This window comes from Apaloderma vittatum, unplaced genomic scaffold (genome assembly GCF_000703405.1).
Source record: "Apaloderma vittatum isolate BGI_N311 unplaced genomic scaffold, ASM70340v1 scaffold7939, whole genome shotgun sequence".
Classification (NCBI taxonomy): Eukaryota; Metazoa; Chordata; class Aves; order Trogoniformes; family Trogonidae; genus Apaloderma; species Apaloderma vittatum.
Genome location: NW_009736898.1, coordinates 1 through 61,737, shown reverse-complemented (window position 1 = coordinate 61,737; position 61,737 = coordinate 1). Strand labels below are relative to the sequence as shown.

At 43.3% G+C, this 61,737-nt stretch overlaps 1 protein-coding gene across 1 annotated transcript; it reads right to left on the bottom strand.

The window, feature by feature from the left end:
• Nucleotides 1–35,306: 35,306 nt before the first annotated feature.
• On the bottom strand, nt 35,307–60,699 carry YWHAZ (tyrosine 3-monooxygenase/tryptophan 5-monooxygenase activation protein, zeta). Its single transcript, XM_009877130.1, has 5 exons — nt 60,207–60,699; nt 43,671–43,794; nt 39,845–40,008; nt 39,657–39,752; nt 35,307–36,371 (listed from the first exon to the last, which is right to left on the bottom strand). The coding sequence occupies exons 1-5, from the start codon at nt 60,498–60,500 to the stop codon at nt 36,312–36,314; spliced, it is 738 nt and encodes a 245-aa protein (XP_009875432.1). The 5' UTR covers nt 60,501–60,699; the 3' UTR covers nt 35,307–36,311.
• Between the last annotated feature and the right edge of the window lie 1,038 nt (nt 60,700–61,737).

Sequence of the window (61,737 nt, the reverse complement as noted above, 5' to 3'; positions counted from 1 at the left end):
GCTAAAAAAATTAGTATAAATGTAAGACAAGAAGCCAGATTTTAAGATTTGCAGGAGTCTTGGAGATAACAGTTCTTTTATGTGTACTGTAGTTTTTCTTCTCTCTGCGTGTATGGGGAGGGGGGAAGTTTCTTGGGGATTTTTTTAGTGTAGTTTCAACAGAAAGAGGAACAATCATCTCCATTTTTGTATCTTGTTTTATTTTGTTGGTTTATATTTCATATCTTGTTTTATTTTTCTTTCACCAGCACTTGCCATCTTGGGTTTAAATAGAGCCGTAGGAGGGAGTACGTGTGGAATTTTGCTGTCACATATAAAGGATTCTGCTTGCATTCAGCAGCTGCTGCAGTTTTACTGCGTCTTGTTGGAGGTCACTAAACCCACGGCAGAACTGGCATCTCCCCATCTGTTTCATGGCAAAGTATGACACCTTTGTTCAACTCCACACCCCACGCTCATGGTTTAAACTGAGATATTGACTTTGCATTTGAAGCAGCCGACAGATAAATGTGTTCTTTTCTGCTGGCCCTGCTATAGCAACGGTTACTTCTGTCAGATGAGTAAAGCGAATGGCCAGAGTCCACAGTATCTTATAGCGAGTGTTTGTTTGATGTGTTTGTTAAAATGGAAACTATGATGTTTATAGGGGAAAAAAATATAAAACCTCCAGTTTAAATACTGGTTTATAATGCTCTCCCTAGGATGTTTTATGTACTGTTTCTGCGTTCTCCCTCCCTTACCTAGTTCTGTTCTTCAGCATATTGCCTTTCCCCAGACTGTTTCAGGCTGCTGTTTCTTTCACGCTTCTGTGTTCTTAGCACCTGGGTGTATTCTCACCTGTTTCTTCTGACCAAGGCACTTTCTTGCACTTTCATGTGAGTTAGGTCACTCCATTTCTGTCCTCAGTGCTCCTGGATGGTGGCAAGAAAGAGCCCAGAGCATGATAGGACATTACTTATTTCTTGCCCTTTTTTTTTTTTTTTAAATGCAAACTTTGATCAGCAGAGAGGGACTTTTCAGTGATCTTGCTATCAGCCTCTTATGAACATGTGGCTTCCAAGTTTTGTAATACTGAACGCTATATAGGGCATTAGAAATGCATGCTTAACTTTAGGTGTGTATCCAGAAAAGTTAAAGTTATTGTTCAAAAGCACCAGAGCTTTCTAATTAAACATGTCTAGTACTTATCTTTTGGGCAAAAGGATATGTTTCTTAGGTCTTGTCCTCATAGATTATGTATGCTCCTTTTGCTTTGACTTGGAGCAAGGATGTAATGGTTAATAAAAGTTTTGCTGAGTGCTTTCCCCACCCTCTCATACTGTCACAAAGTGTTAAATGGTAAATTTAGATATCCTTTATATGAGGAAAAAAACCTTCACAGTAGGAGATAGGCAAAGGTAGCTGATAGGGCCCAACACAACTGCATTGTCCTCGAGGCCTCGTTGACTGTTACCTGATATTCACATCTGACTCTCTCCAAGATCCTTTTTAGCTCTGCTGCGCTCATGTTCTCCACCATGGCTGACAAAAGTTGCTGTAGCGTGTTTGTCTCGTCAGCTGGGCTTGGTGCCCAATCCCAGCGTATGCCCTGTCATTACACATGCGTGGCTGGGCCTGGAAGTTTGCCTTTTTGATAGAAACTGCCTTTTTATTTTTTTCTTTTTTGAAACACCAGGCTTGAGATGTAGCTGGAGGATGTTAACTCATTGTTTCCTTCATCAACTTCTGGGAATCTAAGCCAAACAGGAACTGAATGAGGGGTAATAATTCTTTGATTATAAATCTTTGCAGTATTTCGCAAGCCAGATAAGGCAACTTACCTGATGGACATATTGCCTTCTTTCATTTAAGCGTTAATAGAACTACCAAATAGGTAAAAGAGCAAAATTTACACAACGTTTTTCACTCACAGCAACTGATTAATATTTTAAACTCCACAGATATGTGTTTTCAAAACATAAGTTCTACCAAAGTTAAATAAAGATTATTTTTTTTTTTGTAGCTTAAAGCACTAAGCAGATACAACCTTTTTCTTTTATGCAACTGGTATTATTATTTGTGAGTGCAATTATTTTTTATTCTAGACTATCATGGAAATAGTAAAGTTACTGAACTGTGTTCAAACTTAAGTAAATTTCCTCTCTGTTGCCTAGATATTATGACTCTATTAGACGTGATGGATTGCACCGAACTGTTGGAAATGATGCAAACCTAGCTTTGTAGTTAGCCACGGGAAGCATTTTTAAATTGTATTTGAAAAGTGCTAATATTGAAGATCAGTTTGGTTTTTTTGGTGTTGTGGTTTTATTTTTTTTAAATCAGCATGGCTGATAATTTTAAAAAGGAAGTTTTATTGTACAGAATGCGCACGCTATGTTTTTGAGTTCAGAAGCTGCTTGATTTTTTTCTCATCTTGGCGTTTTCCTTTTCTGTTCGGCTACAGAGCAATGCCATTGCTAAAAGTGCACTGTGAAAGCTAAAACTTTGATGGCCTGTGTAAAGAGATAAGGAAGAACATGTACCTTTTGTAGGGGAGTGCCGGTTTCTTTAAAGTGAGTGCCTCACTGATAATGCTGTTTGCTTTTGGTAGCCTGCTTAGTCCAGATAGGCTTTTCAGTGCTAGATAATCTTTTGAGCAGAGCCAATCCCAAGTTCTGAGTAATTTGTTTAACAAAAAAGAAAAAGGAAAAGAAACCTACATCAAGACCTTTTAGCTCTATATTTTTAATCTTCTTGAATGTGGGCAAAAGCAGTTTTGCTTTCTTATTTTTGGGCCTATTTGATGAGTATTCTTTACTTGTAGAAAGAACCATATGTCTGTTTCCTTTACTGAACTTGTGAAGGAGAAGTAATTTTGGCAGGGAACAGGAAAAGAAGTGTCATTCTCAGGCAGTCATGACATGGGTAAAGTAGTAGTTAATTACTTTATAATATACCTGAAGCAAACAAAACAACAGGTTTGTGCGGTGGGATTGTTTTCTTCAGTGCCAGGGGCAGCTGGGGAAATGGGAAACCACTGACCTGAGTATGGTCGAGAATATTGCAGCGTTTTTCCCCTTGTATCTCCTCAAGTGTGTACTCAGTCTCCCCCTTGTCACTCTAAGAACTGTTTTAAGCATTAAGCCTTGGGAGATGCCATCAGAGTTAGAAAAGCGGATGGGGCAGAGGAAAGGGTCCTAGAGCAGGGGGCTGGGGCTGGGCACAGAGCGGCTCTGGGAAGGCCCTGTCTGGAGGAGAGGAATGGTGCAAGGCAGGAGCAGGGGTGTCTGTGCCTGGCTGCCACGGGCTGCCCTGAGGGACGGGCTCAGCTGCTCTGAATCTCTCATCCTTCCTGCCTTCCTTCCCAGAGAGTGAGCTCGATGCTGCTTGATCCCTCTCCCGTATTTAGACAGTCACCTCCTCCCTGCTCTCTTTTCCCAGATACAGTCCACACCCCTTGCTTAGAAGCCACCAGAATAAAGTATTGTGAAAAACAGGTTAGTGTTTCCTTCACCCTCTGCCCTTTACTAGCTAGAGTCAGAATTGCTTAACTCTGAGGCTTGTTCGCTTCATCAGTAGCTACAGTATGTCTTCCTTGAGAGCTGAAGTACTTGAGGCAAAAAAAATATTTGAATATCATGCTGCTATTCCTAAGTGTCCTCAAAGTGCCACATAGTGGCTGGTAAGTGCTGTATACTTGGGGAAACATGGTGATAGCCGTATTTCTGTGCAAACACCTAGATTATAACAGACTGTAGATTGTTAAAGATGCAGAATTGTGTGTGTGTGGGAAGAGACAGGAGGGAAGCATAGTGAGTGTCCTAGTTCATTTTCTCCCCAGATGAGAACACTGTATTATCCCAACCAAGATTTTTCAAGCTTTTTCATAGAAATCCTCCAAGGATGACAAGGCAGTAGTCTCTGAGGCAGTCCTTAACTTGGAAAGTATTTTCCTAAGGTCTGACCCAAGTTCTCATTTATGCAGTTCTTTTTTATTCTGTCTCCAGTGGAAGTGCAAAACATCTTTTTTTGCAACTACTGTTCTAATAAAGCTACACCTCTCTTGCGTGGTACGTGTTGGGAAATGTTCATGCTGGTCTTATGGTGCTGGCTCAGTGAGTGGGTCAGACTGGAGTGAGCTCTGCCATGAACAAGTAATCCGTTTCAGATGGGCATTGCTGAATTAGCACGTGTGCGTGATGGTGGTTTTTATGCCAGCATGTGCCAATCTCCCACTCCCTATTCTAGAGGAAGCTGCGATTGCTCTGCCACATGCACACTGTGTGCGTGATGGTGTGCCAGCCCTTTCGTGTCCTAGGGATTTTGTGTGCATATTTTCTTTGTAAAATCTTGATGGTAGTAGTGCAAGGGTGTTGCCCGAGAGGAGGCATGGACTTTCCACTGGACCGGCTGCAGTTCATTCATTTGCCCTGAGAACTGGAAGAACGAAATTTGGCCAATTTCTCTACATAAAGTCCTTTAGCTGTTCACTATGACTTAGGATTGTCTGTACGCAGGATGTATTTCTGTGTTTCTTCATGGATGGTGCTTTATTCTAAACTTTTCTCACAGGTGTCAGTCCAGGCCCTTTAACCATTTTATTGTAGTCATTTGAATCAGTAGCCTGACATCAGGCTACTGATTCGAATGACTGCAAGAAATAATGGGTTTAAGTTAGAACATAGGAAGTTCTACCTCAACTTGAGGAGAAACTTCTTTACTGTGAGGATGGCGAAGCACTGGTACAGGCTGCCCGGAGAGGTTGTGGAGTCTCCTTCTCTGGAGACATTCAAAACTCGCCTGGATGCATTTTGGTGTGGCTGCCCTAGGGGATCCTGCTCTGGTAGGGGGGTTGGACTAGATGATCTCTAGGGGTCCCTTCCAACCCCGAACATTCTGTGATTCTATGAACCCAGTGCCAAAACCCTTCTGACTCTGAAATGTCAGTCTGCAGCTCCTCTAGTGCATGCCTGCAGGCCCTGGAAACCTGTAACTATCTCATTTCACATGGTGAGACAAAGAAAAGTGCAAGGACTGTTTGAAAACGAAGGACAAAGAGCAAAAACAAAAGGCAGAATGAAACTGAAGTAAAATGTGATTGATGGACCTGCATGAAACTGAGCCCAGGAGAGGACAGATAGGAGCAGGGTGGCTGCAGAGGTCACAGGGCTGGACTAGCGGTGACCTCCCAGTGCCTCCTGCAGCCTGGTGCTGCTCCTCTGGGGTGGGTCTGCAGCAGCAATGGGGCCTGGGGGGAAATCTGCTGCGAAAGGCATGTGCAGGGCATGAAGGCATACCTCATGCACAGTGTGAGTTGGCTGGTGATGATAACCCCTTCTGGGACCCTCAGAATGGGTCATACTTGAACGAGCTCCTGTTGTTGACTCTGTGCTGGCTTGATTAACCTCTCACTTCTCACCTTGGTCCACGAGTATCAGCACCACAACGCTGTACCCACCTCAGGACCTTGCAGATCCACTTGCAGGCATCATGAAACTGTGGCCCCTGCTTGTGAAAGGAGCCAGACAGTTTGCCCATAGCATGATATGGGCCTTCTGGCCAAAGCTGACCCTGTTCCCCCCTCCACCACTGGCACCACAGCAGTTTTTCTCTCAGTGCAATGGCCTCGTACTGGCAATGAATAACTGCCTTGAAACTGCCTCTTACCTGTGAGAGGTGGGAAGTGGGGTACTGCCATTATTATATATTGTACTGACTGTTCAGTTCGGGTGTATTTTGTAGTGTCTGTGTCTTCCAGTGTGTTTCGGGTCAGGACCTACCATGGCCAAACATGGTGGGTTTGAATACTGGGAGTGCGGCCCTGCCTGGCCATCCTTTAGAGGGCACTGACTGACTGCTTCTGGTTTCACCAGCGGCTGAACATAACCAGTGACTTGTTGCCACCAAGAGGAGGACCATTCCCCGCTCCTGCTCCCTTCTTCCCTTGTCCTCGTGGCTTTCTCCTCTTCTCCAACCCATGCAGTCCTCACCACTTCCCTCTTAAGGGTTGGTTGGACATAGGATTGGGTTTTATTTTTCGCATGAGTTAGTTTGGGATGTTGTAGTGACTTAAATCCACTCCCAGAGTCAGAGCTGACACCAAATAAGCAGCAGGGTGCACAGCCCAGGGACAAAAGGAGACTGTTCCAGTACTGATAAAATGTTAATTTGCCTTATGGCCTCCGGTGAAACTGTCCTTTGCAGCACAATTCTGGAGGAATAATTAGCATTAATTGTTTGGTCACCTTGTTTTACCGAAAAAGAGGGAATAACTCCCCTTCCTCAGCTGGACAGGGGAGAGAAAAATATAAGGAAAGGCTTGTGGTTCAAGGTAAGGACAAGGAGTTCACTCCACAATTGCTATCATGGGCAAACCAGGCTTGACTTGGGGAAATTAGTTTGTTACCAATCAAATCAGAGTCAGACAAGGAGAAATAAAACCAAATCTTTAAAAAGTATCTCCTTTCCACCCATCCCTTCTCCCTGAGCTCAGCTTCACTCCTGATTTTCTCTACCTCCTCCCCCCACAAGCAGTGCAGAATGGGGAATGAGGGTTGTGGTCATTTCCTCACATGCTGCTTCTGCCTCCTCACAGGGGAAGACCCTGCTGCAGCATGGGGTACCTCCCATGGGAGACAGTCCACAAACTTCTCGTTGAGAGGCATCCCTGCTCATGACAGGGAGGTTGGACTAGATCATCTCTAAGGTCCCTTCCAGCCTAGGCCACTCTCTGATTCTATGATTCTATGATTCTCCTACGTGGGCTTTTCCCATGGACTGCAGTTCTTCAGAAACTGCTCCAGCATGGGTCCCTTCCATGGAGTGCAGTCCTTCAGGAACAGACAGTTCGACCATGGGTCTTCCGCAGGGTCACAAGTCCTGCCAGCAAACCTGCTCTGGCATGGGCTTCTCTCTCCATGGGTCCTGCCAAGAACCTGCTTCAACACAGGCTTCCCCATCCTTCTTCAAGCATCCACTTTCTTCAGCGTGGCATCCTCCATGGCCTGCAGTCAGACACCGCTGTCAACCTGCATGGGCTGAAGGGGAACAGGCTGCCTCACCATGGCCCTTGCATGGGCTGTGGGGCAATCTCTGCTTCAGTACCTGAAGCACTTCCTCCCCCTCTTTCTTCACGGACCAGGTGTCTGCAGAGCCGTTTCTCTTGCATGTTGTCACTCTCCTCTCTGGCTGCTGTTCCTCTGCAGGCTTTTTTCCCCCTCTTAAATATGCTGTCACAGAGGTTCTACCACCATTTCTGATGGACTCAGCCTTGGCCAGCAGTAGGTCTATCTTGGCGCAGGCTGGCATTGGCTCTGTCAGATATGCGGGAAGCTTCCAGTAGCTTCTCAGGGAAGCCACCCCTGTGGCCCCTCCCACTACAAAAACCTTGTCATGCAAACTCAGTAAAGAAGGGAAGGAGAGATTAAAGGACTGAGTGTTGGTGCAAGGACTGGAGAGATGATGTATCAAGAAGGACTTCAGGCTCCCAGGGCTTGGAAGTGATCTGATGGGAAGATTTCAATGACGTTCCAGAGGAGGGGGAGCAGACCCTACTCCAGAGAAAGAGGGATTTCACCAAGAGCTGTAAGAGGTACCTAGGGCAGGATTTGACATCTAGCATGTTTGGCTCCTGTCCTCTTTCTCCTTGCAGAAGAGCAGGGGGCAGCTGGTGTGGAAAATAAATGGTGGGTCTCTGAATAAACACCTCGGTCTCTCTGAAGGCCTAAATTAATCTCCTGCTGCTGCCATGTTATCAGCATTAGATAAAACACACTTCATTTTTTTTGTCTTGTGAGGGCATCAGTTTAGATTCCCAGTGCTGCCTCTGTCCCTCTTGCCAGGTTAGCTTCTTTCCCTTTGAGCTTTGTATGAGTTTGCAAAGAAACAAAGTCAGTGAGTGGAGGGGAAGGAGAGCTGGGCTTGAAATGGAGCAGAAGCTTTCCTACCCACTGGGATAATCACAGGCTAAAGGGGCCCTGTTGGGGGTGGTCCTTGGCCCCTCAACAGCTTCTCCTCCCAGCTGAGAGGGACTCCGCTCCCACTGATGTGGGAGTCAAACCAGTCCAGTTACCTGCAGCCCCAAGGGGCAGGTAACAAAATGCCAGGTAAATAACAAATTAGTAAATGAAACACTGTATGAATTCCCCACCGTTCCTAGGAAAGGTGACGACTCACTGCCTTGCTTTGACACTGGAAAGCTGAAGCAAATTGACTGTTATTTTCAAGCACATGTTGAACTGGGACTGCCTGAGTCCCAGTCTTCCCTGCAGAAGAGCAGAACAAAAGCGCCGGCTGCTTTTGTTTGCCAGTGGCAGACACTATCTGCCAGTGGATTGGAGGCATCTGAACATTTCAGTGCTTTTCTGCTTTCTAGAAATGTTCACCCTGCTCTGAGCATCCATACCTCAGTATCCACCCATACTGTCCATGCACCCACCCAGCTTATGGCAGTTTTAGTGAGAAATACCAAACTCCTAGTTGCGATGGTGTTTTTGTTCCCACTCAAGCTCAATCAAGAGCCTCCTGGCGAATGCTTGGTGAAGGCTCCCTCCCCCAACCGTACACATTCAGTGAATGCAGTGAGAGAGCCTTGACCCAGAGAAGCGAGTTATCAGCAGTCTATTGCAACGTCAGCCTCACTTAGCCTTGGCCAGGTCTGGGTACCCTTGGGTGTGATGTGGTGCCACATGAACTCAGCTCCATGCTGAGCAGAGGGCTGGGAGCAGAAAGGGAGGGCAAAGCATGACACCAGGGCTGCATATATCGCATCCGAAAAGGGACTGGAAGAAAGGGCGCGTGGAGGGGTTTACATCTAGCCAAGCACTGCAGGCTTAGCTCAAAGCAAGGACTATAAAAACAGCTGTGATACGCTCTTTGCTTGGCCTGCATAGGCTGGGAAGCATCCTGAGCTGTACTGAGACAAACTTCCATCCCAGCTCCTGTTACACTCACATGCAGGCTTCCCCCCTAGTCTGTACTTGCTCTGTCCGTACAAGTGAGAGCTCCCTGAAGACACACAGGACGTTAGCTGTCAGCCATCGAGAGTGTGGCAAAGACCTACGGACAAGTGATGCTCTAAACGCGACCCCTTAAAATGAAAGGCGAATCGTTGAACGGCCAGTCATCCTTAACTGCAGTAGCGTGAGCACAGTTAAACGCGGAAAGAGAGGAAAATGAAATAGCAACAGCTACTGAAAAGTGTGATTGCAAAAACAATCCAAAGAACTGTATGAATACAGTAAAAGGAATTGTCTTTTCATGCACTGCAAGCTGCCACTTTTTGAAAGCATCAGAAAACAAGCTGTTGAGCAGTGAAACAGATAAAACCAGGCTCCCAACCTCCCCTGAGATGCCCAGCTGGCAATTCTGCTGCTGGACAAGGGCCAGGCCCTGGCATGGCCACCCCAGCTGTGCCCATGGCTGCTGCACGTGCCGAGTGGCATGTCGTGTGTCATCAAACCAAGCTCCTACCAGGTGAGCTCGGTCATTGATACGGGTCTCTTTCTTCTCTGCCCGGACACTGATTGTCAGGAAATTTGTGGGCACTGCAGTACACCTGAAGCATTTCAGCTAAGTTTGACCAAGGCTTCCTGGGCATACAGGGAAAAAGCACAGAGACAGGCCTTGGGATTATACATCTCTTGCCTTTATGAAATGCAGACTGATGATGAATCCAGAGCTCAGAAAGGTGGTGAGTGGCTCTTACTGTTGCAGGGTGCCACAGACTAAGCCACATAGATGCACCCTGCGGTACAGAGGCACCCAGCACCTTTGCCAGACGTGACACAGAGCTGGCCCCAATGCAGATCACCTGGTGGGAATCTTCTGCTGCCATCTTCTCCAGCCTCTTGCAAGGTGTGAAGGTCTTCCACAGGTCAGATGCCTCAGTGCTGAGAGCAGGGATGCTCAGGTGCTTCAGAGGCCTTGAGTGTAAAAGCCTTTGGGAACATGCACTTTGGTTTGGATAGGCAGAAATGCAAAGGCAAACTACAGGGCTTTAACAGTCGTAAGGGTCTGGCTTATACATGGATTCTATTAGTTTCTACTAGTTTTTTTTTTCTTCCTGCCAGATATTTCTCTCCATAAGAACAAGCCTGTTTCATCTAACTGCACCTTTCAGCTCTGCTGTGGCTGTTCTTATGCCCTTTGCCTATGGTGCACACTGCATGGGCATGAATAAGCAGGTATCAGTATGGCATGCTGGCAGACTCATACGGGATCTGCACTAAGCAGTGATCCAAAATCATCTTCCATATCACGTTAGCAAAGTAGAAAGCCCAAGGGTGCTGATGCTAGCATAGCTGAACAGGGAGGGCTGGGCTAGTTCTAACTCCTCTGTGTCTTTTCTCACAGCACTGCCCTGTGGGGCTCACGCTGAGTTTTGTTCGGCAATCACTGTGCTCCCCAGTGCTGCAGCTGGCTTTGCATGGCGGCAGCAGAGCCTCCCTGGAGTGAAAAGGAAGGTAACAACAACCTCTGCCTCTGGCAACAGTGCCACTGTGGCCAGGTTACTGATCTTCCAAACCAAGTTATCACTGGTTTAGCTGTTTTACATAAAAGCAATTCCCTTCTCCATCTTCATAAAACCCGTCTGGGCAGCTCAGGCTTAACAGCTCAATTTCTCCACGGGGGCACAGCCAGGATGCTGCCAGATTATAAACCAAAATCTCCCTGAATCCAGGTTGAAGTGATCACAAAAGTACCACAGAAACTAAGGAGAATGGCTCCTTAGGAAAAGTATCTGCAGGTACCCTTGGCTATGAGAATATGGAGTGGAAAATCAGGACTAACTTCCCAAGGTTCTTTGTTTTTACTTTCTGAGTAATCTTGTCGATTTTGAGAGTGAAAACAATCTTGTATTCTGCTCTAGGAGCAACCCCAGTAAAGCACGAGTGTCCCAACGCAGACTACTCCACAGGAATCTCTGCTGCTAATTAGCTTTGGCTTTCCTGATTCTCTGTATAATTCTGCTTGTTTTTCCCACCTTCACTTCTTCATGAGAGATGAAGCCTTTAGCCACTGTAGCCAAATGGTGGCTATTTGGGGCTAGAGCACCCTGATGAATGTTTTTCTCTTCTACATTTTGTTATTTTGGAAAGGGATTTACCTCCACGCTGTAGCCAATGTCCAATTACCTATACCTGTCACCCATCTCAGCACTTTGATTTTTCCTGCCTATCCCCTTTCCACCCTTACTCTTATCGCAGGGCCCTCATGAAAGGCAGCATTTCTATAGCTGAGGTTTACCCACTAATTCCCACTGCTGGGAAGCAAACAGGGGCCCTGACATGTATCTCTTGGTTTATCAGAAAACAGGGTTGTACGGTGAGAAACCGCAGGAGGCAGGAATACACGAGTTGTGCAACTCCCTTCCCTGAAGGAAAGATTTTGCTGTTACACGAAACACGGCAAGTCAGAGCAGCCAGGCACCTTGTTCTCCTTCCACACTGCTGTCCCCTGGCTGTGCCACGGGGAGGAGAAAACATGGTGGAAGGAGATTTCCTGGAGCTACTGAGTCCTGACTAAGAGCAACAGGCTGCTGGCACATAGCACAGGCAGGGCACAGGCTCAGGCCACCTCTGAGCACCTGTGAGCAACCTGCAGAAGGTACTTGATGCCAGTCAAAGGGCCATGGGGAGGGCTGAACCCAAATGCATGGGTGGGTGAGAGCCCTTGCCCAGCTCAGTGCCAGTGCTGCTCTGGGTGCTGGAGCTTTCTGCAGCCTCCTTTTCCTTCCCTTGCACTACTCACACTACAGGCATCTGCAAATCGCTTCTCTTCATCCTCCTTTTCCCTTTGGAAGGTGGTCAGAAGAAAAACCCCACCCAAGAGTTTCCTATTCTCTATTACCTTTTTTTTTTCTTTAAATTTATTTATTGGATTATCTCTCGCTCAGCTTCCTGCCAGGTCTCTGGCTGTTTGCTTCGGCTATTTGGAGCCTCTTGGTCACTGTCTCACTCTCTGGTGGCACAGAGGTTTGTGACCAGGACATGGTTGTAGAATGTGAACCACCAGCTCTCAGAGCCTGGCACAGCTTCCCATGCCCCAGCCCTCCACCTCCAAACAGCTCCTAGGCCAGTGTTTTTGAGCCACAGCCTATATTTTAAGTGTTTCCTACTGTCATTGTGGAGATTGTCCATAATTTCTTTCTCAGTCACTCAGGAAACCAGCTTTGAAGACAAAATGGGAGTAAAGGGGTCTGAGCTTGGTCTTATATTTGGTGCAGAACATACTACGTCCCATCAAGGGGCTGGAGCAGACGCTGCCTCCATGTGCTGGACATGAACTGGAGCGTGCCATGCATGTGCACCCAAGGATGATTTCCATACTGACCATCAGTATGTATCACAACTAACATGTCAGTGAAGACATATATTGGATATAAGCTATGTCCTACATTTTTGGCCCAATTATGCTTTCTTTTTTGGGGTGGCAGGTGACCAGCCAGTGCTGTGATGGCCAGACTCTGCTGCAAGTGTGGTTACCCCACTGGAGTCCTGCTGGGATGTGCAACTGCTCCACGTGCCTGCTGCTGTGGCGGGCTGGAGATGTGCTCAGCACTTTTCAGTCAGTCAGCAAGATACTATCTTTACATCCTGGGCAGATGATGTTCACAGAGGTGGTGGGGATGAAGTTTGGCTTGGCCGTGGAGCCAGGAGCGAGTGTTGTGACTAAATACTGATCTTAGGCTAGGGACATAGAATTTGAAGCAGTCAAGTTAACTTAGCAAGCTAGAATCATAGAACAGAATCACAGAATAATTTGGGTTGAAAGGGACATTTCAAGGTAATCTAGTCCAACCTTCCTGCAATGAGCAGGGACATCTTCAACTGAATCAGATTGTTCGGAACCTCATCCAACTTGATCTTGAATGTCTCCAGGGGTTGGGGCCTTCACCACCTCTCAGGGCGACCTGTTCCAGTGCTTCACCACCCTCATCATACAAGATGTTTTCCTTATACCTAAGTTCCAGCCCATCTGCTGAGTTTGGCCTGACCCTGAACAAGGTAACGTGTTTCAGATTACCAAAGCTCTCAAGGTACTGTCCGTCAACTGAACATCATTTGGGACTGATCTGCTGCTCATTCTGCCAGTGATGCATGCTAGACTGAAACCCAAAAGAAGGTGGGAGCCCATTGCAACCACTCTGAATACCAGGCTGGGTCTGTCCCATATTGCGAGGGTCATGCAGTGAAACGCTCGTATACACCAATGTCTCCAATATCTTTGAAAAAATATGCAAGCAATGGCATGATGCACAGGTTGTTTACTTCACTATCCTGTATAAACATAGTTACACTCTTACCGAAGCCCCCCCAATAGAAATGAATAGATGATACCCTCTGTTTCCTGCTTTGGAGTGAGATTCACCACTAGAGCTCTCGTGGCTCTCCTGTCTTCCTTTAGTCCAATATCGCAGTGATGGCAGAAAGCCTTTCTCCCCACTGTGAACAGGGATTATTATAGCCAAGGCTGTGTTATAAACCATCATCTGCAATATCAGTCAGGACAACCTCTTCAAAACAAGTAATTGTTGGTTTCTCCATCTCTGGGGTTTCCCTTGTGCCTTTCAGCTACTTGCACCAAGACAATCTGCGTTTCTGAACAGAAGAGCCTTGTGTTCCACTGCTGTTTCCATAGGATCGAGTGTCAGCGGTACGCCTGCCTGCTGCGTCCCCTGCGAGTGCTCGGCTCGGGACCTGCCCTGCCAGAGCTTGGGGGCAGAGAGCTGATGGGGATTTTCCGACTATCCCTGCCCTTGTACGTCACTGGGAACGGGAGCCAGAGAGAGGTAGCCGGAGGCAGCGATGCCAAGATGCAACTCCCAGGCATTACCACTGCTGCTATTTATAATTTCTCCTGTCTTTGCCATGTTGATGAGATAATAGGATAGCTGTTTTGCTAGGGAAGCTGTATTATTTTTTTTTACAATCACTACCTCTTGCGTTGTCATCGTTTTCTTGCTTTAATAGGAAGCCCCTTTTTTTTTTTTTCTCATTAAAGGCCTCAGTAATTCCTATAAATAAGAAGGGTGAGGCACATACTGGAGCAACTTAGATTGTTTGCAGTGAAAACCAGTGTTACGGAGCAAAGGTGTACAGACTGGGAACTGACCGTGACTCACCACTTCGTCACTCTGAAGAGCCGTATCCAGTGGTGGCAGTATTTGCCACTTGATGGCTCCTCCTTCACTGCTTGCTGGTGGCCTGATCCGGAGCTGCTTGCCCCTTATGCTGACTTCCACAGGAATCTTCATGTGCTTTATACGGGTGTCCTGGTTTGAGCTAAACCAGAACCAACATTGCTCAGTGATTTTACTTTTCAGATAGGTATCTTCTAAGAGGATGCACTTTCTGAAGTTAACAGCATGTTTTTGCAGTGTCTGCTACTAGAAGTGGTAACATCTGATATTTGCAGTTACTGCCAGGCTTTGGTATGCAGAAAAGCTCCTGCTTATGCTTGCTCCTATAGTGACCAAGGTCACTGCAAGATCTTGTGAGCCACGTTAGGATGCTGGGAAGTAAAGGGATTGCAAGGAAGTAAAAAGATCACACCTCCAGGGAGGAACGGACAGGACAGGTGATCCAAATCTGACTAATAAGAGTATTCTGTTCCCTATACCTCATATTCAGTATGAAGTTGGGGGAGCACAGGGGTTAAGCCCTCTTCTCCAACAGCACCTGAGGACAGCCTCACCTCTAAATCATGCCAGGCCCTGGAGGGATAGCTGAGGTCACACCCAGTTGGATGGGAATAACTGAATTAAAAAGCCTCAACTGCTCCCACCAGCCCAGTGGTTTATCCCCCAGGCATGTCTCCAGGGCACATTGCTCAGGCTTGGCCCCTGTCTCCACAGGCTGCCCGTGGCTGGCGTTGGCGCTGCCATGGCAGGTGAGGGGAACGCAGTGGCAGGGTTTCTGGCTGGCTGGAGTTGCCTTTGAAGCACCGTCAGCTGTGTGCCCCCTGTACTCACTGCCAGGGACCAGAAAGCATGATGTGTGCAGGAGCAAAGACAGCCTGTCCCCGGGTTCTGCAGGTGCAGGGGGACACCATGTTCACACCAGTGATCTCACTATTGGCTTGTGACCAGTGACTAAATAATCCCGAGTCAATTTTTAACTTTCCCAGCACATGAGCTTCTTTTTCGAGCAAGGTGACGTGGCTTCCTGGGAGGCTCAGGCACTGACGAAGCAGCTGTCTTGCTGGATTTCCCCTCCTGCCGCTAGCAAAAACCACTGCTTCCTTCCCCGGCCGTGGGTGGGTGCCTTGCCAGCCTGTTCCTTGGGGCAGCCGGGTGCTTGCCATCCTCCTCAGTGTGCCTTCAGCCCCTGGTAGATATACCAGGTCCCCATACCATTTTTGCTTCTGATCCCTCGCACTTCCCAGGGTAAATGCAATGGAAAAAGCTGTCCTGGGTGGTACGTACTAAATGCAGGGAGAGGCCTCGGTGCAGCATGAGGTTGGGGAAGAGGGTCTCAAAGCTTTCGATAGCAGGTGACCATCATACCTGAGTGGCACTTGGGCAGTGTCACTGTTGGTCCCGCTCTGGGCAGAGGTGTCAGAGTAATCAGTAGGCACACAGCCACCCTCTGTCTTACTTAAATGCTGATTTTGTGTTATGCTGGGGAGAATAACCAGCTGCTTTTGAAAGGATGCCAGCAGCTTTCTAAAGGCAAATACATTACGTGTACTCTATCGAGACAGAGTGGTGTTGCCTTTCTTCTTCTTCTGAGTCGGGGGTGAGCCCCAATCAATCAATTAGCACTGATTAACCAGAAGGAAGAGGGAAACTGGCTCAGGTAACTGCTCCCTGAGCACTGGAGCAGAGCGCTTCAGGTCAGGTGCTCCTTGATTACAGCCTCAGGCATGTGGGGTAGAGCCATTCCTGGCTGTTTTTAAGTAGGGAATAAGTGTGAGAGCATCAGGGTCGGACAGGGAGTGCTCTGGGGGAGGAAGGGATGGAGAGCAGTGCAGGGGGACAGGGTCAGCCAGTGGGACACAGTAGATGAGGCACGGCCGCCCCGTAGGGAGCTGGCTCACAGAGCTGCCTTTGGGTTGTAGCTTAACTCAGTACTCCCTGGTTCTCAGACATTTGCACTTTATCATTTTAGTTCGTCATTTTCTGGTTTTCATCAACCTGCATCATGGCAAAGTCAGTGCTGCACTAGCCCCAGGTTTGCTTGACTGTTTCCAGTGCAGTGCAAAAACACAGGGGCTCCTCTGACTGCAAGCCTTTAGTCCGGCTCCCAGAAGTCAGAGTTGCCTCTGCAGCTCTGATCCCATCTCTTGAGGCACTGATCCATTCTGTGACAGAGTACGACCTTGGGTTGCAGTTTAATTCAGCTGGGAGCTCTGGTGTGTTTTGTCCAGCTGAAATCAATGGCTCTTCTGCTGGGAAGCACGGGCTGTGTGGGTAAATGAGACTTGTACATATTCTAAAGAGGGTCGTGAAGGAACAAACACAAATCTGCCTGCCCAGACTGAGAGCCCAGTCTTCACCCCTTTTCTGTTAACCCAGGGCTGGAGTTTTTAAAAAAGTATTTTTTTAACCTGGCATTGCTGGGTTGGTGGTTGGACTTGATGGCCTTGAGGTTCTTTTCCAATCTAAACTATTTTAAGATTCTATGGTTGTTAGTGGGAACAAGACTTACAGGTACTCTTGACCTCAGAGAAGCTTTTAAGCCTTACCTGCGGCAGAAGCCACCTGTATGTGGCGCCTCAGCAGAGGCAACCTGAGACAGCCCCGGGCAGCCCTTCCCCAGCTCGTGGCAGGGGCAAGGCTGCTCAGGGAAGGCTGGGAAGAACAATACAGTGTATTTGCTGCACTATTTTAAGCACAGAAATACCAGGCTATGATTATCTTCCATGAGGAGCTGAACAGATGAAACACATTGTAATATTTGATTCTTATGTTAAAATTGCAGCGCATGAGCTGCTGAGGTGGCTGAGGATTGAGCATCAGTGGCAGCCTGCAGATGGGATTGCATCAGGCGTCGGAGTTTGAGGTACGCTTAAGGGCAGGTTCTTCTTGTTCCTCAGATCTGCATGGCATTTGGTGAGGTTTACGTGGAGATGAACATCTCACCCTCTGTTTTCAGTGGGAGACTTTGCTCTGGGCTTCCCCGGGGTATGTCATTGTAAAGTGTGGACCAAGAACAGGTCATGAAAACAGTCCTTGCAGTGCCATGTGTGCCTCTGTCAGCCTGCTGGAAGCCTAATAATTAGCATTGCCATTCTCTTCATTTTTAATTATGAGGTAGCACTTTATTTTAGAGGGCAAAAGTAACCCTGTAATTACCTTGTATGACTACTCAGTTATTAGTCGGTCTCTGATGCTGCAGACACCCCAGAGAGCCCATGGCAAGCTGTCATGGGGCTACGTGGGCTGGACAGGTCCACCGGTAAAACCATCTGGTCCTTACCCAGACCCTGTGGACATGAGGACAGCACGAGGTTCCAAGCACGAGTAGATGGCCCCTGGCAGTGAGGCACGGCCGTCCAGGAGCCTTTAGGTTGTCGAGGCCTCGCCATCCTGTGTCCCTGGCACACCCAGCCCAGCTGCTTTCTGTGCTCAGGCACTGGGCTGGGTCTGCTGGCTCCGAGCACACCGACATCCCGCGCTCACTGGGAGCAGCCTCGTGCCGTAGGGCATTGCCGAGCACTGCGGTGCACAGCGATATGCAAACTGGTGAGTAGCATCGGCCAAGAAACTAACGTGTTTTAAAACCAAATTATTTAAGAAAGAGCGAAGGACCACAGAGCTTCTCTGCCCTGAGCTTCTCTATGCTTTTCAGCCATCTGGTCCCAGCACGTGCTGGTGCACAGGGTTGTTCTTCTCCAGGGGCAGGAGGTGGCATTGCCTCTGCCCAGGCGGGTTGCAGCCCTGTCTGCCTCACTCAGACCTGAAGGACCAAAGAGTTTACGTGGTTACTGCAGAAAGAGCCAAATGGGGCTTCGCTGGGCACGAGGGAGGAGCACAGTGCATTGGTGCAGGGAGCGGCTTGGCATTGATTCATCTGCCTGGTGCCCTATGGGCTCACAGTTGTGCTTAAAACATGCTGCTGGGTTCGATCCTCATTCAGTCCCCATGTGTTGCCTGATCTAGTTGCGAGGCGTCTCTGCCCATGACAGGGATGTTGGGTTAAATGATCCCTAAGGTCCCTTCCAGCCTAGGCCGTTCTATGATTCTATGCCGGATGGTTTTAATTTTTCCTTCTGGTGACAAGCCCTGGGCAGGTGGAACTGCTCTTTTCAACTTACGCTCCATCACTGCCTGCACCCCACGCTCTGCCAGGCTCATGGGGAGGTCTCTTGTCCTCCCTCTCACCCCCACCAGGTTTGCTTTTTCAGCTGAGCCATTCTGGAGGCTGGCTGGTATTTCAGTCACGGAAGAAATTAGTAACTGATTTATGTAATATCTCGTGTGACTGCAGCATCTTCACAGAGATGAAACTACGAACAAGTACACTATTAGCAGAATAAGAAAAAGCTGCCAAAAAACTACCATGGGGATCACATGGCCAGATGCCACTTCACTGTCTTGCAGCGGCCCCCGTACCTGTGTCCCGTTTTGCTGCAGCTCAGCTCTGCAGGTGAGGGCCCAGCAAGCTCCCTCCTTGAGAAAGAACTTCTGATCTCCCCTATTTCTAGGAGTGATGGGTGGGGCCCTGTCCCAGCAGCACAGTGCTCAGCACCAAGATGTCTTCTCACGTTCATACTGGCATCACCTGCCGGCACATTCTACCTGGCTGTGTTGATGGTTGATGTCCAGCCGAGGCAGGAAGCCGCGTGTTGCCGGGACAGCTCATGTTTCCGTAGGAGCTCGTTGCTGCCCGTTCTCACTTTCCTCCTGGCTCCCTGCCGAGATGTCAGTGGTCATCTCTCACCTCTGGTCATTGGTGCTTGTGCTGGAGCCAGAGGGACGATCTCCCCACGCACGTATGGGCAAGCCTGGGCAGAGCAATGACAGGATGCCAGAGCCCACAGCACTCTGCAGCTCTCCTGGGGCTGAAGGTCTAAGCTTGGATGGTACAGGGGTTATTTTGGGCATAGGCACGTCCCTGCGCAGGAATGGAAACCCCACCAGCTCAGCAGTGGCAGGGGCAAAGGTTGAGCAGCAGTGCCAGAACCCCTGTCAGCAAACTGTGATTTAGCAGGAAAGTCTAAGTAGGAAATAACAAAAAAATGCTTGAAAAATAAAAATGCTTTTGATGTGAGAAGAAATGTTTATAATAATCTGGATTTTCTTCAAGTATTTAATGCTCAGAAAATGTATGTTGTCAGTGACATGCAGGGAGCTCTAGTAGGTGTACCCATTTCAGGATAAAAGGAACAGAAGCCATTTGCTTGATGAGCCTGAAAGCTTTCTTAGAATTACAAAAGGAACAAATGATCTTAATCATATTAACTCCTGGGTGGTCGCCTGAATCTTTGTGAGCCATATTCATCACATCCCAAACGCTGTAGTTTTAAGCCTGCACAAAAGACAACTTCAGATGATCTCATGATCTCTTTTTTTCCAGAACTGTAAGTTATCACTAACATCCAAAAGGCATTTTGGATTTAATTTCCAATATAAACATGTCCAGTTTGGTAAACCTTGACCCCTGCACCCTGCAGCACTGGCAGCCTCTCTGCGCCTCCGCTGCAGCACAGAGATGATCCTCTCTACCGGTGTCTTGGAGATGGTCTAGGGGCTCACAGCTAGTGAGCGGAGAAGAGGGGCTGCAGGAGCTGCAATTGGCTGACCAGAAGACCTGATTCCTACCTGTGCCTCCCCAAGGTACCCGAGAGTGCTCCTTAAAGCAGTTCTTGCCCAAAGACACCACGGCTTAGCATGGCATCCTCCAAGCAGTTGTAATCAGGACATCGACTCATAAAGCTGCTATATGGTCATGTTTATAAAGAATGAAAAACAATCACAGAATCACAGAATGTCAGGGGTTGGAAGGGACCTCAAAGGACCTCAAAAGATCATCTAGTCCAGCCCCCTGCCAGAGCAGGATCACCTACAGTAGGTCACACAGGAATGTGTCCAGGTGGGTTTTGAATGTCTCCAGAGAAGGAGACTCCACAACCTCCCTGGGCAGCCTGTGCCAGTGCTCTGTCACCCTCACAGGGAAAATGTCTAGATTGTACCTTTCCCTCCAGCAGGGTGTTTTCAAAGGTGATTTCTTAGGCTGCCTTTTGATCTCAGGTGAGTGGGGCCACTAGATTTTGCTGTACTTACATTGGTTCAGTGGTTGTTGCCAGTCTTACGGATTTGGGAAATCAAAGTTCTTCACCCGAGAACTTATGCAAACACAGAATGAATTTAGGCTTTTTTTATCTTACTGCACAGGAATTTTGGAATATTAAGAATCCCCAGAGACTTCTTTCTTCTCTCCGGTTACTATGGTTCATCCTGACAAGCTGCAATTCCCCCACTTGCAGGCAGCTGCTGGCAATGCCAGGGGATTTGTGGAGCGATTAGGGCAAGCCAGAAAAATTCTATGCTCTTTCTGGAAGAGGTGCTGGAGTGAAGCTCTCCTGTGGGGCAGTGGTGGGGGAAATGTTTTAACACACACACACACACAGACACAGACACACACAGACACAGACACAGACACACAGACACAGACACACAGACACAGACACACACAGACACACACAGAGACACACACACACAGACACACACACACCCCTCCCCATACATTACAGGGCAATGGAAAACAGATTAACTCTGTTTTCCCTTTCTCTATCCCCTCTCCTCCAGCTGAGCTGGTAGGAGACGGCAAATGCTAGAAACTGTAAAATTCAGTTTATTCATCCTGGATCCTGGCCATGCGTGATGGAGAGATTCTCAAATGAAAATGCACTGAGAAATGCTGTGCCCAAAATTTACAATCTAAACTTGGCTGGATACAACATATTGGTATCCCCCTACAAACCTCCCTTGGCTTCTATCTCCATCTCATCACGGTTACAGCAGCATGCTACTGAAACCATAATCTTGCAGCAAATATTAAGAGATCTCATCAGCACAGTTTACCCTCAAGTAACAATGGAACACAAGGATGAGATAAACTTGCTGATGAAAATCTGATGGCTTGTCTATAAAGAGAAAGTTCACCTTCCTCTCTCCTTCAGGGGAAAAAAAAGACAAAGCACTGTGCTTTTTTACTGCCTAACCTAGTTTCTTTTCAGGTATAGAAAAAAAAAGGTAAACATTTTTAGGCTCAGTAGTTACTTATGTCTTACATGGAGAGAACATGTGGGGCAGGATTTAGTACTGCATGACCTCTGCTTCATGCAGGAGTGGCTCATGGATGAATCAGCTCAGTTTAGGTCAGGGATGCTCACAAAAACTACCTTTGCTCCACAGCCATAGAACAGCTGAGTACTACATGTGGCTCTCGTGAGTTTGCTGGCCCAAGCTCTACGTGCAGGCTGCGATTGCTTGTGAGCTGTGATCAGAAAGGGTGGTCCTGCACTCTCCCAGTGTTGACACTGGCATCTTCATGCCCTCGTGATCAGGGAACCCATCCAGCAGAAAGTTAAGTTTCGTTTTCATCTGTCTCGGTTTTGTGATTGTGAAACCACACGAGGAGATGCATAGGGTAGCCCAGTCCTCTGGGAAAGGAACACAGCAGAACCATAATCTTTCCCTCCAGCCTAAACTACGACTTTTGGCATGACGCTTGTGCTTTTTAATTGCAACATGGCATTTCTGCCTTGTTGAGCTTCCAGTCCAGCTTCTCGGAATGGCGACAACAAAACCCCTACTGACATCAGAAACAGCCAACTCCCTACTGGCTATGGGGTGCAGCACAGAGCAAGGACTAATCTCCAAAACTGGAGAGAGACCCGCTCTGGTGGGGACTATGGCTCCTTTCCTTCTCTTTGCAGTGAAGATGAGGTCAGTGTCCTGACGTGCACCGCTTCATGCAGATAGCATCAACATGCTACAGACAGCTTTGCATTAATGATGAGAAAAACATGCCCAGACTCCATTTGCAGGTTTTCTGAATACTTTATTCGCTTGAATACTTACCCTCAGCAGCTTCGCACATCATTTTGCTTTAGTGTCGTGTTTCGTGTGTGTGACAGGTTGAAACATCAAGGTTTTATCATCTGCACAGCTCTTCTGTTTACTCAGAGATTATGATTTTGGCAAGAAATAGCTTCCTGGGGCCCCGGGGTGCCTGCAGGCACAGGGGTCATTACAGACAGGGCCCACAGAGAGGCACTAGCCCTGGCGAGGGGTGGCTGCTTGGCTCCACTGCCCTCCTGCCCCAGCCATGTAAGCACAGAAGTGAGAGAAACCCGGAGGGTTTTGCAGGAGCTGCCCCTGCTTTCCCCACTGCTTGGTAGCAAAGGAATTGGTTATAAAAACAAGGTTAGCAACCTCCCTGCTCCTCAGTCATCTCCAGCCATGCAGAAGGTGTTCTTTCTGGGAGCTGCTCATGAATGTCAGCTCAGGAGGGCTGCCAGAGCAGCCTGCTCCCGCAGACACGGGCTTTTAAACATATGTAGCCTGGCATTGACATGGCAGGGGGGCAGTGGACAGGGCTGCAAACATTAGGGCCACGAAGATGATCAGAGGACTGGAGCACCTCTGCTATGAGGACAGGCTGAGGGAGCTGGGGTTATTCAGCTTGGAGAAGAGAAGGCTCTGGGGTGACCTAATAGCAGCCTTCCAGTACATGAAAGGGGCTGACAGGAAAGCTGGAGAAGGGCTTTTTACAAGGGCCTGTAGTGACAGGGCAAGAGGCAATGGCCTGAAACTGCAAGAGGGTAGATTGAGATCAGATACAAGGAAAAAATTCTTCACCATGAGAGTGGTGAAGCACTGGAAGAGGTTGCCCAAGGAGGCTGTGGATGCCCCATCCCTGGAAGTGTTCAAGGCCAGGTTGGATGGGACTTTTGAGCAACCCGGTCTAGTTGGAGGTGACCCTGCCCCCAGCAGGGGAGTTGGAACTAGATGATCTTCAAGGTCCCTTCCAACCTTAACCATTCTATGATTCTATGAAACAGAGCAGGCATGAGTCAGGACATGGAGAAACAGCTCCTCTGACTTCAGCCATCAAAAACATGGGCTCATTTGCCCACCAGAGGAGAAAGAGGCATCTCCAGGATGTCCACTTTATCCTGTGTCTGTTACAGAAGAAGTTCATCAACTGTGTCTTTTCTGTTGGCTTTAGAGGGGGCCACAGGGATTCCTACCACGCTGCATGTTGAAGCCTGCTGCTGGAGACAAGTGGAAGGTGCACCCTCACTCTTCCTCCTCCATCTACAGTGCCAAGTCCAAAGGTTAGATCCTTTACAGTTCAGCACCTTGGCCCCTTTTACAGCTAAATGCTGAGGAATATTGACCAGGGATCTTCATGCTCAAGAAGGCTCCATTAGGCTGGATGCAGTGTTGACACTTGTGTGGAGCCTGACATCTTCCTCCTACTATGTGATCCAGCACACCAGAAGCTTGCTGTCAAGAGGCAAGTAATGATGCCTGTGAGCCAGGCAAAAAGAAAGATTACAGGTATCTCTGGACAGAAAACACACACATTGCCACTCTACAAAGAGAGCTCTAGTTCCTTATTTACTACAGAAAATGGAGTTTCAGTGTGGTTTGCCAATAGCACTTATTTACAGGCACCAAGGCTTCAGTACTTGGGTCTCTGGATGATGCTCCACTGAGGTTGGGTAGCAGATGGAGCTACCAGGCAGTCGTGGACAGAGATGTGAACTCCAGCATCTCATCCAGCCTCTGGAGAGAGAGAGCTGAGAGCATAAGACCCACCAAAGGGCATGTGTTTTCCACGCCTCTGTAGAGCCCAGCACAGCATTTGCTGTCATTGTCAACAGCACAAACATCGGCTAAGAGATTTCCCTCTTCTCTCAGATAATTCTACATCTTTTGGCAATTCTGAGAAGCAACAAACCCTTCTGTCAGTGCTCCTTCTTCAGCTACAGAATAACCAGACTTCTACACAGCATCCTCAGGCTCTCAGTCAGAGGCACAGCTAAAGGTGGGTGTGAGATACTTTCAGCAGTAGCTCTTAAGTAACCACAAAAATACCTGTTTTTCCATCAACAGCATAAGCAACACTTTCATTTTTTGAAAGGTAGATTTTGCTCCTTGCTGTAATATACCACTGAAATTGCATTACACTGTCTGATAGCTTCTTGATAATTTTGTTTTTGAGTTTTATCTACTGCTACATATGGTCTTAGCATAAGGAGTTTAAGTCTATGACAAATGGAAACTCTAGCACATGCCACATGAAAGAAAAGACATAATTAAAGAGGATCTAATACTACAAAAAATAATATTACAGTCCATTCTGTAGGGCTAACAACAAGAAGAAAAATGCATTATCAGAGTGTAACAGACATTTCTCGAATTGAGAAAAGGTCATCTGGCTCATCCCTCTTGGATATCTTATTTCCTCATGAAAGGTACTTAATTGATTATTTAATTTGTGCCAGGGACCTTGTTAGGGAGAATGTGGTTGCAGCTTTTGCTCAGTATGTGGCATGAAGTCTGTCCCAAATTCACCTTATGTTTCCTTAAAAACATCTGTGATTTTCTGTAACGTTTAAATTATATCTTGAAGTTTCTTATTTGAATAATTAAATATTTCCATCAAACATTTCAATTAAAAGATCCCTTACATTGATTTAAGTTGAACCTGGCAGTCCTGCAGACTGAAATCCATTCTTTAGCCAAGGAATAGGAACAAGAGCAAGGCAGGCAGCAACTTCGAAATTTTCTAGCAAATGTGTCAGCTGTGACCTTTAGGGACAGAGAAGAGTTTAGGGGTCCTCATTTGGCCAGCAGGAGCAGGGATGTAATTGTGCCCCTGTGCTCAGCACTGGTGAGGCCTCCCCTCGAGCCCTGTGTGCAGGGCTGGGCCCTCACTGCAAGAAAGACCTTGAGGAGCTGGAGCGGGTCCAGAGGAGAGCAACGAGGCTGGGGAAGGCACTGGAGGGAAAGTCCTGTGAGGAGAGGCTGAGGGAGCTGGGGGTGTTCAGCCTGGAGAAGAGGAGACTCAGAGGGCACCTCATCACTCTCTACAACTGCCTGAAGGGAGGGTGCAGTCAGGTGGGGGTCAGGCTCTTCTCCCAGGCAACAAGTGACAGGACGAGAGGGCACGGCCTGAAACTGCATCAGGGGAGGTTTAGGTTGGATCTCAGGAAACATTTCCTCATGGAGAGGGTGCTCAGGCACTGAGATGCAGTGCCCAGGGAAGTGGTGGAGTCACCAGCCCTGGAGGTGTTTAAGGAAATTTAAGGAGAGGCTGGATGTGGCACTTAGTGCCGTGGTCTGGCTGATGTGGTGGTGTTGGGTCATAGGCTGGACTTGATGATCTCAGAGGTCTTTTCCAGCCTCAAGAATTCTGTGATTCTTGTTATCCTTTCAAGAAAATGTATTTCCTACTATCATATCACAAAACCTAAAGAGCACCGATGGCAGGTGGTGTGATTGCAGCAGAGGAAGAGCTGGGCTGTTTTGCTGGCCTTTGATGGACGAAGTTTATCATTACCAGGCTGCACTGGATGCCTGCAGGGAAACCACCCAGCTCCTTCGAGGTTTATCACCTGCAATGCCTTCTCAAGTGCAGGAAGGGCTGACGGGCAGGTGAAGGAGGTTGGTCACACCATCTTCTCAGGTTCAAATGAACTGAATTTCCGGGGAACCATATCGGAATATTGCGTCAGTGAAGATGATGATGGCCATAAACATACGCTCTCCTGACGGCTCAGAACTGACTCTGTTTCATGCATTGACTTGACCTTCACACCGTCAGCCTCAGACAGGATTTTCATGTTCTAAAGCTTTAATGACCATACTGTGTTAACTAACTAATCTGCAAAAATGACTCAGGCGTCCATTGTACCAGCCTGCCAGTAGGAGATCTTCATGGCTTTGTCTCTGAAATTAGTTTGTTCAGTGTTTCAAAGAAGCAAATCACAGATGGGGATTTTCAGCCCTGAGAGCACTCCTGTGTTCAGCAACAGTTGCTGAACATGCATGTTGTCCAGCCGAGATGCTCATAGAGACAGGAAAGCGGCACAGCTCAAAGGTCAGATGCAGCATAGGACAGAGACACCAGGCTCTTGAACTTCTCTGGGGAAGATGATTCCTTTTCATTTTGCAACAAAAATACTATATAGTATTACCAGAAGGAAGTGAACAGACAATTCAGTAATTAGCCATTTGTTTCATCCGTTTGATAGGGAAAAGGAAAAAAAGAAAAATCTTGAAATTCAGAGATCAGAAGATCCTTGGGGGTATTTTGTCTGAGTGAAGTTTCTTCTTAAAACTTCTTGGCTGAAACCAGCACAGAAACTTCTTTTTCACTTCCCTTTGTTATCAGTCCCAAGGTGCTGGTAGAATAAAGGACGTGACGAATCACTACGACTCTTTAGAGGTGAGGCTGCAAACTCATCACCAACTTCAGGACTGTGATCACCAAAGCCATCCTCCCCCTCCACATACAGATTTTTCTGCCACCACCAAATGTTCATTTAGGCAACGATTCTGGCCTTTCATTTGACTTTCACATCAATTAAGCCCATTTTGACTGGAAGGCATCTTGGATCCGCCCTTTACATTTCTGTGGGTTTGGAACATGAGGTACTACCAAAACTTCTCCAGACTTCTTTGGAGATTCTCTCTCCCATTATTACAATATTTCATAGAATCACAGAATCATTAAGGTTGGAAAAGACTTTTAAGATCATCAAGTGCAACCATCAACCCAATACTACCATGACTGCTAAGCCATGTCCTGAAGTGTCATATCCACATGTTTTTTGACCATCTCCAAGTATGGCAACTCCACCACTTCCCTAGGTGGCCTGTAACAATGCCTTACCACTCTTTCAGTAAAGAAATTTTTCAAAATATCCAGTCTAAACCTCCCCTGGTGCAACTTGAGCCCATTTCCTCTCATCCTATCACTAGTAACATCCACCTCACTACAACCTCCTTTCAGGTAGTTGTAGGGAGTAATGAGGTCTCCTCTCAACCTCCTCTTCTCTAGACCAAAAAAATCACAGCTCCCTCAGCTGCTCCTCATAAGACTTGTTGTCCAGACCCCTCACCAGCTTTGTTGCTCTTCTCTGGACCTGCTCTAGCACCTCGATTCCCGCTTGGTCCCCATGTGTTGCCTGGTCTAGTCGAGAGGTGGCGTCCCTGCCCATGACAGGGAGGTTGGACCAGATGATCTCTAAGGTCCCTTCCAGCCTAGGCCATTCTATGATTCTATGATCTCTTATACTGTGGTGCCAAAACTGCACACAGTACTCAAGCTGTGGCCTCACCAGTGACGAGTAGAGGGGCATGATCACTTCCCTACTCCTGCTGGACACACTGTTTTTGATACAGGCCAGGATGCCATTGGCCTTCTTGGCCACCTGGGCAGACTGGTGGCTCATGCTCAGCTGGCTGTCGACCACCACCCCTAGATCTTCCTCTAGCAGGCAGCTTTCCAGCCACTCTTCCCCTGTAGTGCTGCCTGTGTTGTTGTGACCAAAGCATCTTTACTGAACACACTCATTCAACATTCAAAGTGCTAGTGGAAAAAGTAAGCGAACCCTTGAGTTGACCTAGAAAAGCTCATCAGGTGTTGGCATACCTGGAGTCTTGTTAAGAAAATGAGTTTGGAGCTGTAGACTAGAGCTCTGTTGACTGATAAAAAACACTCAGACTTTTTGAGTTTGTTCCACACAAGATGTATGCTTATGTGAGCCATGCCTCGCCAAAAAGAGCTTTCAGAGGATCTGTGATCAAGAATAGTTGATTTACATACAGCTGGAAAGGGTTACAAAGTGATTTCAAAGACCTTACAGATTCACCAGTCTACAGTTAGGCAAGCGATCTACAAATGGAGACACTTTGGGCCTGTGGCTGCTCTACCAAGAAGTGGGTACCCAGTCAAAAGGACCCCAGGAGCACAACGAAGACTCATCAAGACTCATCACGGAGGTAAAGAAACAACCCCGAGTGACAGCCAAAGAGTTGAAGGCATCACTGGAACTGGCTGACATCTGTGTTCATCAGTCTACGGTATGTAAAACACTGAACAAGCAGGGTGTCTATGGCAGGACACCAGGAAGGAAGCTGCTGCTTACTACAAAGAACGTTGCTGCACACCTGAAGTTTGCAAAAGAGCACATTGACATTACACAGTCATATTGTCAAAATGTTTTGTGGACTAATGAAACAAAGATTGAACTATTTGGAAAGAACACACAGCACTAAATCGGGCATAGAAAGGGCGCTGCATATCAACATGAAAACATCATCCCAGCTGTAAAGTATGGTGGAGGAAATGTCATGATTTGGGCTTGCTTTGCTGCATCAGGGCCTGGCCAGCTTGCAGTCATTGAGGCGAGGAGGAATTCCCAAGTGTATAAAAAGATTCTTTGACATGATGTGAGAATGTTTTTATGTCAGCTGAAACCCTGCGGACATTGGGTGATACAACAGGACAATGACCCAAAACACCAGAGCAAGTTCACAACAGAATGGCTTCAGAAAAACAAAATCCACCTTTTGGAGTGGCCAAGTCAGAGCCCAGACCTCAACTCAACAGAGATGCTGTGGAATGACTTGAAGAGAGCCATACACATGATACCTCCAAAGAATATGACAGAGCTAAATCAGTTTTGCCAGAAAGAACAGGCTAAAATCCCTCCTGAAGGATGTGCAGCTCTGATCTACAGCTACAGGAATTGCCTGGTTGAGGTTATTGCTGCCAAGGGGGAGTCAACCAGTTATTGATTCCAAGGGTTTGCTTACTTTTTCCACTGGCATTTTGAATGTTGAATGAGCGTGTTCAATAAAGACATGGAGGATCAGAATTGTTTTTCTGTTATTATTTTAGGCACATTATATTTGTCAATACTCTTGACTTAGATGACGGTTAGATCACATTTTATGACAAATTAATGCAGAACACCATGTAATTCCAAAAGGTTCACATACTTTTTCTTGCAGCTGTAATCAAATCCAAATTTTAATCAAAACCTCATCACAGTTTTGTAGGTAACACAGGCCTGACATGTGCTTAGCATATAAATTCTTAATTTAGAAAAAAGCAGGGGAAAAAAAAGGAAAAAAAAACCAGTCTAACTGCTTCTTTCTGAAGGTCACATTTAATGAGCTTGATCCCATTTTGCAGAAGCCCAGACCTTTTTTCTAGGTCACATTCTGTCTAAAAATTCTCATTTATCAAGTCCATACGTGAATAGTTTGTGGAACACCTCTCGGTCCTACAAAATGGCAGGGTCTCACTGAACGTGCCACTCGAATTGTCCTCACCAAAATACTCAGAGGGCTGCCTCAGAAATTGGGTCGTGTAATCTCCTCTGTGCTTTGAGGTTAGATTCTTGCTGCCTCTCGTCCCTATCTCTCTCAGCATGTCTTCTTACTTCTTTTGTTGTAGTCTTGTTGTCAGTATCTTCTTTGCTCACCTCACCGAAATGTGTTTGCATTCTTTGTAAACGAATTATTTATCTTCCGGAATAGATAACAGGACAGACTTATCCTCCCTAACGTTTAAAAGTAAGCTATTTCTATAGTCCCAGCTGTGCAACCTTCTGTTTTGTCGGGGGGTTAGCACGCAATGAATTTTCAAACTTGACAAAATAGACTAGGGGAAAAAATGGATAGTGCACAAAATTTGCTATGCCAAAGTCAGAATTCTTTAATGCTGCTAACGGGCAGAAGGAAGTAAACTCCATCCTTATGCCCTGGCAGGTCAGGACTAAAGTTCAAGCTATGCTAGAATTGCAGACTGACCACCAACTTGCTTCCTCATGGAGGAAATCACTTGTTGCTGATGTGCGCTGCTTAGGCAATAGATTTACGCTTCTGTTCTCCTGCTATTTAAAGGCAAGAACTTCGCTTGAGTAAGTGAGCAATTTTTTGCACTACTCTAAGAGCCTGGCACCCCTTTGTGGCCATTGCTCATGTAATCTCTCTCTTAAGGAGTCGACCTTCCTTTACTTTGAGCAGATTGGTGAAACCTAGTACAGAAATGCTGTCAGATCTCAAAATGCATAGAGATGTTCTGTTGGAATTCAGTGTTTTCTCTACAAAGCCTACAGCCCGTCACCTCTGGTCATCCCAGGACATGTTAAGCAACCAGCTGAGGCAATGGCACATCCTTACCTCTGGTCAGAAAAATTCTCATTCATGAAATGCCACTAGCTGGCAATCCAGGGACAACCTCACTGACCTACAACAGTTCTCCCATTTCTTTTGGTGGTAGGAGTTAGAATTAGATGTGCTGATGCTAAATGGCTTAGCATTAACAGCAAAACAGCTTAACTACCCTGTCCCAGAAGGTTAAACTATGAGCCTCTTAAAATACACCCAGGACAGCGGGTAAGCACTTGGCTCTGGGGTCCAAGGCTGGGGATCCGTCTTCCTCTCTGCTCAGCATATGGCTGTACAGCAGCAGGAAGCATCAATCCAGATGAGAACATTTCTAATGATTACTTTTGAAATGTAAAGAAATATAAAGATCAAATTAAGACATAAAGACATAACACAGTGGAATTCAATTTGACATTCCTCTAGGCATGAGGATATTTTGCCATGGTAAGGATTTGTACTTAAACAATTCTTTCCTCTTTAAGGAACTTTAAAAGTTCAGCAGCTTGTGACTTGGCCTTGCAAACTCCCATGTGTTGACAAGCTGTTTTGTCTGCGCTACCAGTCACCTGGGGTCCACGCCTGCTTGTCAGTCTGCCTGGGGTGGTCTGCTGTGATGGCAGCTCAGGTCTATGATATTCAGATTTTATGTAGCTGGCATTCTAATCTACAGCAACAGTGGCATCGCAACTGACTGCTTCCAATATGCAGATACCAACGCAACTAAAATACATAAATTCCTGATGAAATGCTCCGGCTTTAAAGTGCTACAGCACAGTTTATGCAATGGACTAGGATTAAAAATGAAGAAAAGAAAGAACACAGAGCAAACAGGAACAGTAAAGGAGTAATTAATCCCACCAAAACCAATGTTTCTCGTCAGGCAAGAAATGGCTGGTCACCAGAAATAATGTGCTAAGTTGCTTCAGGGAAGCACATCTCTAGTAAGGAAAAAACAACCAACCCTATAAAAAACACCCACCCTGAGAAAGAAAAAAAAGCAACCAACAAAAGAACAGTAGCCTATGGTTAAAAATACGTATTTTCTTCTTCTACTTTCCAAGCCCTTTCAAAGACAAGCCCCAGACATGTAAACCAGAGCATGACATATTTGAAGTTCTGTCCTTGAAACCTTTTTTTGACGTCTTCCTCACAGTTAGGAGTCACATCAAGTAATGGGTCTGCAATGAATTACAGCACTCCAGATCTGCAACTAGTAGTTGCGTTTGGGGGCCCCCCCATATGTTTCAGCTTCCTTTGGGGCTACTTTCAGCCACTGGTAATGTCTGGAGGTTTTGCCAGTAGGGTTAAGCATCCATCTAAGCAGCTGTGTTAGATAGCATTTCCTTTAAAAAATAATAAAAATGAATTCTGCAGAACAGCTCTACCAGAAAGTTCTCCAGACATGTCTGAAGCTGCCCTGCTCACTGCAGGAACCTCGGTTGTTCCAAAAATGTGGGTTCCTCAGAGGCCAAGCAAAACTGCATGGCTTGCACAGCGAACCTCCGAAGCTCTTAGAAACTCCTACTTCCAAGCCATAATTGTTGCTGTATTTTTGCCTAGGAACAGAATCCGAAATTACCATTTTCTCTCTAGTTCTAAAAAAGCAACTTGGACCACGGCATGATTGACTCAGCTCTACCCCGCACGTATTTCACTGCTAATAACTGTTAGTCCACTGGAAGACCAGAAGATGCATCCCCCGCCTAAACGGTGGAGAGAATGGACACACAGCTACAGCCTCATCCCAGGATCCAAGAGTCCTGCAGCACCAGCCAGTGCTGACAGGATGACTAATGCCCCTGATGTCCCCTCTCATCTCTAAAGCGAATTTACGCCTCTAAAATAGCTCATTTTGCTAAAGAGCCCATTTAAAGACTGCTGTGCTTCACAGCTACCAAAGCTCCACGTCAGCCTTGCTTAGAGGACGTTAGAAGAAAATTTGATCCACAACACCGACAACTAAAGATAATGCAAAGTCCTGACTCCAGTAAAACCACACCAACCCGAGGTGGATTCCTCACTCGCACACCGAACCAGGAGAGCAGCCTCAGCTTTCCTGCTTTCAGCTGGAGAGTGAATTACTCAGAACAGAATGTTTTCAGAGCACTTTCTTGTCACTCCCCTGTCAAAAGCAGAGCTTGGGAACAGCAGGGCACAATGTAAAGAACATTGAATTGAGCTTCATTTTCTGGATTAGAGTTGTCTTTTGTTGTGAATGTTTCTGAATTTTTTCAAAAAGCAGGCAGTTGTTATGGCAATTAGCACGTGGCAGGTTTAAAATGATTTTTTAAATTTTATTTCAGACTAGGCTACAAAAGGATAGGAAAAAAGGACAAGAATCCTTAAAGCAAATTATTTTGTTACAACAAAACAGAAGAATAAACAAACCAAGCAACCTTTACTGTATAATTTCTAACCTCAAGAGTGGAAAAGCATGCCTGGGTCTTACTCATTACAACTAGCGGCTCCTACTACTACCGGCAAAAAATGATTTTCAGTTATACCCGCAAGAATAATTGCAAGGCCTTTGAATGCAGCTGAAAGGCTACAGGGATCATTTAGAATAATTCTCTTTTTCAATGAGTTCCTTACACGAGTCTTGAGGCATCTTAACACACCAGTTACAAGCAATTTCCCCTCTGCAGTGGTACTTTGAGCAGATGTTTTCAGAAAGGCTGGGATTCCGTCTCCCAACCATTTTTAACCATACCTTGGAAGAAAATAAAGCTACTTACCATAAAAAAAAAATCCCAAGAGAGAGTTAGGTAGGGAGGCTAAATCTTGACTTCCAGTGCATTTGCTTATCCATAGGGCTGTCCTTCCTTCCTTCCTTCCCTCCTCCATTCAGAATCTGGAAATATCAGCCTGCCAGGATCTCGTTGATTTACTGGAAACAAGGAAGCACACCCAGTCACACACTGCCACCTGCACAGAGGGTTTTACCGACAGAAGGTGCAGCTAATTGAGCTACCTGCCCTCCAAAACGACCTGAAGCAAAATGCAAGATGAGCAAAAGGTAACCGGGCTGCCTGGGCTGCAGTTCTGTCAGTGCTGTGCGGTGAGCAGCGTGCGGTATTGCGGACACGTGCGGTGCCGCTGCTGCAGTTGAGGCTCAAAGAATTCAAGGCCCCCGTGAGGCTTTTCTGCTTCACAAAGCAGGAGGCTGCGCTGCAGCACAGGATACGCTCCGTGCGTGAAGCCACGCATTTCAGGAGGGTCATCAACGTCAGAGCAAAGACTAAAAATACAGGAAAATATGTCTGTAATATACAAGGAGGCTGATCATTCAATATAGGAATTTTTCTTCTCGTGATCAAACTCTGTAGATCACTCTACTGGAGAAAATGAAGGCTTGGGGTGAATCTTCTACGATATTTAAAAGATCAGCTCTGGTACTTAAATAAAAGGTTTTCTTAAAACAAAAAGAACTAACCAAAAACCACCACACCAAAAAAATCCCATGACCTCCTATGTAGAGATGCCTTTATATTTTGTGTTTAAAGACACAAGAGTAAAGTACTTCTTCTGCTATATTCCACCCATCATCACCTGACTGTGCTTTTTAATTGTCAAAAATATCTTTATTTCTCCAGGTACATGGAGTAACTTTAAAGACCTATTAATTCAAAACAGCACTCTTGAAGTTAGATAAAGGTTAAAACAATGAAAAAAGGTGCTTTCATGTCTTAAATGTTTAAATTTAGCTTAAATAAGGCAATTTACCTTGGAAGTTGAAAGTCAAATAATTTTGAGTATGGCAAGCAGGCAACAACTTCATTAAAGCCTTTCTAAAAGAGAGAACTCAGATTTGCTACAGAGTGAGCTACAGTCTTTCCTTTCTAAAAGTGGATCCAATATCCCCAAAGGAATTTTTTAGTCATGGTCTGCCAACTCCTGTCACTTCCAGACTGGAACACAGCCCTTTGTTTTGTAAATGTATTTGATTACTGCTTTTTGCTTTTGACAAGTGCTTTCATGTATTAAAGAAGTCATTGTTACTTTTTCCAGTGGTAATTGAGGGATACACTAAGTTCTCCCTTGGAAAGCTTCATTAACCTTTGCCCTCTATATTCTTCCCCTTTTCCTTTTCTTAAGAAGATTCTAATTTTTATTACCTGTTATAACAGATTATTAACGTTCAATTCTCGGAATGGTGACTCATGTCACCAGGTACTTTTTTAAGGTTTAAGATTACCCTACCCACCTCTTCTATCAGTCTTGATCCTTAAATTCCGGGACTCATCTGCTTCTAGAAATGGAGCATCACATTCTGAATGCAATGAATGCAAAAAAAAAAAATATACAAAAAGTCTATACTAAACTTCTAAAAAGTCAAGACCTGTAACTTGTGTGACTCTATTGCATGTGCAAAAGGCTAAGGCAATGGAGTTCATATTCAGTGACTTGGTTCATCTTATTCTTTGAAGTATCAAACTAACCTGGGGACACCAAGATAACTTTCCACCCAAGTAAACAATGTCTAAAACTAGAAAATACACTGTGCTTACAGATGCAGCTCAGTCAAGAAAGAGGCCACTAAGTTTCCCTCATGTTGACTACATGAACACAAGAATACTTTAATAGAGTTCAAGTATTTTCCAAGAGTCTCAGCTCTTGACACAGATGTGCTACTGTTTGAAAATTAGTCTCAACTGCCCTGTAACTACTTCAAACCAAGCATCTACAAATGTTGGTTATTCTGTGAACATCAGCAGCACAGACCTCACTGGGGACGAGGAAAGGAAGAGCACCATTACGCACAAACTGAGCTGTAGTCTCTCAACCCTTGGAGCTCTATGGGGGCTCCTGCTCAGTTCTTTAAAGAGCCAAGGGCAGCAAGCTATGGGTTTCCAAGTCACTAGACCCAGTCCAAAGGTCAGCTCTAAACCAACTTTGTACGCCTTTCGCTGTAAGTCTGGGGACCACATGTTTGTTAATATCTCCAGAGTTCCATCCAGACAGCTGGGAAGCCATAGGCATCTAAAAGTTGTAAACTAATTAATTAAAGCAATCTTAAAATCAGATATGAAGTATTAAATCACTGAAATTAACCAAAGGCCTCAAGACACATTAAGATTTTTCGTAATAAAAATATTTTGGTACTGCATTTGTATTTAATACTGCCATTACTCTAAAAGGTGTGGGAAGACAGATGACATGAAATCTACACCAAAGGTAGTTGAAAAGTCCATTCATAAAACTTTTATTCCACTTACATCAACTTAATACACATGTTCTGAACAGTTATGCTTGGATTGTTCATGAAAATTTCATAAGACATTAAACAAAGCTAGCCATCATCTCAAGTTATTTCCCTGTTAACTATTTTTACAGCACATGCATGTTAGGCAAGTATCAAAAAAAAAAAAATCACAAAAGCAAAAAACCTAAAAAAGTTAAATACATGGGTTTTTGTTTTACTGCTGTGCTCGATATACAGTGTCATTATGGATATCAAGCAATTCATTTTTTACTGCATCTTTACTTGTACATTTGTTCTTAGGTTGCTTAAACCATTTAAATACAAATAAAATGTGTAGCAAAAATAATGAAAGCAACAGCAGGTAACTTTACAAATAATGGAATGTGAACCGTTTCTCTGTCCTTCTCTAGAGAAAGCTGACTGGGTTATCAAACTGTCTTAAGGAACACTTCAGCTGCAATCAAAGATGTACATTTGATCGGTGTATTCCACAGATTTCACATGTTGACTTGACATGCAATACCTATGGGACATCAGTTTCTTCACAGCCATGTGTGCTCCAGCTTGAACACTCACGCTAACTACACCTGTGGCTGCAACCGATTATCCCTTTTTTTTTTCCATCGTGACAGACCAATATGCAAGCAGTCATCTGTGCTTGACATAGAAAGCTGTTTTAACACTGGCCTTGTGGGAAGCCACAATGTACCAAAAGTACTATGCCAAACATTTAAAACTTGTATAAAAATTTCACAACCCTATATTGGCCACCTCAGATGAAAACAGATAAATTCCCCAAATGTTAACTGGCTCTATTCCCCTAATATTAAACAAAACCACATGGGAAATATAGAAATCCAAATAGAAGTAACATAAACCTGTCAAATCGTAAACAAAAACTATTTGTGGGACAGCATGGATGACAAATGGTCTACTGTGTAAATTTCAGAATGAGGCAGACGGAAGTTGGAAGGCCGGTTAATTCTCCCCTCCTTCTCCTGCTTCGGCTTCATCTCCTTGGGTATCCGATGTCCACAACTGTTTGAGAAAGAAAGAAGAGTGAAATACCTAGGATGTTAACATTCATGACTAGTAATTAATAAGGAACTATTAGAAAGAAAGCCTACTTCTTAAATAGTAATTTTGTAAGAGGTCCTACTAAGCACCATGGAAGAAAACACTTTAACATGAATCTGTTTCTTAACTATGACAAAATTGAAATCTAGAGCCAGGTGACCCAAACCTACGCTGAAATTCACGAGGAAGTTCATGAACAGTTAAAACCAAAACAAGGCTCACTAAAATACGACAACAAGCAGGCAAGAATCAGACCTACAGGACAGACACATGAGAATTGGCAATGAACAATACTGGGCCTCCTGTGGATTTGTAAAATCTCCTCAACCAAGTTTTACGCATCTTTCTGAAGGAAGAGATGCAGTAAAGGACTCTCTCCACATCCAACATTATAGTGAATGCTATCTTTCTTCAGAGCAAGCATCTGAGTTTTTTTTTAAAACAACCCCAAAAAGCTCTACCCTTGACTCTAACTCAGTCAGTCATGCCCCAATTCAGCAACGTTTGGCACACAGAGCTTCGAAACTTGGGAGGAAGGACGAAGAGGGAAGAAAAAACAGGCTAAACATGCACTATGAACAAAAACTTATTTTATGCTCCATAAAATCATGCTAAGGAGCCATATATCAAGATTAACTACCAACTAAGGAAACTAAGCATCATTTCCAGAGCAATACCCAAGACAAAGGAATTATTTTGTAAACCAAGTGTTTTATCATCCTGGCTGCTTCCAAACTTAATAACCCAGCGCGATTTGTAATCTCTCACTTTACAGAGTTATGGCAGCATTAACTGAATCCTTCACGCTCTACAGTGTAAGGTGGTCAAATCTTAGAACAGCTAAAACCCTCACTAGCTACAGCATTATACTTACAAGATGCCTTTTTAAAAAAAAAAAAAAAATATATATATTAAAAACATTCCATCATCAGAAACACTTTATCCTTTCCAGGAGCACAAGCCAACAGAGAAACTTGTGCAAGACCAGTTGCCTTGTTCTTGCCCTGAACATAATACTTGATATCTGCGCTAAACGTTCCTTGCTAAAGGCGTTAAGTGACAAGTTATTTCACCAGAGCCAACAGCACACTAATCTGTTTCTAGCTGCTGCACTACATTCTATACTGCATTATTATAATATGACATTAAGTCTCCAGTTCAGTGCTTCTCTTACAAGGAACAGTTAGTAAGAATAGTTTTATCACAATTTTATTAGAGGCTTCTATCCTAAATCCTGACCTCTACAATATCTACAGATATATACGTATCTTTACTGATTAAATAAAAAGGACCTGACTGCTGCGAATGGAGGAACACCAAACGAGAGCATAATTTAACAAATTTGCTGGGGAAAAACCCACATTTTTAGGGAGAAGGGTGGTTTTTTTCCTAATTAAAGAAAGCAAAACAATTCCATAACACAGCAAAGAAGGAATTACCTAGCAATTCCAGTAAAACAGATTTTGACTTGATATATCAAACAACCCTCTGAGCACTTCTCTGCCCTCAGTGTCTGCTGACAATGAACAGACTCTTCCTCAGCCACACAAAAACCAACATAAAAAGAATCAGTAACTGAGGAAATAGCTCCTGCTCGTAATTGACGAACATACAAGATGACTGTCAAAAATCTACCTCACAGATTGAAACAGACTTGCATAACTAGCAAACCAGACCTTTTTTACATTTAAGAAATTCATTGCAGTCTTTGTCAGTCACACAAACACCAAAGTTATTTTCTACCTCAAGAAGTTGTGCAAAAAAATGGAACCGATGCACTTGTACACGTCACTCTAAGCGTTTAAGGCAAGATACATCATTCATTCAGGACCATGCAATCCCGCAGCTGCCTACAGCTTTCTGCCTTATAATGGAAAGTTCACATCAGTTATCAGGCCTCCTACTGTAATTCACACACTATGGTAGCTCAGTCCAGCTTTTGCTCTCATACAAAACAATTGGCTTTCCAACTGCTCTGACAAGCTTTACATTATTCTTACTGGGAAGCCAGCACTTAAAGTCAGCTTCCATCCTCTATTTCAATACCACGCATTGAGAGGACAGCTCTTGAGCAATCTCACTCAAGGGGACGGCACACACAGACATGGAGAGTGGTGCCAACCCTGTGTCTGACTCCATTACAGAGGTTGAGAAATCTCTTCCATTTGTTTTGTAAAGCAACAGCTGGAACAATCACAAGTTTTCTTCGGTACTGTTAAATTGCCAGTCTAGTGGAAAAGGTTCCAAGGAACAGGGAAATAAAGTGTTAGGAACAAAAGCAGAAAACACGGCAACTCCAATTTTATGCAAGTGTACAACTTCCAGTTAAATTAAACAAAGGCCAGCTATTTTGTAAAGGTCACTGACACCAGATGCACAGAATGTGAAGAAGGGACCACATCTGGTGATGAGAGATGCTTCTTTTTTTCAGTTCTTGCTTGCAGCTCTTCCCTGCATGAAGACTGGGGAGTCAACTATGCTATTAATTCCACTATTGCATGTTTGCTTACACTTACCGTTTCATTTGCTTTAGATGTTTATCTTCACCAGTTTTAAAGTTCAAAGTCAGTTAAAAAAACCAAACACACAAGATGAAGATTTTGATTACTCTGACAAAGCAACACAATCTTGATCCCTAACTTACACCACAGGCAGCTATGAGTGCGAGAAAAAGGAATTAAGACTGTTGCTTTATGACTGCCATAGAAATAGCCTGGCTAGCACCGATTCCAATTTCAGCTTTACTAAAATTAAAACCAAAACCCCCCCCCATCAAACAACTGGTCCTTAAATAGACTTGCTAGCTTTGTTTGCAGTTTTTCTGTAGGATCTACTCCTTGCACAGCGAATCACACAGAATAAGCTGCGTGAAATTTGACATAACTTTTGAAGAGGCAAAATATGACTGTTCTCTCCAATGCCGCTGAACAAAAAGGTAACATCCCAGTCCAAAGTGTATCATGTAAACACACTAAAATCCTTGAAAAAAAATTAAAAAAAGAGAAAAATTTGGTCAATTTGTCATCTGTCCGAAACCCATGTTAATTTGCATGCAGGTAACAAAAAAAAAAAAAAAGACAAGACAGACCAGGCAGGAGAAAAAAAGATGCAGCTCAGAAACATGATGTACTGTAAACTCATCTGAAAGACATGGCTCTGCAGCTAAGAATGGACAAGACATCTCCGAGTGCCACAAAGCCCAATCCCGTTACCAACCAACAACAGACAAACTTTAAGGATACTCACTGTCAAGTTGTCTCTCAGTAACTGCATTATTAGCGTGCTGTCTTTGTATGACTCTTCACTTAATGTATCAAGTTCAGCAATTGCTTCATCAAAAGCCTGGTGTTATAAAAACAAACAACTCCATTGGCCATGCGACAAAAGGTTATGCAAATAATTTAAATGGAATTTCCCCCTGCCTTAAGACTTACCGTTTTTGCAAGGGAACAGGCTTTCTCCGGGGAATTGAGAATCTCATAATAAAACACGGAGAAGTTCAGAGCCAGGCCTAATCTGATAGGATGTGTTGGCTGCATCTCCTTTTTACTGATTTCAAAAGCTTCTTGATATGCTTGTTGTGATTGCTCCACTATCCCTTTGGGCAAAAAACAAAAGGTACACAAAAACCACAAGTAAGTAAATCACATACTGTACTCTGACATACCATCAGGACTGGGTTCATGCTTGCATGAACTAAGTATGTTAAGAGCAAATGTCAGTGAATGAGCGCTTGACCTAACAAGCTGCTATTTTATGAAGACTTTACTAAATTGCATTTTAAAATTATTTTTAAAAAGGAAGTTGTTATTGACCAAATCAGAGGTTTGAGTCTCTCCCTGTGACCACTTGTATTTACGAACATTTATAACAGTTTTGTAACATTTAAGGAATAATAAACCCCACCAACTACATGAAAAGGTAAAAAAATGAAGTTTGAACTACACACAGATTTGATACAGTACCGCAATTTCAAATATCTTAAATACTGCAAAGCATTTACAAGCCTGCATTTTAGTCACAGAGAATGCTGATGACCTTGGCCTATCATGCTAAACCCTTTCAGGAAGTCATCTACGAATTTCCATTCAAATTGCCTGGCAAAGCTGACATGGCATACCTCAACCCAAATTAAATATGTATTTTTAAGCACTTCCAAGAGAGTTCCATTCCCAATGCAGATATGGAAAGCATTTTTACATGACTTACGAAGTTCTAGCATCTGTAAAATTTGAAGGAAGGTAAAAAATTAAGAACTGGGCTCTCGTTTTGAGAGATCATTTTTTTGCCATTCTCTTAATTGGTTCAACTGTACAAGTTAGAAACACTTGGAAGAGAAAAGCAACTATATTGTGTATAATGAGATTGAAAAGCTCAGCAGTCTCCGTTCTCATCGATGACACTTGAATTTATGAGCTGGCGGAGCCTGCACAAGTCAGAGATCACAGCCCACCACAGCCCACAAGCTGGACTATGCCCTTGGTGAGCGCAGGAGGCGAGAGCCGCGCTAGACACCGAGCACAAAGGGAGGACTGTTCCTCCGCTCTCCGAGACTGTTAATAGCATCTGAGAAAAAGGTGGGCAGGAAGTCATGCAATTCAGATGCAAAAGAACTCCAATCCTGGCATTTCTGGATCAAACCAGAAACGCATCCAGCATGATCTCTGCAAAAGTGCCAGTTGTGTGTATTTAAAAAAAATAAAGGAATTTTAGTCTAAGGACTCAAAAGTTCATCAGTATTGATACTAATATTCAGGATGTCTATGCAATCTCTATTTGTTCATCTTTATGTATTAAAAAAATTAAAGCATCATATTGTCTTCTTCAACATAGATGAGGGAGGACACTATCTGCAATTATTCAATGCTTTGTCCTCTCTGTGCTCATCCCTAATAATGGCATGCTTCAGAAAAAACAGGTAACTGCCTCAATACTGTGAAAGTGATCAAAATTTTGTACATTACAGTTGAGAAACCAGGTTTACTTTAAGTTAGATTTAGAAGTGGTAAAAAGTGTCTTACTTTTCTCACAGTAAAACACTTAGAAAGTGACACTGCTTATGAAGAGCAAACCAAACAGCAAAAAAAACTAACTTCAAGGAATGAATGTGAGCATTTTATCTTTAAGCAATTTTTATTTTAACATCAATAACTTTTAAAAAGCCCATTTTTTTTAATCCTTATTTGAAAAAAATACAGTAATCCGAGCAGCAATTTGGGGAACTTTGTGCAAAATGTGTTCTGTTAATTTTAAATCAGTCACTCAGTAAAAAAAGGTTCAAGATTTCTAACCTTGAATTCTTTAGAACACATTGTACAGCTCAAAAGTTCAAGGCTAAAACAGTAGGGTGAGGTACCCTGCTTGACATTCCTGTCCGCTAGACTGCCGTAAGAAAACCTCAGTCGATAAAATAAACAATCTGGTTTACAAAGATAAAAACACAATTCCTAGAGTTGGGAGTTTTATATCATTCTGCAAAAAAAGAAAAAAAAAGCTGAAAGAATACTGTCTAACTAAAGGGCCATTAATTCCTAAACAATAATTATCAGCTGCTCTTCTTCAAGGTCATGGACAGCACATACAGGAAAAGCCTGTGAGATGAAACACTTGGTGGAGGGAAACAGTCTTAAGTTTAGAAGCCAGAGCAACTATGAGCTAGATGGGCTTTCATAAAAGTTTTCTTCACCTGGAGACAAACTAAAAGCCGCTCGGCCAGGAGACTGAGTTAAATAAAAACAAACTTCAAAACCACTTAAAAGAAAGATTTTTCATGGTCTAATTTTAGAGTCTGCAACTTAATCCTCAACAGAAAAAAGAAACTCTGGGACTCAAAATATTGTACCTTCTATGCACATGAATAGAGATTACTAAAAGGAAAATATAATTACTCTCTGTTCAGTAACAGATCTAAAGCACTGGTTACACAAGCAGACTGGGTCAGTTTGCATGCAGGAAGCACCTGAAGTCAAATCAAGCACTGTTATACAAAGTCTTAGTATCTTTATGCAACTTCCTAGTACCCAGCACGCCAGGGAAACTGGGCTGCCCTGTACAACATAGATGTAACACACCTGCCACAAGGCTAAAGGCAACACATCGATTCCCTTGACACCATTCCAAGTCTGTTTCACCTCTGTACCAAACTCAATCTAGTTTCTGTCAAGTCGCACAGACATCTTCCTGCATCACATAAGGAGAGCTTGCCAGCTTGAGGGCAGCACAAGGCCACCAGGGCACCATGCGTTCAACCGGCGAGTCCTTCAGGAGGGCAGAGGGCTCCCGAGCATCAGCCGCACAGCTGAGCAGGTCTCCCATAACTCCCGAGGGTCTCAAGCCCGCGCATCTGGATCTCCCGCGCGCTCCCAGGCAGCCGTGTTTCTGCAGGGTGAGCACAGGCTCACAGCCCAGGGTAAGCAGAAGTTACCAGATTGGGCTCCTGTGCCGAAGCACGATGCTGCTCAGGGCACGCTGCCAGCAGCCCTGCACTGGCTCCAGCGAACGGCTCAGTGCTGTTTGCAGTGAGTTGTAGCTAAACGTAACAGATTGTTCTGAACTGAAGGTGACTGTGCATGGAGGCAGCATGTTGGTAGGGTGTCTCCAACTACAGCACTTAAGCCACCTAAATATATTGTTTCTTGTATTAACTTTTCTAACTAAACTTGGGTGAAGGCAACTTAACCTGCAATTATCACAAGCTGCTTACATGAAGATAGAAGAAACCTGAGGAAATAAAAACCATTTAGATATTAAACTACTATGGTATGGAAGAAATTTTCCGTAACACTAAGGCCAGTTTTACTAATGCTTTTTTTCTCCAGATGGTTCCTGACCTCTTTGCTCACTGAACCTATGTCAACTTTTTGTATTCTGTAGAAATACAGGAGAAATAGTGGAAAAAAAAGACTTCAAAAAGCTACAAGACTTTGTCCTCCTACAAAGAGGTAAAAAACCAATACTCTGCCAGGCAGAAGATGCATAATCCTGTACTTCAGTGATAAACCAGATACAAGCAAGTGTAAGTTGGAGTCAATTTCAAGATTTTGTGATTGAACTTCTGTTCCCTGCTTCAAACAGCAGAAGTACGAGGCAAAACTCCCATAACTCATATGAAAGCCAACTACCTGTGATTTTTTTTCAGAAAACAGGAAGCCTATTACTGAAGAAATTTACATCCAAATAGAAATTATCCTAAAGTTAGTAATGTCACCTCCTGAACGCATGCAATCTATTTTGACAATATTTAGCCACGAGCTGACATACCTTTCTTGTCATCTCCAGCAGCAACCTCAGCCAAGTAACGGTAGTAGTCGCCTTTCATTTTCAAATAGAAAACTTTACTTTCTGCTTGCGAAGCATTAGGGATCAAGAACTTTTCCAACAGAGACTAAAAGAGAAACAAAGAACATATTGTTTACAGCACGCTGAACCAACAGTTCAATTACATTACAATCTATTTCAAAGTCATCACAGCTTTACTTTTTGCCTATTTTCTTCACATCTTACAGAGCATGTTCAGCTTCGGAGAACACGTTCTGGGTCACAATTCTAGGTACAAAAAGGAATGCTGCAGGCTGTGACTCGATGGGGAGAAGAAAGATCTGTTAACTTAGCAGATGAATTTTGTATGACCAAAGGAAGGGTTTCTGCAAGCTGTTCTACAGTGACAAAAATAAGGTAATCCAAAGAGTCTGGGCAGATGGTATAAAACTGAAGAAAGTCTGCAGGCACGAAAGGATAAGAAGAAGGTTTGAAGTATCGGCTGTCAAATCAGAGACCCAAGGATTTTACATACACAGGCAATAAACGAGCCTTGTTAATCTAGTTCCCATTAACTGGAATGCTGCACTGGGATTGCCAGCAAGATGAACCAGGATTCTTGCATTTCCAGACAGCTGACAATCTGACAGCTCTGCAGCACTGAAAAGGATCCTCTACTTTGCTTTAAGTACTGCCCTAACAGGTGTTCCCTACATCTTCCAAATCAAAGGCAGCTCTTTGGAGTCATTTCACCAAATCATCCTTGGGGGCTGCCAGTTAAGACCAGGTTTTTCCAGATTATTCTAACTGCTTATTAGATTAATATAGCAAGTTCCCAGCTGAGGCAGTCATGTAATTTAGCAAGAGTTCTATTATGATGAAAAAAGGAAAAAAGAAATATCACCAGCTCCAACACACTTAGTCAAATTAAGGTACAAACTTGTCAAACTTCTTGATATTAAGTGCTTCAAGTCAGACTTTGAAAGAAAAGCCAGTCATTTAGAAGCCAGAAGTGCTCCTGAATAGTCAAAATTACATCATCTGTTACATATACTTTGCCAAGGCTATGTAGCAAACAATATTTAAGACATTTTAGTAATAATTTTTGGGGTGTCTTTTCTCCCTTGTAAATTAGATGACCAACATTTCAGTTTTCACTTTTATTTCCAATGACACAACAGAAATGGACAATCCAGTTCAGTTCCAACCCACAGAATGATGGCTGCTGTACAGTACTTTCCTTTAGATAGCACCCTGCAGATTAAGTGAGTAGCTTACTCCTGGGATAGGCGTACCCTGGATACGGCAGGCTCTAACCACTCTTATTACAACACAGGCACCCACAGTATGTGCTCTGATCAACAGGCCAGTTGACACAGAACTATGGAAAACTGTAATTCATAGAAAGAACAAGAAGAGTAAACAAGTTTGGTTGGTTGATTATTTTTTTCCCCAAAGTACTACTAATTCATTTATGTAAATCACGAGTATTTAGCCTGAGAGACTCAATCTTGTGTGAAACCCCTCAGAATGAAATGCCCCGTTATGCCAGCCTCTCTCTCATTTCTATCTCAGCAGAGAGGGTAGTGAAGAAGCCTAGCTGACAGAAATAAACATTTATTGGTTTATTAGTATTTATCCAAACACCTTATAATATTATATTTTCAGTACTGTGAGGGTTGCTGTGTAGCTTCATTTTATAACTGCACAGAAAGACATCGAAAAATACCATGTGTCCCTGTTTCTCATCTGAATGACAGCAGAGACAATCCTTTGGCAACAAAGGGAATGCAACACCAGCAAGTCGGCAGCAGAATTATTCGTATGGAGCCAGTGAAAAGGGCTGCTGAGCTGCCTTCCGGAGGGCACACCGGTACGAGAGGAGAAGGGTTCAGAGGCACCTCTGCCCCAGTGCAGCTAGAACGAAGCAAAAGTCCATGAGGTATATGGGTCATGTGCTTCAGCCTGCTCTAACTCCTTACACGCTCTCTGTTCTCACTGTCAGAGAACTTCCAGATTCACAGCTATGACATTTTCCATGAGCTCCGAGAAACTGACTTCAATGACAACTGAAGGTTACCAGCTACCGAGAAAAAGGCTTCTGATTAGCTTTTCTCTGTAGGAATGCAATTAAGTCAGGTGTGTCTGTCTGCACCTACCCTCCTGGCACAATGGGGAGTTGCCTTCCTTATGTAACCTCCATTTGGTCCAAAGTGTTTTCAGTGATTCTAGACAGAAATTGTTCATCATCCATATAGAAGGCTGGCTGAGTAAAATACAGCTCTGCTCACTCCCATAGCAGCAACCAAACTTCCCTTAGGTCACGAATCAGGTAAAGCTGTTTGCAAAGAGCTAACTGGATGGGTAAATTGCACCAGCAGACAGGGAAGAGGAAAGACTACCAACTGAGAGAGTCTCCTTAACCAGACAGATACTAGCAGGGCAACAGCAGCGTGCACAGTGTGACAAGTTTGTATTGTAAAAGTTTTAGAACTACATCAAATTTAGAAGTCAAAAATCCTTTTGAACAGCTATTCAAAGAACAGAGTCTATGCAAAGAGGCTCTGACTCCAAGACTGCCCTGGTATTTTGCTTATATCTGGATGAAAGACTCTTATTCTGTACAACCAACATGTAGGACTGGTACACCACATATCTTTAGGAGAATTTTATTTATGCCAAATACTTCATAAATAGCAACAATAAGACCTGAAAGAAGATTAACATTTAAAAGCAAGGACATAAAGCTACTGAAAGGAGATATCTCCCTTATTATTTATCGAGTACTGTATATTCAGTTTCTCCTGTTTGTACCAGTCTTTATTTCAGGACACATTTTCTGGCATAAGTGAACATCAAATATTCCTTTAAAGTTAGCATGAAGATTCAGAGTACACTGATTTATCCAAGAGAGCAGCTGTGAAAGCTGCAGTCTGCACGGAGGTTGCATGGCTACAGAAAGTCACAGAGATGAAACCAATAAAACTATGGGCTTTTTAGAGTTCAGTTTTGGAAGATAAGATAAAATGTTAGGCATAATGAAAAGCATAACCCATCTAACACTTGACTATCTGCTAACACGTCTGCTTATGGGGATCTTTTTTTCAAAAAAAAAAAAAAAAGTTTAACTGCAAGGCTGCTCTAGAGGATACATTTTCCTCACAAGGAGGAATATCTTGTTCAAGACCTCTTGATGGCTTCCGTTTGTCCAAAGCAGAAGAAATGGGAACAAGAACTCTTTTGATAGTGCCACCAATATACTCTCTACCCTCTCTCCTTTACCAGCTGATATGACAGTGTTTATCAGTACAGAGCTGATCACCACTGGGGCCACTCAAGTGTGAACAGATAGTCCAGAACTGGACCAACAAATCAATCTGTAATCACCAAGTTTGTTGGATCACTGCAATGCATCCAACACTGGAACAACTGAAGTCCATATAGCAAGGGTACAGGGTAGCTACATGGTACGTAGCCAAGCCCGCATGTACATTCATGATATTCCTGTTACCGTGCAAAATTGCCATCCATTTTTGATATATATACTAATATGCATTAACTCCATGAGCAGTTACAGTGCCTCAATCAGTCTGCTAGAAACAGCTTTTTAAATATTAAAACCAAAACACTGGTCTCTAAGCCCTAGACCCCACAACTACTGAGTCGTAACTGTCAGAGCTTCTGACAGCAAGAATCTAACTCCTGTGAAACAAACCGCAGCACTGTAGTTAATCAGGTAGATGGAGCAGCATCTTAGAGCACTTTTTAGCCAAAACCTGTTAACAGCTTGTACGAGTGCTTCTAATACTTCTCATAGCAAAGACATACCAGATTCTTTCCAGAAAGACTTAATGGAAAATTATTACTTTTTTTTTTCTTTTAAAAAAAAAATAAATAAAAAAAGAGGCAAACATGCATGCACTAAATTTCAGTATCACCTCTTCCCAGCATGCTGACTGATCAGGCTTCAACACCTCAATCTGCAACCATGATCACAACTAATGTAACATCTTTCTGATACTCTGGACTGGGAGAGACTGCACATTCAAATTGGGAGATGCCAGCTATGCTTAACACAGGTAAGGAATTTCATAAATTTGGTATGTTCTCCCCAGCACTAGAGAAAAGCCTCCTTCTCCAAAGATGTAACAGAGGCTCATATACACATCTTTATTCTACTGGTGAACTTCAATCCTGACTTATTTTAAACACTAAACTGGAGAGAGATTCAGTGTCTTCATTCTTACACACGTTCTTTTGCCAGAGCAGGGCACAGTTAACACATGACAACACCAAGCACAACGTGTTTGGAGCCCACTTTGATGAAGGGCCATATGAACATGTTCCTGTGGTTCTGCAAGATAAAGTCACAGAATCACAGAATGTTAGGGGTTGGAAGGGACCTCTGAAGATCATCTAGTCCAACCTTCATCCCAGCACACCTAACCACTACACCATAGCCTCAAGTGCTAGATCGACTTTTTTTTTAAACACCTCCAGGGTTGGTGACTCCACCACCTCCCTGGGCAGCCTGTTCCAGTGCCTCACCACTCGCTCAGTAAAGAACTTCCCCCGAATATCCAATCTAAACTTACCCTGACGCAACTTGAGGCCATTTCCCCTTGTCCTGTCATTAGTAATTAGAGAGAAGAGACCAGCACCAGCCTCACTACAGCCTCCTTTTAGGTAGTTGTAGAGGGCAATAAGGTCTCCTCTCAGCCTCCTCTTCTCCAGACTAAACAAACCCAGTTCCCTCAGCCGCTCTCCATAGGGCATGTTATCATGAGAGTTATCAGGCTCAGTTATGAGTGTGAAGAAGCAGAACAAGTAGTAATTCTGCGTAACAAAAAAACCTAACACCTAACCATCTACAGAAATTCCACCTGCCTGCTTCTTACTGCACGAAAACACACTTCAGTTTGTCAAGTTGTTGCAAGACCTTCAGCTGAAGACAGGAAGCCCATAAAAACTCGAATAGTCTTTTTTGATACTTGAAGCCTGAAACTACCCTTCTTTCAAAATCATTTGCTTACTTCTTTGATAAATGACTTGCGTGGGCCAGAAGACAATTCCAAAAAATCATTGTGAGAGCATTAAAAGAAATGCCTCCATTTTGCCTTGTTGCTTACAGTTCTGTGCATATTTTCCTTTATTAAAGTACATGTTATTGCCTGGGAACTGCAGACAATTATTAATGCACTTGAGGACTGCACCAACAGCTGAATTTTCTGTTGAAAGTATTTCCATCCTACCAAACAGGAGAGTAAGAATAAAAGTCACTGAATTATAGAAAAATACACTTGTAACTACATATTACCTTTTCATTTAAAGTACTGAGAACTTCTTACGTATGCAAAATTAATCACTGAGTAAAAAACAAAGATAATCACTGAGTAAAAACTCTATAGCTACTGGAGAAACAAACATAAAAGAACCAAGATGCAGAACAGCAAAAATCCAAAAGAACATACATAAACATTAAGTAAACAGTATTAGTTTTGCTCAGAACTAACAAGACAGGCCTCGTGTTTTCATGCAGTATCAAAAGACATCCGACATAGTTATGACATTATTTCTAGTTTTGAAGATACATTACACAGGACTACTAGATGAACTTCAATTCACTTGTTATCCATTTGTGGTGCATGGCATTGGGATGAAGAAGACATGGAAGAACTCTTTTTTTTTTTTTTATAAATTCATGGAAGACATGAAAAGAAGAGCTTGGTTTTTTATTTTTTTTTAAGCTCAGCCTGAAACTTATTCCACACTGGCTGACAATGGCCCACTGTTTTCATTATATATGCAGCAGGCCACTATCTTCAAGATATTCTAAGAACACAGGAGGGGTTGTACTACCTGACAAAACTCCTCTGTCTACTAAACTACCTGCAGCAGTGTCCAGAATAGGATGCCACTAGAAAAATACACAAAGCAAGAAATTGTCATGCTTCTTTTAGGCTCCATCAATGCCTGGGGACTTCCAGAGCCAGGTGTGGTTTCTCTGAATGCAGGAACCTCCACCAGCCTTCTTATCCACATCTACACATTGCCCAAACTCCCCTTACATCAACATAACCTTAATATTCACAATACACTATGGAGAAGAAGCTGCAGATGCCTGACTACCTGCACATGAGAATGTTACTTTTGTCTTAATTGGTTTCATACAAAAAAACCCAACAACCCACACTAGAAAACCTCCAAAATAAAAAGGACTGGTATTCAAGTCTGCATTTCTTTTAGAAGACTACCAGATAACTTCGGCTCATTTGCAGACTTTCAGTACCATTTGCAAACACGAATCAAAAGCCCATGCTGCACGTTCACATTGTCCGGGTAGTTATTTACTTTGTTCTCTACAAAGGAAGGTGATCAGGGGAGAAGGGAGAGAAAAACAAGGAAGATGTGATGGATATCCAGCCTAAGTACTGTGTTAGAACCAGTAATAAAATTAAAGTCTATTGAATCTTAATATTCAGCTTTCAAGACGCATTAAGATAAACTTACTAACTGCAACCCAGAACCCCCTAAGCTCCTCTTGTGCCCTGACGCTCCCAGTGCAACAATTCTTCCTTTGTGGCAGGAGACACAAAACTATCCAGACTCCTGTTACAGTGCTGACTTGCTGTTTTCTGACTACCTGCACAGCAGCATGTTAGTATTTGAAAGAATTACACAGATGAAGTATCAGGTGTACTTAGGTAGACATTGAAAATACTGTTTTCAGGTACACACTTTGCAGGAACAGCTACATGTACCTGGTTTCAAGTGGAATCCACTAACCAACCACCAGAATAATTGGTTTTTTGTGGGTTTTGTTTGTTTGTGGTGTTTTGTTTGGTTAGTTTGTTGTTTGGGGTTTTTTGTGGGTTTTTTGTTTGTTTGTTTACACACTTCTATTTTGATGACAAAGTTATTGCAGATAAGCCACCTGTGTTGGGAAAGTTCAAGATAGCCATCATGCTCGCAGAAAGCTGGAGAGTGATTTTCCATGCATATGTTTTCTGCCTTAGCACCAGTTAGGAAATTCACTCAGGCTATAAAGCAACACATGCCATCAGCTGCCCTGCACAGATTGGCACATACACACATGCTACAACAGGTTCAACCAAACCATTTATGGTCAGCAGAAATTTTCTTTATGCACATCTATCTGAATTGTTGGAGGAAAACAACAAATATTTGTATTCTTAAGGGGAATATTTTTAGACAATTTCTTCCCAAATACAGGCTTTTTTTGAGACAGGCTCATGACGCTGATTCTGATCACAGTTCTTCCCAGAGCTCAGGATCAGGACTGTAAAACTGCTGCCTATGAGGTGACCTCCAGCGCTCTTAGGGGAAAACCAGAAGGACTGTTCTGCTCTCACGCTTCCACTGCAGCTCAAAGCCTCTTGTTTCAAGTTAGCTACAGATTTCTATCTACTCATTTGCTCCCTAGAACAGGAATACAGGAAAAAGTATCACATATCAGCAGCTGCTGTGGCACTGGAGACCTCTCTGGTAAAAGATCTGCTGAATAAGGAAGGAAACAAGCCTGCTGCCTGCGCTCAGCACCAGTTATTCCCTCTTGCCATTGACTTGGCTGCCCACGCAAACAGAGAGCAGCAGTAGTTTGAAAAAGGTGAGTACAGAAGGCTGGCTGGAAGAGATGAGGTGAGAATGATGAGCCTTGGCAGGAGAGGGAATTCATAATTTTGGACAAAAGACCTTCAGGGGCTGGGGAGGAATTTCATTGCAGAGTTCATGAAGCCGTAGGAGATGTGACACCCAGGATTGACAGGAGCAGGAAAAAAGTATAACTGATCAGCAGTTTTGCTGTGGTCAATCTGGTGAAAATTCAGAATCGGAGAAAATGTAGGAAGTGAGACTTGAGTAGCAGAAGAGTAATTGGAAAAAAAAAAAGAAAAAGTATTAATGGAGAAAATATATAACAAAGAATGGCAGCAAATTTTAGGCTATGCAAAAAATACTACTTAAACAGTCTAAATGTGTTTCTTTAGAAAAGAGAAGAAAAGCAGTATCACCTATGGGCAGGCAGAGGAAAACATGGAAGAAGTAAGACATCCTGAAAAATCATCTTCATGCTGACAAGTATGCTGGGCATAGAACTAAGTCAGTAAGAAGTAGGGGTAGGCACTAAAAAAACCTACAGGGTGCCAGAGGGAGGATGTGGCACATAGAGACGGACACATTCACCAGTCTGCATAAAAAGAAAAGGATGGGAATGGAGGCAACGAGGAGCAGCATCTCAGTTCACATTTTTACAGCCATACAAGTAGCTCTCCTCGCAGAGCTACCCTCCCCAGCTCAGACTATCGTGCCATTTACTAGCTTGGTTCCTACTACTGCTTCACTTTCCAATTCGTATTGATTGCAAGGGAAGCAAATGCACTTAGGATAGACTTTTTGAGATTATTCAAAAGACTTTTAAAGTCCTTTATGACAATCATCACAGGTTTTTATCAAAGTATGCTTAACAAACACATGACAGTGAAGGTACCAAATTCTGAAGCACAGACAAAAATACATTTTCAGTTTAGTAACTAGCTCTGAGAAAACTCATGAAATGCAACAGTCAGCAAGATACTTAATGGAAAAATAATTAGGATTAAAGTACTTAATTTACTGAGGCATTGCTATAAACATTAATATACAAAACAGTCTCCACTGAGCATAACACCAATGTGCAATGTATTTATTTTTTAGTTTTATTTTAATCACCTCATTAATTTATTTCTTGAATATTGGGGACTTGGAACAAAACACAATGTTACCAAACGCACTGGTCATTATTCTTTGAAGATACAGAGCATCTTCTGAGGAACTTCACCTAACAGGAAATTGAAACCAATTGAGTTGGATGAGAATTTCTGCTAGGTAGGTAAGTATAAAGCAATAGCTATTGTGGCTCTACTCCAAACCAGGACAGGTTCAAGCTGCCTTAAGACTACAGTTTTGGTCTCTGAAAAAATACTACTAAAAACTCCCATAAACATGATGTAACCCTTTTTATCCTTGATACAAAGCAGAAGCAGAAACCATTTATCTTTAGCAGATTGCACAAAACAGATCTGAAATCTTCTGAAGCAGACTGTGTATCTTCCAGTTCATTATACCATAAAAGGTTAAAAACATTTTATTAGCTAAAATGCTATTTTAGCAATGTAAGTCTACTCTGCACTAGGTGAATCTGATTAGACAAGAGATGAGATTCATGTTAACTGTTTTGTCACCTTCATAATCACAAAGGGTACCAACATCCAGAAAAAACCCTAACAACCTACAATTACTCTCTAGCTCATTTGAGCTGCATTAAATCTGCTAAAAAGAATTAAGAATTCACTGTTCATCTCAGCAGCAGCACGACTTATTAGAAGAGGCATTGCCAATCTTCTGTCAGATTTCAAGAAAAATAAGCAACTACACAAGAGCTGACATTGGGTAAAAAACAAGTTTCAGAAATAATCACAATCTTAATGCTCTACAACCAAGTTTAATAGCATAACCTTTGTCAAACTATTTCAGAATGGTGCCTGAATGGACACCCAACTTCAGGTTCAAAGCCAGAAGCTGCTGTGTCTGCCTCTAAGCAAAGAACAAGTAAAGCATTTGAGAACCTGTTTCGGAAACAGGTACTGCTGTCAAGCGCACGGTAACATGACAGAAATTTCCAGATAACACCAGAGACGGTGTGGTGTGGCATCTGTTTATACAGATGTACAGCGACAACGCACTAACTCTGCTTGTATTCTAAATTTTACATTTCTACCCCTTACAGCTTCCACAGGCACAGTAAAAGCCAGTATCAGCATTTCGACTCAGCCTTCTAAATAACCAGCCAGTGAAAGAAACACACTTAACAGCTTCACAAAAGTACAAGTACCTGCAATGAAGTTCTTGCTTCAACAGCACAGAAGGAAGAGTATCTGTCACAGGTGACTCACTGGTCAACTTAATTTATTTTGCTGCTTAGAACTGCACATCAGCACTAAGCACATAAAGTACCTGAACACTGAACGTTGTTGTCAAATAAAGCAAAGTTGTTACTTGGATGCTTTTGAACAGTACAAGCACTATGTACTTTTTAAAATCAAAGTCAATTATTAAACATTAATGCCAAGTGAAATTAATACAGCAGACTATTGGTTATATTAAAGATTTTTTCTACTTCCAATAAATACAAGAGGACACAGATATATGTATCTATGTGCATATACATGCGTGTGCACAGTTGATACTATAATTATCAGAGGTAACTGCACGTTTAAATAATTTTTTGCATTTATGCAGAGCACCTTACCTATTTTATGATAAATGGGTGCATTAAACACACATATCAACATTATGGATGCACTTCTTGGTAAGATTAATAAGTAGTAGCTCACCTTTGCTGATGCAGCCCAACCACCTGTAAATTCCTTTTATATGCATGAATCTAAAATCCTTTCAAACATGAGCTCAAGTTTCATGCTTTTATAAACTACATAAACAACACAGAATAAATAAAAATCAATGCAAGTCATTGCGTATTTGAACTGATGCATGAATGATGTTTTAACTTTCCAAAATTCAAGAGTTTTACTTGCTTTAAAAAAAAAAAAAAGAGACCATCTGCGTCCAAAATAAAGGAAACTGCTGTAGTTTAGGCAGTGCTTTCACTGCAGGAAAAAAACCAAACCAACACAAATACAATCAAAGAAAAAACCAACAGGCAAAAATACCCCAAACACTCAAAAGGGTGTAGCTACAACCAGGGAAGCGATTAAAGGATTAACAAAATGGAATCATGAGTTTAATGCAAATTGCCTCAGCCTCCTACCTTCAATATATGTGAGCAGTTATACCAGTCAAACCCTAACTGAAAAAGCTAGACTTGAAGAGTTAATCAAAAGCTTAAATTATAACCATCCTGGGACACCAGTAAATCCCAGCTACATTCTGCTCTGTGATATGCTGAAGTTCATTCAGAGAAGCATTTGTGAACCAGAGATACTCACAGATTTTCACATGCCCCACTAGCACATTTCCAATTACCATATTTTAATACAAATTTTAACAATTTGAAACAAGTTCTATGTTCAGGTTTGGGTTCTACAGTACAAGAGACATGGATGTACTGAAGTGAATCCAGTCGAGGTGACCAGTATGATTACAGGGCTGGAGCACACGCTGTACAAGGCAAGGCTGAGCGAGCTGGGTTTTTTCAGCCTGGAGAAAAGACGACCAGCAGGTGTACAGCTGCCTAGAGAACATGGAGCCAGGCTCTTCCTGGAGGTCTACAATAAAATGACAAGAGGCAGCAACCATGTTGGAACACGAGAAGCTCTGATTTTTTTTTCCCCATCTCTTTTAACCCTAAGTAAGATCAAGTATTATGACAGGCTGTCCGAGGCTGCATGATCTGCATACTTTAAGATGTTCAAAATTCAACTGACAAGGCCTTGAGTGCTATGATCTAACTGGATCTGTTCTCAGCAGCGTTGAACTAAACAACCTCCATTCCAACCTAAATTATTCAATCAGAAGAGCTCAAAATAATAAGGATGAAGTTTTTGAAAACACAGATTTTGGGCCTCTAACTCCTAGATTTCAACAAACTAACCACCCACTTCTGTGATCGACATTCTATAAATAGAAGCTTCTACCAATACTTCCACTTCTTTTCCGAAAACATCAAAAAAGGGACAGAGATCCCAAAGACCAAAACAAAGTGCAGTCAAAAATAAAAAAATAAGCAAGCTTGAAGGAGTCACAGAAACAAAGGTAGCAATTTTCAGTCAGAACATTTAATTTTTTGTTAGTATCAGATATCTTAATAGCATAGAAGGTTGTAATATATAAGAAGGTATAATAAGTCACTCGAGCTCATAATAAGTCTATTCATTTGCTTGTTAGCATCACTCTGTTGGTTGGCTGTGCTCTTTGACCATTAAGAGGAAACACTGAGCATACAAATGCTGAATTAAAAAAAAAAAATCCAAAACCTCATACGTGTGCATGTCAAAAAGCACATGGCTTCCTACAGGAGAGAGGACTAAATTTCCTAATTCTGTCATTAAGAATTGGTGCAGAAACAGGTTTTATAGGTGCTAACATAGTAACCTATTAGATGTTTGCAGGCAAATGGAAAATAGTCCCACAGTGATTTGCCTATGATGGCAACAGGCATTAGCTCTGTGGTATGTTCTTTAAAAAGCCATTTATATGCATTCCCTTACCACGAGGGAACTGTAGCCCCATGACAGGTCAGCACTAAACCTCCTACTCCCCCAAAAACAATACACATATGGAAGACTCACACACCTAAAGTCATCTTCTCTTCTCACAACAATTACCACTTCTAAAAAGTGAAGCATCTCTAACAAGTACAAAGAAATCTAAATAGTGCAGGCACATAAGGAGTTCCATTTCATGCTTCTGAGCATGAAGTTAAGACCAAATAACATGGTGAAGGCGGCAAACAATGCATCTTATTGAGAGGGTCCTGAACAGCCCCATTAACCTGCAGCTTTTCTGCAAGGAGAGAGTGCGGAAAAGTTCTGTTTAGCACCTTTGTGCAACAATTAACTCTCCAACACTGAAGGGCAGCCAAGGTTTCAGGAAGCTCTCTAGATCTTAAGGGGAACAACCAAAAAGGAAACAGTGAGCTTGGGCAAGGCAACCAAAGGGGTTTACTTATGACTGTGGAGGAATGCAGAGGAGGAAGAGACATTGCCCAAAATACCGGGTGTGGGGGTAGAACATGGAACTGTCACATATGACACACTTGGGAGAGCATGCAGGGAACCACTACTGTATATGCCAGCCCAGGGAAGAGTGTAACCATCTAGAATTGTACTCATGCTCGAGCAAAGATAGGCAGTTGTGTTTTAAATGGTTAGTTTACGTTTAGCTCATGTCAGAGACTGCCTGAAAGCTACTAGTGGTTTAACTCCTGAGAATTTCCAACATGCAAGCAGTATCAGATGTCAGCTAATCGAAGATCTCTCCACACATTCTTTTCTGTACTTCAGAATCCTTATTAGCTTAAAAATTCATCTTACTACAGATTTAATTTGAACTACTTCATTTACAGCTCTGTTTTGCACTAAAAAAGTGTTTTGAAGAAAATCCACACCTGTTAGATTAATAAAAATTTTTATGATAGAAATGACAAATAAAAGATCATTATACTCATATTTTAGACAGATCCTCCTTTCTACCATAGAAAGTGAAACAAGATGTGAAGCACACAGTTAACATGAGGAAAAGTACTTAGTGAAAATCTTAATTTCCTGTACCAATATGAAATTTCTGAAGCTGGAAATTTTCTAACACTGAAGTAGATTTATGATGCTCAAGTGTGGCAATGTACTTCCTTCCCCACACACACTGTATGGTTCTTTAAGACTTCGGAAATTCAGTCCTTAATGTCATGGTGCAAGGAACTTGAACTATGCACTAAATGTCACAATTATCTGCAGTTTATCAGTATTACCAGACTAATTCCAAATTAGAGTCAGTTACGCTACACTGGAGTATACTCCAACATGTAACTGACAGAACTGGTGCTGGACCAAGAGATTTTAGATGTCTCTTCAAGGTACAGCAGCACTCTGAGGCTGCAGCAAGAGGATGACTTCAGCCATCTGCAGAGCTGTAAAGGTACTCGACATCAGGTTCAAGTGAGGGAAGGTTTTTCCTGCTGCAAGGTCAGTGCAAAGGAGTAAAACGCTCAGGTCTGACCTAGGCAAATGCTATAATTTTTATCACCAAGTCTAATAGTTGTGAAGCAAGAAAAAAAGTCCAGCATTAACTGCTCTTACTCACTCCATAAATTGGTGGAAGAGCTAGGAACAGAAGCCAGGCACAGTTTAGTATACTCTCTGTCTACTGGATTGGAGGAGCCATTTCTTCCAACCCACGAGTAATTTGATTCCAACAAATGAGGGAAGAGAGCAAGAAACTGCAGAGGAGCCAGCTTTGGCTACATTCCGCAAGTCACACACATTCTCTTAATTGGTTTCCTCCCTTCGACACTGAAGTTAGGACACCAGTCACTTCCATGCTCAGCTGTGATGTAACACTCCAGGGTATTAAATATTACTTAAGAGGCTAGCAGGCAACTGAAGACACAACAACAGCTCAAACAGTTTCACAGTCTTAATAAAAGAGACAAAAGCTTCCGAGATGCTTTTGTACTGTAATTGATAAGGCTTGTGACTGAAACCTTTGAAAGTTTGTTAACACGTCAAGTCTTATTAACAGTATACTTCACACCAATCAAGACTTGGTAAGCCTTATTTTTCACTCCTGTGAACAGTTATAGACTGAACAACTATGCTGTACAAAACTTACAGAGGATCTTCTGGGAAAAAAATATAAAAAACCTGCAACCAACCCAACCCTAGTTCTATATTTGCATGTAGCATTGTGTAAATAATAACTGTGTTCATAAAATATGTTATCACAAATTTTTTTTTCTCTCTTAAAGCAAAGCGGAGTCAAATAAAGCAACAGTCAGTCATGTTTCTAGATGAGTAAGAACATAAGTGAACAGGATATTCCAAAAAAGAAAACCAGAATGCATGTTCAAATATAAAACTAATTCTTGAGTGCAGTTGACAATGTCAAAAGTAGTGCATGCCATTTGAAAACATTTTTAAATTCTCTTCCTTGAATTGAAAATAAAAGTGTTTATTTTTTCTTTTTAAATCTAAGTATAGAAAAAAGTAGGTTTATTACTGCTAATCACTGCCTAAGGCATTGGTTCTTCTGGACAGTAATTTTTTCCTTAATCTATTAAGAAAACTTAGACTGGCAACACCGAAGATTAATAACATATTAACTTCCTAAAAGTAGCAGGTCAAAGAATAATAATTTCTTTGAATAATGTATGTATCTCTCATTAAACACAAAGAGAAATTTTGAGATTCGGAAGATTAACAAGATTCCACACCTGTGTTCCACCCCTCCCAGATACTTCAGCTGCTGCAGCAAACTCAAAAGCTGGGGTTTTGTTTCCGTTTTTGTGTTTAGCATGCACAATAACAACCAGCTTCACCTCAATCTAGTTTCCATTAACAGAAAAAAAAACATAACTGCAACCACTAAGTTCTTCTAAAAGGGGTTTTTCTAAGCATAATGACTTAATTAAAATTATTTCTTAAGCCCAAACAGGTCACTCTGAACTCGAAAGCATCCAGTTCAGAGGACTCTCCCAATAATAGAATAAATTAATTTAAAAAAGAGAAATAACAAGAAATTAGACCACCAGATTCGGATCCTTATTTCTCTTGCTGAAACAGATGAGCCACCACTTAATACCACAAGAACTACCTTCCTCTTGTGCGAGTTCGGCATTTCCATTTTCCCAGTAAAAGTTTGAGAGTTATCCTTACACAAGGTAACAAAACATAGGAAAGTGGGTGTGTTACAACAACCATGGAAGCCAGCCTAAACTGGAAACCAAGACTCAGAATTATCCATGCTGACTTTTACACACCCTTGGAGAACCAGTCTTCTAGAAGTGATCACCGCCCATGTCATTTAGTTATCTTTACATAGCAAGCAAAATTTATGCTACTCATTGCTCTTAATTTTCATTTGACATCAGATCTTCAAGCACATATTTAGCTATTCAACACTTCTCTCATATTGCATGCCATTCTGTCACCTCCAGGTCCGTGATCCTTTGTCACGTATGCGATGACACGCCAGCGGGGTCCACAGTCCAGTGGACAATTCTATTGCTGACACAGTAACATCTACTTCACAGGACTGGACACCCGTTAATCGTGTGCTCGCCAAAGCATCACAGGCATATGCAGTTTGAAAAAACCAAAAACCAAAAAACACAAACCACAAAACATGGCAATCTGGAATAAGCATTTGGAAGAGGTTGGGATTTCATAAACCGGTCTCCTAGAGAAAATACAGGGCTGTTTGCTGGGTACATGCACGTTTTAACAGAACGACAAGCCACAGAAAATGCCTAACTTGAACACCCTTTTAGTTTGCTACTAACAATTTTAAGTTTAAGAGGGTATCACAGGATTTCTACTGCCTCTTCCTGCAGACAGTTTTCTGCATGGCTGAGTCATAACTAACATTACATCATCTTACCCAGGGAGGGGCACAATTTCCGTAGAGTAAGAACTACCTCTTACAACTAGAGCAGCATATTAAAGCTGCAAAAATCAAAGCAATCTAGGATATAAACTGAGGGGGAAGGGCAGAGCAGGAAACCCAAACTAAATCTCTATCTACTTCAGTCTCAAAGAAATATGTTGATTTTTTATAACTACTACTTTACATGCAACAATGTTTCAACATGTCTCCAAATTCATTAGCATTCAGAACTACAATGACTTGTATATAAATAATCAACACATTAGAGAAAAAGAAAGTCAGGCATTTTTTAAACTTTATCCTTCGGAAAAAGCCTAGGAGACCACAGCTTTACTGACAGACTAGAAGCAGTCCCAGAGGGCCCGACACCATTTACCCTGCAACTCTAAGTAAAAATGGATCAACAGTTTCATTATATCTCACCAGCACATCATTGCAGATGTCTCTTAGCTCAGTCTCAATTTTCTCTCTGTATTCTCGAGCCATCTGCTGTTTTTTCTCAGCGCCTTCCGTCTTTTGTTCAATACTTGAGACGACTCTCCAAGATGACCTACGGGCTCCTACAACATTTTTATAGGCAACAGAGAGAAGATTCCTCTCTTCGTTGGACAACTCAGCTCCTTGCTCAGTCACAGACTTCATGCAACTTGCCATGTCATCATATCTTTCAGCCTGCTCAGCCAGTTTGGCCTTCTGCACCAGCTCATTTTTATCCATGCTGATATTTCTAAAGAGGAAAAATAGTGAGGCGTTATTCAGACATTGACCAAGGACAAAGATGTTTTAACTTCATATGCACAGCAACCATTCTCTAAGTAGTCTGGAACTGTAAGAGGTACAGCTGAAATCCAGAACACAAGGCTCAAACACATGCAAACATGCACTGAAGAGTTAAGCCACTGCTTCCTCCTGAAAAATTGTTAACTTTTAAAAGCACGTTATTGTTTTAACAAATGCAAACAAAGACATCCAAAGGTGAACTGAAACCACATCATTCCTATCTTACATACATAAACGATCCTTGTTCTTTGCCATCACTCTCTCATAGGACTACCTTCAAGCTGCAGCACCAACTGCATCCAATTATCAGTGTAAGAAAAATGACAAAGGAAATATCTAATATTGAGTTTTTTCACAGGACAAGGCCAAATAAAGGCTAGGCAAATACTATCAGGCAACTCTTTGCGCCTTAACAGAATCTTACAGGTACAAGCAGAAAGACCTGGCATAGAGGTCGGCAAATCAAATCCCACACTGGACATTAGAGAGTCAGAAAGTATCAAATACGTAAATGCCAAGGTGTACACCCTTCAACAATGCTAACTTCCATTCCCAAAATGAGATACATCTGAGCCAGGTACTGCTGCTCAGCCCCTCCAAGATGATATGCTTTCAGAGACAAAAGGAAATTTTACTATTTAAAAATATTACTTCCACGTCAGCATTTGAGATAGCACGACCTGGGTGAGATGCCTCATAACCCACATCTCATCAGAACAGAGGTATTGGGGGTGGTTTTTTTAGTACATCAGGAAAGACGTACTCCTCCCTCACCCCCCATCCTTTTATGTCTCTTGACTTGATCATTCTGAGGGCCCGGCAATGTGCATTGGGATGCACCATTCCTTAAAGTTTGACCATATCATTAAATTAAGAACCAGTTTTTGTTATGGAGCTTTATGCTCCATACACAAGAACCCAGCATCTCAACCTTTAACCATCAACCTTTTTGTCATTTTACATGAAGTTACCACAAACAATAGCAGCACTGTCTTCCATTCGGGAATAAATTAAGCACGTTTTAACATTCTGGTCACCCGAAAGGGAAACTTTTAGTAGCTCCTATCCCAAAACCGGGGCCACAAACCCAGCAGCTGGTTCCGCAGCGTTTGCGAACGTGCGTCGAAAACTTGACTGCACGGCGAACAGCGGGCTGAAGGAGCCATTTTAAAGC

Bases quoted from the DNA above. Each gene is read 5' to 3' on its own strand.
- YWHAZ (XM_009877130.1), bottom strand. From the start codon at position 60,500: ATGGATAAAAATGAGCTGGTGCAGAAGGCCAAACTGGCTGAGCAGGCT. The intron at 43,795-60,206 runs GTGAGATATAAT...TTTCTCTTTTAG, and splicing joins ACATCTGCAATGATGTGCTG to TCTCTGTTGGAAAAGTTCTT. The intron at 40,009-43,670 runs GTATGTCAGCTC...TTTTGCCCAAAG, and splicing joins TGCTGGAGATGACAAGAAAG to GGATAGTGGAGCAATCACAA.